Source organism: Anas acuta, chromosome 2, assembly GCF_963932015.1.
Source record: "Anas acuta chromosome 2, bAnaAcu1.1, whole genome shotgun sequence".
Taxonomy (NCBI): domain Eukaryota; kingdom Metazoa; phylum Chordata; class Aves; order Anseriformes; family Anatidae; genus Anas; species Anas acuta.
The window spans coordinates 124,879,989-124,952,077 of NC_088980.1; the positions used below are offsets into that span (position 1 = coordinate 124,879,989).

The 72,089-nt window shown below is 36.3% G+C and overlaps 1 protein-coding gene across 1 annotated transcript; it reads right to left on the reverse strand.

Moving 5' to 3' along the window:
- Nucleotides 1–8,147: 8,147 nt before the first annotated feature.
- TRPA1 (transient receptor potential cation channel subfamily A member 1) lies at nucleotides 8,148–48,043 on the reverse strand. The gene is made up of 27 exons (XM_068672090.1): nucleotides 47,457–48,043; nucleotides 44,783–44,945; nucleotides 43,487–43,662; nucleotides 41,974–42,081; nucleotides 40,958–41,066; nucleotides 40,459–40,604; nucleotides 37,993–38,129; nucleotides 35,389–35,437; nucleotides 31,510–31,609; nucleotides 30,330–30,430; nucleotides 28,906–29,075; nucleotides 28,654–28,818; nucleotides 27,199–27,313; nucleotides 25,806–25,972; nucleotides 24,762–24,855; nucleotides 24,350–24,409; nucleotides 22,948–23,046; nucleotides 21,013–21,083; nucleotides 20,426–20,573; nucleotides 17,714–17,803; nucleotides 17,323–17,492; nucleotides 15,110–15,239; nucleotides 14,798–14,980; nucleotides 13,713–13,781; nucleotides 11,771–11,881; nucleotides 11,140–11,237; nucleotides 8,148–9,267 (listed from the first exon to the last, which is right to left on the reverse strand). Exons 1-27 carry the CDS (start codon nucleotides 47,574–47,576, stop codon nucleotides 9,036–9,038), a joined length of 3,381 nt encoding a protein of 1,126 aa, XP_068528191.1. The 5' UTR covers nucleotides 47,577–48,043; the 3' UTR covers nucleotides 8,148–9,035.
- Between the last annotated feature and the right edge of the window lie 24,046 nt (nucleotides 48,044–72,089).

Genomic DNA, 72,089 nt, shown 5'->3' on the forward strand with positions numbered 1-72,089 from the left:
GTCTCCCAGGTGCGCTTCAAGAACTTCAAGGATCATCTTCTCCAGGATTTTACCAGGCGCTGATGTGAGACTGACAGGCCTGTAGTTGCCATGGTCTATTTTCTTGACCTTCTTGAAAATTGGTACGACATTTCCCAGCTTCCAGTCCACTGGACCTCTCCAGATTCACAAGATCATTAAAAAATAATTGAGAGAGGTCCCACGATGGCGCCAGCCAGCTCCTTAAGCACCCTGGGATGAATCCCACCCGGTCCCATGGACTTGTATAGATCCAGGTGGAGCAGCAAATCCCGCACACATTCAGGGTCGGTTGGGAGTTGATCATTCCCACCATCGTGGTCCTCCAGCTCAGGGCACCCGGGGTGTATTTACTTCGGCTGCGTAGAAGCTATCACGCATAAATGCCAGGCTCTGGATCCTCACTCACTCTTCAGGTCAAGGACTGGGCTGCAAGTTTTGTCTTTAATTTGGTTACATGCCTACATTGCCGTTTCCTGGCAGGTCATGGGAAGGAGGTTGGCTGGCTTGCAGCAGCTTACGTGCACGTGGCTTTTAGGCTGCAGCCAAAGCGTTCCTCTAGATCTGGAAGTTTGAAGATGGTTGGAAAAGCCATCTGAGTGGGTAGAAAGCTGCCTGGCAGAGAAGGACCTGGGAGTACTGGTTGCTAGTCGACTGAATATGAGCCAGCAGTGTGCTCAGGTGGCCAAGAAGGCCAACAGCATCCTGGCTCGTACAAGAAACGGCGTGGCCAGCACGACTAAGGAAGCCATTGTGCCCCTGTACTTGGCTCTGGTGAGGCCGCACCCCAAGTACTATGTTCAGTTCTGGGCCCCTCGCTACAAGAAGGATATTGGGGGGCTCCAGTGAGTCCAGGGAAGGGCAACAAAGCTGGTGAGGGGTCTGGAGAACAAGTCTTATGAGGAGCGGCTGAGGGAGCTGGGATTGTTCGGTCTGGAGAAGAGGAGGCTCAGGGGCGACCTTATTGCACTCTACAGATACCTTAAAGGAAGCTGTAGCAAGGTGGGGGTTGGTCTGTTCTCCCATGTGCATGGTGATAGGACGAGGGGGAATGAGCTAAAGTTGCACTAGGGGAGGTGTAGGCTGGATCTTAGGAAGAACTTCTTCACCAAAAGGGTCGTTAGGCATTGGAACGGGCTGCCCAGGGGAGTGGTCGAGTCACCATCCCTGGAGGTCTTTAAAAGATGTTTAGGTGTGGAGCTTAGGGATACGGTTTAGTAGAGGACTTGTTAGTGTTACGTCAGAGGTTGGACTACGTGATCTTGGAGGTCTCTTCCAACCTAGGTGATTCTGTGTTGCGGTCTCCAAGCTGGGATACAACCACCTGTTAGTTCGGCATAACTGAATTTTGTGTTCCTTGCACTAGTTGTTCCTTCACCTCCTCTTCAGAGACAAGGACATGCATCTCTTTCACGCTCCTTCATTAGTAAACAAACCAGGATAGATTAAAGCCCCTTTCTTCACATCAGTAAGATACCTGCCTTTGGTTTCAGTGAAAATTCAGGCCCTAGCACCTGAAGTTTCTTCTGGATGGTGTTTCTTCTGTATAGGGTAATTTCGTTTCCCTGTTGAAGACTTACAAGGACGTAGTAACAAAAGCAAAGGCATAAAACAGTCCAGGAGGCATAGGCTGCTTTTGAGCCTGCAGCAGACTATAGGTATGATATTATCATTTCAGACAAATACAGTCTACGTAACGTGAATGGTTTCAGCACGCTTGCACTCTGCCAAAAGCCAGAAAATGGGACCTTCGTTTTATGACCAGATGGAAAAGAAAAACAACAATGACAAAAATTAAGAGAAGGAACTTTTCCTTCACCTAAAGTTTATTATTTTGCAACTCCTTCAGGTGTCCACAAGGAATTATCAAGAGCCTCCTCTCCCCTCCCCCAAAACAGAGGGACATTGTGGCATAGAGGTATAATTTCAGTTCACACCAGAAGACATTCTTCTCAGTGAAGTACAGCTAAGCCCCACAAAGCATCAAAACAAAACAAAACAAAAAAAGCCAAAAAGAGATGTATTTACGAGTTAGTTTTTACGTGCTGGCATTATTTCCTTGTCTGGTCTCGCATTCAGGGCAAGCTCTATCTGGGGGGGAATATGTAGTGCCGTGCAAGGTTGTTTGGTGGTATGAGCGACAACATGACTTTAAAATTTTGAGCTGTTTGTATAGAAGCAAAGTACAGAAGAGTACACTATCCCCGGGGGCAACGTAGAAACTACCTGTTGTTTCTCAGGTTTAAAAGTTAAAAGGTGTAAGCAGCTGTTTGAGTACCATACTGACGTCTACATGAACATTTTCCTCTCCAATGTCCAAGTTGGAGTGCAACATTTTTCATCGTGCTCTCAGATCAGGATTCTGATTCTAACAATGGTTCCTAGTGCAAATTTCCAGAGCAGGGGGAAGCAAACCAGTCCTGACTTCTTTGAATGAGATGGAGAGAGCAAACAAACGTAGACGAAGAAGATAAACCTGTAGGAATATTTTCAGATAATTGCCACTGTCCAAAAGCTTTAGAGGGGTTGAATCCTTCAAAGTTCATTACTGAAAACTCCAGCAGCATCACTGAATTTGAAGGAGTAAGATAGACTTGCACCATCGCAGAGCCTCAGCCACAGTTTAAACGGGCACTGCCTCTAACTTCACAAGAATGAAAGAGAAGAGGTCATCTTTCTACCTTGTCAGCTACTGGCAGACCTAGAGAAAGAAAAACCAAGAGTTGTTAACATTAGGATGTAATGCTTTTTTTAGGACATCTCACCAAATGTGTAATAGTGAGTAGTAATCGGACAACAAATGAAAGGGAAGAAGAAGGAGTAGAAGGTACTTGCATGGCCTTAATTTCCATGGCAATTGACAACAACCACAATCCGCAGTGATTTCTAAGTGCCTTACACCATTGACCCTTGAGGCACAAAAGCGGGATTCCCACATTAGGTAAGGGGAGTACAATCCCTCTCAAAACACGAGAGTCTGGGGACCGCCACTGAGTACTGAAAATCTTAAGGCTAGGATGTTCACGTACCAGAAAGGAAACTCACATTTTAGCACTAAACAACTACCTTTCGAGGCAGGCTGGGAACCGGTTCTTTTTAACACAGGGTCCATTTCAGCATCTTCAAAGCTAAAGAAATGGTTGACTGCTCTGTTGAATTGTGCTTCAGGCAGAAAGACTCACGTTCCTATTAACAGAAAGAGCTTAATACCTTGCTTCTATCCTAAAGATGAGTTTTGGATTCAAACGTACCCCGTCCAAGATGAACAACTACCTTAACTTTGTGGGGTTTATATTCTGCATAAGAGATTTGTAACGTCAAGCTTCACAGCTTCTCCTCTGGATGCAGGAAGGAGGCTACAGATGGAGAAAAGGGCGAGACAACTTCCAAAACTAAATTGCATTGCCACAAAACTAATGCAACGTATCCCTGCAAGCACAGAAACTCCTTTGCAAAGGAGTTAAGTGTCTGAAGCACTTTCTCTCTTGACAATTGTGATATTTCCTGCATTTCCCAATTCTTTCCTTTCTAAACTAGATGGATGCCAACATCTTTATGCAACAGGCTCAGACATTCTCAAGTTGCCCCTGCACAGACTACATAACTACATATATGGCATGGAGATGCACAGGAGCATTCTGTCACCTCATGAGCTGGGGTACAGCTTGGTACCACCATCTATCTTTGTACAGCTCAGAAGATGCTGCCTTCATGTAGCACTCTTACAGTTTGAATCAAAGATTTTCTCACATTCTGTGCCATCCATAATAGCTTTCCCTTAATTTCAAAAAGAGATCAAACTCCACTCTCTTTCTGTCAGTAACTCTAGGGTGGGGGTTCATACATTCTTACACTTTCTCCATTTACTACTGATGCCTTGGGTCTAATTTCTGGCCACACCTGCCATCAGACGATTGATATAAAGATAAATTCAAATTGCTTAATACTATGTTGCAACTTTCATTACACTCACAGAGGAAGTGGTGCAAAAGGGAATCAATCTAAAGGAAAATTTTGCTCTGGTTTCTTCTCTAGGGTCCTCCAACTAAGGGTGTTCTCTCACCTCCTTTTTTTTTTTTTCTTTTTTTTTTTTCTTTTTTTTCTCCTCTAGTTGCATGTTCTACTTATGGGCATAAAGTTTACAAAACAAAATCCTAAGCAGTTAGGATGACCATCTCTTTGATTATACAGATTTCTATTCTTCATCAATAGATGTAGCCCCCAGGGCTTTTAAAACCTTATTGGCTGATTTCAGTGGGGGTTTTCTCCTCTACCCATCCTCTACAACACATTTTACCACACAGCAGGTATTGCCTAGAGATCTGATATGGCTACGCTTGGCTCTGAAGTGTTTTTCACAGCCACATCTTCAAGATGTTGCAGGTAAGAACATGGCATCATACAGTAAAGAAAGGAGAATGCAAGGTTATTTCTTTGGAGACAAAATGAGAGCCATAATATAATGTCGGTTTATAGTGCAGCTTTGTCTTTGTTTCAGTAGCATAACATCACACAAAAGACACAAATATGCACACTGCAGAGTTTGAAGCGGGTTATAACCTACCTACTGGGTTTTGTCATTCTAAAATAACCTCACTGTAGTCCACTTCCAAGTTGCTTACTTCAGGTTTGCTTGTAAGGATGTATTTCATCGCTCCAACAGATTTCAGTTCATGTGGACACAGCATTATTACCATTTTAACAACAGTCTGATGCATTCAGTAGAAATCCAGGCCTCTGGACCTCTGGGTTCCGCAGCCACCACACTGCCACTCATGTTGCACAGCCCTGCTGATTTGTTTCAGACTGACAAATCACACTGCAGCAGCAAGCGCTTCTTGGCCCAACTTGTGACCTTCCTAGAGCTATTGGGGATGTCCCAGAATGTCCTCGCCCTGGTTTTGATAGAACTTTATGCCATTGCCTTGCCCACACTGTTGCTCTCTTTGCTCACTTAAGGAGTGCTGCTGAGCAGAAGGAAATGAGCTGGAATACTTACCCTCACTATCAGAAATACTTGATGTAAGATCATGAGAGAGAGAAATGGTACCTTTATGTGCCTGCAGTACCCTCTACACCCTGAATAAAGAGCAGGAAGCATTTCCACATAGATTAACAGTTACAACGCCAATGGCGTTCTTCATGGTTTAACTTTCTCTTCAGTTACCCACAGTGAAATCATCATAATGCTTCTGGCATTTGGATATTTTAGGAAAGACTACTAGGACATTTAATGGTGAGCATGAAGAATAATTTGAAATAAAATAGTGAAGTAAAGGTTGAATTACACACACATGTAAGCACATTCTAGAGATCCGTTAGCCCTGAGCTACTTGTTAAATGGAAGTGGGTGATGAAGATCAGATGCAGATAAACACCATTTACAGGTTGTGGATACATCCACAGACAAATAACCAATTCCAGTTGAATGTACCTATAGTTAGATAATTCCTATGTGGAAAAATTCACGCTTTAACACTTTCATTTAATATATATGGATGTATCCAACAGGATTGTTGGATATAGAGATGGCTGAAATAACCCACTATCTTCACCTCAGCCTACACAATTCTTCTTAAACATGTGTGATTTGTCTTCTGATTGATAATATGTGTACTAAGTTTTGTAAGCTTGAAACTTATCATAGAGTCATAGGATATCCCAAGTTGGAAGAGACCACAAGATTCATCAAGTCCAACTCCTGGCACTGCACAGGACCACACAAAAATCATACCATGTGTCTGAGAGCGCTGTCCAAATGCCTTGAACTCCAGCAGGCTCGGTGCCGTGACCACTGAGACTGTTAGATATTTCTATCACGAGACAATCAAATAATCATAGTCTGATGATTTCCATACAGAGTTAAATATCTAATTCAATGTTGTGATATTAGATAGTTACAAAATACCTTGTTTTTCCATATAAAAACCTTTGACAAAAATGATTTTTGTTTGAATATTAATTAACATAAAGGTGGTTAAACTGTTTTCTATCCACTGTTGTACCTGCTGAGAACTGCTCCGTCATTAAGCTTAAAATCTAGGCTCTACGTATCCCAACTTCTGTAAGCTTTTTTACTTTTTCCCTTGGTTTGTATAGCCCTACTATCACCAAAATGGAAATGACTACTCTTCTGCCACTCTACCCTCACGGCCTGAGAGTGCATACTAAAACCAGGAGAAACTACCTATAACAATATATTTATAGATCCCAATATCTACTCAACTACCTATTTGTATATAAACTCTCCAGTAAACAATGTATATATCATAGTTTTTCCTTAAATCCAGATGGTTTAAAATATTACCAGTCTACTTTATAATGGCTTGTTGATTATATGAATGCATTTTTCTTTTTAAAATGTATTATGACACACTCTACATCTCTACAGTTTTTCAGAAGCTTGTCATTAAATAAAATCACTTCTATATGCCATGATATGCGTTGGCATCCTAACCATGAACCAATATTGGGATTTAGACCCACACTAGACTAGTGACTAGTAGGTCACTGTTTTGTGGATAAGCAGATGCTATGAATTTTAACAGGCTGCAAGCCTGCTACGGCTAACTCACGGTAAATAAAATAAAACAAAACCACTTGGAGATCTGGAATTTTCTTATCTCCCACCATCAAATTTTCCTCTATGCAAACAAACTATGCAGTGGCTTTCATATCAGGTTTGGATGCCTCCATGAGAAGGATGGATATGGTTATCCATATTTTCCGTTGTAATAACAGCTGCTAAATGAATGAAAGCAGCAAAGCCTGAGAAAATAAAATAAATAAATAAAATCTCCAATAGAAATTTAACAATTCAAAAAAGATTAAATCCCTGTCCTAAGAGGCTGTTGTGTGTAAGTGTATCAGACTTCTGCTTGAAAGGCTCAAACTTCAAAAGTATGTAATGACTACTTTGCTTCTGCTGTAACCATGTTGCTGTTCCCTTTCACTTAAAGCTATGCATTTAGGCCCAATTTATTTATTCAAAAATGTTATCACTTACTGCCATCTAGTGTTGATGGTACAGATTGTCACCAATTTGAAATAACTTTTCTGGCTTTAAGAATTAAAAATCTTCGTTTTTTTCAAGTTTGCCCTGAACCAAGAATCTGGACATTCCTGTTTCAGCTGCCAGAGGGAGCCATAGATGAACAGTAACTCAGAAAATCTGAATAGTTTATTTAAAGAAATATATTTGACTACAGTTACCTTTGTTTTTACCTTCTTTACTCTGTCTGCTTACTCTCCCTGTTTCACACTGTCATGTGTTAAAAAAAAAAAAAAAAAGCCACTGCTATGTGCTATGATTCTCTTTCCATGTACAAAACTACATTCCACATGGACAGGTAAGAGTGGTGGTACAAACAATTGGTCCAGAGGCAGACTCAACAAGTGGTGGAGCACCAAGGAGAATGACTGTGGACACATTCATACAGCAATGCATATGTCCATGCCCCATTTAATTGCCTGAATGCTGCAGCCAAGTACTTATGCTTTGCCTCAGGCTATTTGGGATTAATTTTATCGAGTCACACTTACATACCAAATGCCTGTTCAGATTTTGGGAGGCAAAAGCAGAACAGAGCTTCAGTCTTAACAGCAAACATTTTCAGTGATAGCTACTGTGGATTTATGCTACAGAATTCAAAGGCATCAGTGAATCTGGTGAGTGAAAAGAAACGAACACCAAGGGCTTCCTGAATCTCTTCAGAAGTCATTACCATTACCATTAGATATTAAGCTGTTGTTCACCTTAATAAGTACAGCATAACAGGAAGGAAAAAAAAAAAAAAAAAAGTGATAACCTCCTCCTTTTTCTATTTACCAGGCAAGGATTAAAAGTCTCAAAACTGGCATAAAGCAGTTGGATGAGAAAGCACTCTCCCTACTGAACAGAGCATTGCCCATGGTAATTTTAAGGTACAAGTCTCCCCGATTAGTAGTGCTATTCTGTGGTTTTTGAGGACTGGACAAGTTCTGTACAGTGAGAATTAATTTTCTGGTGTCTACCTTGGTTTTAAATAAACAGGAACAGTAATTGTTCCTTACATGAAGAATTAATGCATAGTAAGCTCTTAAACAAATAGTCTAAATTCAAAAGCATACCACAGAAGACTGCAACCACATATAGGCACAATTAGTTTATTAGCACTATTTTTGCAACAAATATACTCAGGTACTTAAACACAGTTTAATTCATGTTTATTTCCACATCTGGTATATTACCGTATATTACATAATTCATTGAATATCTAGTAAATAACAAAACCAGTGTGCAGATAAAAGCAGCAAGGTCAGTTTTCAGGATATCAGGAAGGCCAAAATCACACTAGCAGTATAAGGACATTAAGTTGTAAATTACTAGTATTTAGCATGTCATTCTATCATTGCTATAGGCATACTAGTCCAAATGATTCCTCTGAGAGTTGCATATAGTTATCCACAAAAGAAAACGGTCCTTGCCTTAGATTACATTTTTGTAATCTTTTTTATTTCTTACCTTTCAGGCCTGATCCTGCAGTCCTTACTCAGCAAAGCTTCCAAAGAATCTGCCAGGTTAGTTTCTTACTTTTTGTTAGTCTACATAAAGCCCATTGGCTCTCTCAAAACATCTGAACACTAGATGAATTGGAATTTGAACTTCTAAAAATTCTGAAATTCTAAAAATAGTTGTAACAGAAAGCATTGTAGTTAAGTATATAACTAACAGCATTAGGGCCAAATTCAGGAATAGACCTAGAAAGAAGCCTTGGGAACTGTCAGGACAGCAAGGCTGGCATCTGGTGAGTTAGGCACTTTCCTGATTAGTCAGCTACTTTCAGGATCACAGTTTTGGATGTAGACATCTTTAGTCTCCTTAAATACTGTTTTAAGCACCTACATCCTTGTTTGGATCTGAATTCATTTTTATACTTGAATAAATAATGTGTCACATTGACATTATGCACAGACATTAAGATAACTGACCCCAAAGAAAAGCAAAATATTAATACACCATACTATCACAGAAATATCTAGAAGAAGCTATTGTTCTTTTCTGTGCTTGGGTTAGGCACATTTGTTTTAACAGCTTTTAACACTGTATCCCATTTACTATTCTTATGTTCTAACTGCCTTTTCCTAAACTTGTGCTGAAATAAATCATTGCTGTCTTCATCCTCAGCCTCTGATACTATCTCCATTTTTTGTATAATCAGTTTAATGAGGTCGTGTTGCTTTTCCAACAGGGTTGATAGATCTTTGAGCCTAAAAGAAGATTAAAAAAAAAAAAAGAGAGAGAGAGAAAAAAAAATGCATAAAAGGGGCTTTGCCATTTGGTTTCAAAGGACAGATACAAAAGATCTGTCAGTCCTCAATTTCACCCTTCTGCTAATTATCTCTGGAGTACATTTGATTTTTTAAGCTGTGGTACTTTTCCAGGTTCCAAGAAATTATATTAACAAGTTTATGGATCTTGAGATAAGTGACATATATTTAATGTAAGAGCAGTCTCACTCTCAAATAAAGTAAAATTCTGAACTTTCTTCCATAGTTCTGACTCAATTAATATGGCAAGGAAAAAAAGACCAGGTGTGCAACAGCAAATAAGCATTCAGACACCTGGTGGACTTCACAGCTACTTTAACAGCACGTGTCAAACTGATGAGACACATACTAATTTCTTTAAAAGTGCTATCCAAAGTTCAATCAATACAAATAAAAAACATCATTTAGCATCACACATACAGAACACATTATCTGTTAACTTTTAAGGAACAATGGAATAAATAGTAAATGTGTGTAGAAACTGTCTTTATGAAAGCGTGAAGCAGGATTTTTAAAATTCTACTTTTTAAAATTCACAAAATTACAGCACAAAGTCATGTAGAGAGTGACTGAAAAGACTCTTTGAAGAACACTTTGGGTTTTCTTTAGTTACTGTTGTTTTCATGTGGCTATCAATCAAGTACCATAAGAATTAAAGTAGTGTAACAATTAGCTAGCATTAATGAAAACAAAATGAAACAAAACAAAACGAAGAGTGTAAATACTCGGTGCTGATTGCCACTAGCTTCAGCAGGAACTGAATGCTGTTTCGAACTCTGACAACAAAAACATGTTGGCAACACAGTAAAACGAATATTTGTGACATATTTTTGGAGCAGAATTTTCCATAGTGAAGTGGCCACAAGTTATTCCATTCCAAATAATTCTATAATTATAGAAAATATTATTTTTATTCCTTCTTTGTAGAAAAACAAAGAGTATGTTCTATGCTGTTTCATAATACGCTGATGTGGCATAGACTTGAAGAAAGACTTGTTAAGTTCCATGGCTTGCCAACATCTGTAGGGTGTATCCACAGCCCCTCAATTCTTGCTCTGTCCTACATACTTCAGTCCTACATATTTCTTCAGATTATGTGCAGGGCAAAAAAAAATCAGTAGATTAAAAGGAGAGACAGAACGAGCTTGGGTATGGAGGCAGGGGAGGCATTGATGGGGGGGGAGAGAGAGAGAGAGAAAAAAATAGATTTTTATAGCAGTACATTCATGGAAGGCTTTTCTGAAACCATTCCTATGGATAACACTGGACATTGGTAAGATAAGTAAGAAAAGTACAATACAGAGAATTCTTTCCAAGGTTTTAGGAAACAGATGATTTGTCTGAAGGAGAACCAGGACAACAATCAATTTTTTGGGAAAAAAAAATGAAGAAGATTTACCATCTGACCACTGCAATGTCAGTTACAGATTGTGTGTATCTGCAAACCAACTGGAATTACTTTAATTTTAATTTTAGTGTAACTCTGGAAAACCTCCATATCCAAACCTCTGATTTTGAAATGAAAGTTCATTTTCCTCATTAGTTTAGTTCAGTTTAATGTACAATCGACCTCCACCTCCTTTGCTGCCATGGGATAAAAATATTTCTCTAACCCTCAAGTATTTTGAAAGTAAATACATTACAGAATATAAAATAAAATACTAAGTTGCCATAGTGATTGAGCTTATTTAAGGACAAAAGATACACTGGATTTTACTTTTCAGGTGTAGCGTTGAGTTTTAGAACACTACATTTAAATAATATATTTGTAATTTCACTGTGCTTACTGTAATAAAGTAACACAATGAATACCTGTATTTCTGCTTCAGAACTTCCAGTTCTAAGGTTGTATCAGTGCTCTGTGCATCTGTGGTAGAGTCCTCACACCCAAAGCAATACTGGAACACACTCTAAACAAAACAAAGTACCAAAATGAAACCAGATTTTATAGTCTGAAAACAGATTAAAAATCCCAAAAGGGCAAATGGTAACAGTTTCAACACACTGTTAAAAGTTGAAAACAATTTCAGTTATAAAGTTATTTTTAGTATATCAAACATTTGTTTTGCAAAATGTGTTTAATCAGAAAATTCATTCTACCAACAACAGTTGAAATTAAAAGTAAACAAATAAAAGAAGAAATGCCAAAAGGGAGTAATTACATTTTCACTCTGAACGACTTCTGTAGCTCGTCTCATCTCATAATGTCACAGATCACTAGGAACTCAAACACTAATTATATTTGAATAAATTGGGCTGCACTCAAACTGAAGACTCGACTGTTCATTTTTAGTGAAGACAATCAAGGTTTAAACATGCTTCTAGTGATATCAAATAATGATCAAGTCTTATTAATACAACATTGCCAGCAATCTGTGTACAAATTAAGTCAATCATAACACATATAAATATGAAATCTTTAGTCTAAGATTCAACATCTTACCATAAATCCACAGTATCTTGGTCTGTTAGGATACACAGTGATTGACTCCTGGTCCACCCGACTTAGGAACCAAAATGGCAGCTTCTTCTCTAAGTTTGTGTGAAGATTAACCTAAACATTATTTTGCATTTAGAGTAAGATATATTCTCTTAAGATAACGACACATTACAATATGAAAATAACAATTATGTCATTACATTCAAATCACTATTACTAGATATCAAGTCCTAGAGGATATCTACACTGCACACCATAGTATAATATTTGATCTGTGTAGTTGAGACACTAGGTAATAACAGATAACTAGATAATAATAATAATTAATAATAACTAGATAATAATAATTATTAATAACTAGACACTATTCATAACAGTATTGAGATTTTTTAGCAGAGTTAAGTATTCCACAGTTATGCACTCTTACAATTAAAATGTGTTTGTTTTTTTTTTTTAAAAAAAAAAAAAACTGAGTTAATTCTTGTGAAATGAATTGAACATCTTTTTTACCTTGAGGGTTACAGTATGGAATTACAGAGTAAAAAAGTTCAAAGACAGAATACTTATCATAGCAACAGATTTTGAAACCAAATAATGAGGGCGATCTTTCTCTCTTTAACTGTGCTATATCCTTTTATTAGGTTCTGGCAGAGCCAGTATAGATTAGGAGGCCAGTAGAATGCCTGTGAGTAAAGTATTCCCAAAGGTAAAATGAATATGTAAGTGGCCTTTTCAGCAGATGTCACCTTTCCATTCATTCTCACATTGCTACAGAAATACTAAGCATACGTATCTAAAAGAAAAGGACATACAGCATAAGCCTTTAAGCAGACAATCATAATCCTATCAAACATACTAAATGTTACATGCTTAATAAAGATTTCACAGCACTGTCTAAAGTGGCAAGACACCACCATTCCTGAGCATTCTGTTGGCAACAAAATACTTAAACAGATGAAAAACATTAACTGCCCTTATACCTTTACTTCAGTCATTTTTATAACTCTTGGAAGGAAATGTTACATATTTCTTCAAATATGCTTGAACTAAGCCAGTACAGCACACAATTGTAAGTTATGTAACTACCAGCAGAAGTAACTTCTGAGCTGTTCTTGTCTTTGGATATTCTGTCTGTGCACACATCTCTCCTTTTATAAGCACTATGTAGGCTCTGAAACTTTCTAGAAAAAGCAGAGCCAGCAGGGAACATGAGCAAAGACACTTCTCTCTGCAGCATATGAATAGCCAGTTTCTATGAACACATTGTGAGAAGCAATATTTACTCTTTAGTTGACAGGTGTATACTTAGCATATTTCCACTTGTGAAAAATCAAGCTTGATATGCAGTTCACAAGGAAAAAAATATATGACAAATTTTGTGTTTCTTAAAATAAATGTAAAAAGGCATATAAATTACTAAACTCTTCTGCTTTTAATGCAAATTCTGTTAGATGTCTACATACATCTTAAGGTATCTAAATACACTTGTAAATGTGACCCTAAGCTCCTTCGTTATACCTGGCATCGCAGAGTATCTTCTTTGTCCACAAACCACCATGAGCATTCAGTACACTGCAATGCATTTGGCTTCCTTTTGATTCTCGTGTACTTTGACCCTCTTTTGACTCACCTTAACAGGCAACACTCCAATTTCAAACAGTGCAGTTATTCACTTTGACATTCTGTTATTGAAATACCTCAAAATTAATTGATCTGGCTCTTCTAATTTGCTTAAAAATGCACTTGCTTACATATGCCTTTTTGACAGTGACTCCCATGATTGAAAATAAGGTTAAGTTAGGATGCCCATGTTCAACAATTTGCTTTATAGAGATGTTGCAATGTTAGTTAGGGATGTTGATGATAAATTAGTTAATTATCTTGATAGTGTTCTGGTTATGCTATCTACTTCCTATAATTGTTGCTTCTATGGTATGCTACTCACCTGCATTGCAATCCTTTTGAGTGCAGCATATTTTTGCACTTCAGCTATGTCCCCAACAGCCAAACCAATCTAAAAATAAATCACAGGACCAAAGAAACATTTTATTGTGTTTTTATTGTTGTATTTCTCACTCACTTTTAAGTCCAGATAACTTGAAAGTTAAATTTGCTTACTTGAATCTGGAAACACAACTCCTTTGTGCATACTTGAAAAACACATCTCAAGAAATGTAGTAAGCTTTTTTAAGGTCAACTGTCTACAACTAATAAAAACAATGTAAAAGATTTGTCAAGGATAAAATCCCTTCTTCTGTAATCCATGATTGCTTTTATGTTAAGAGAAAAATACATGTTGACCACTGATTGAATACTATCACTGTGACAATAAGTAATCTAAGAAAAAAAAATTGATCATTAATGCTCATCTCTTGTAAAACCCTGATTTACTAAATACAATAACTGATGTTCAATGGAATATGGCTGAAAAGGATTTAACTATTATTATTATTAACTATTATTATTATACATGCATTTTATTTTAGCCCTTTCGCACTACGTATAGGTTTTCCAGTTCATTTTGTTTACTTCATTTTGTTTACTTACTTTACTCTCTACAACATGAAGTTAGACCAAAATGTGTGAATGTTGGTCCAGAATCACCCCAGAGCACTAAGCCTTAATTCTTACATTTTTTCCACTGTCAGTACAAAGTCAGAGAAATGTAGCAGAGACCAGAGGGACCTCAGCAAAGAATAAAAATAGTGCTTTTCCTATTCTAAAGTGCTTCTAATAGTGCTCCTGCCTATTCTAAAGTTGAACCCAGGAAATGGGGAAGACTTTCTTGAAGCTCAGCAAATTCCATACAGTTACTACCTGATACAAGATAACTCTACAACAATTAACTGTACAGTAACTGGAGGAAATGTGAGTCAAGGGAAAGGCAACTTTTTAATATATTACTAAGAACGTCTATTTGTTAAATAACGAATGAATGTCACAAGTCAGCACTAAAGTAATGCTATATGCCAAAACTGTGTATAAATATATGCATAATCACTTCTGTATATTGAGAAGTAGTTTACTTACTAGCAAGTTCATAAGAAGTATTGGAATAAGCAAGGTAAATATAATGAGAACTGTGTAGCTCAGGAATGGATACGGCAATTCACTGCTCAGTAATGGATCAAGAAATGCATCATGATAATTTATGTCTCCTAGCATCATTGCAAATGTTTTCATTACAGAAAGCAGTGGCGTGCTGTATGTTTGCTGCAAAAAGAAGAAAAAAAAATCAAGAAAATACCACAAAACTATGAAATTTCTAAGTAATCTCTTGAAATTCTTTATTCAAAGATAATATTTATAATGATAAAAAATTAACTGTGCCATTCAACTAACCTGTGAACCCAAAAGGACAAAGAAACTCAGTCCAAAGGCCAATATCAGGAAAAAGAAAACAACAGCAATCCTAATCAAAGTCCTCAGAATTTCCCAGAACATCACAACATAAATGCCATAATTTTCAAACCTGGGCAATAAGTAAACAGAAAAAGATAAGCAAAATTAAATACTGAAGTTACAGTCTCTTACAGTTACATTACAGTTACAGTCTCTTATATGCAATACAATTAAATATGAAATCAGTTATCCTACTTTCTATGTGTGATAAGAAACATTTCTCCTCTGGACATTCTGAGATGGTCTAAATATTTTGTATTTTCACATGCAAAAGAATGTTCTTATTTATGGCAAGATTAAATTACAGAATCTTATGCTTAATGCACTAGAGCTGCATTTCAAGATAATTATTTTTCATCGACAACTTTTACTCTGTCCATAGTCACTGAAAGTACTATACTGTACAATTTGTTCTCTAAATATTAGGAAATCGTTTGTGTTTTTTTTTTTTTTGCTTTTTTGTGAGGCAAATTAGCAATTAGAACAAAGGACAACTGACACCATTATACATCTAGTAGTCATACACCTGATTTTAAAAGATTTTTCTTTTTATGACACTAGAAGTCATGGAAAACAAATGAGCAGAAAAAAATATTGCTCAGTAAGAGAAGGTGAGTAGCACTATTTTAAGTCACCTGTGTTTCTAACAAGAGTCTGTACGCTGGCAAGCCCCTTCCATTCCTGGTTTACATGAAAACCAATTCTCAGAACATGAACTGTTTTCCCCAAAAAGCAGATTCAGGGACCAGATAACTTTTTAATGCTATGAAAATAGCAACTGAGGAAATCCCTTCATGGGGTTCCTCCTCCTCCCTCTTCCCCCCAGTCTTATTTGCAAGTCTGAAAACATCAAACTGGAAGTAAAGCAAACCTAATCTTAATAAAAATAAATTTGTATTTATTAGATACAACACCACTGAAGTCAACAGAACTACTTGCTTTGAGAAGAGATGGCCCGACTCAGTTACAGAAATGTCTTGTAGAGTACCTGTAAAGTTCTACCGACATAAGCAGGGAAGGGAAGCATTTAATCTCACAAAAGAGGTAAGGTTGGGTACTTTTTACTGTTTAGGTTCCATACTCATTTTGCCCATTGAACACAGCCAAGAAGAGAGGATAAGCCCATTCACTAGTCATCTAAGGCCAGACACATGCAAGGCAAGGTTTGTCAACAGAGGCAATATCATAAAGAGGCAATATCTTTATGATATTTCCTCTGTTGACAAACCTTGTCCTCAAACATCCCAACTACAGTAAAATGCTGTTAAAATTAATTAGCAAATGCATGTTTGTCTATCTGTCAAACCACATGGAATAAGAATCTGAAAAGCATTTATGCCGGGTTATCACTTAGATTCTTTAGCAGCTCAAAACACTTTTTTTTTTTTTTTTTCCTGTTCAGCCATATGTCATCTTTATGCAAGACACTCCTGCTCAGGTACAAACATGTTTTATTAATATTAAGCAGTACATCCACCCTATTTTTCCATCTTCATAACTCTCCTTAAGTTCCTGACTCTCAGACACCACTGTATTACCCGTATGATTGGGGTCATTTATGGCAATAAATAGACTTAATGTCAACTAAAGAAATAATTTCACCCATTGGAATTCTTTTACAGGACATCATGGTGTAAAAAAGTGGGGTGTGCCATTCACTCTGTAAAATGATGGAAGATATTACCCTCCCTCAGGTGTTGTAACAACAGATTGTTGTCCTTTTGCCTCCTGTAATTTGCATTCTTTTTTTGTGATGGTATGTATTTTTATTTTGGGTTGTGTTTTTTTTTTGTTTGTTTTGTTTTGTTTGTTTGCTTGTTCTTCAAGTTGAAGTCTATATAGTATAATAAAACACTTTTTTAAAAGACTTATCCAGTGACTTTGCTCACTTAGCATTAAAATAAGTTTTGTTATTTCTTATGTTTCCATTACACACTGTGATTCCATACATGAAGAGCACAAAAAACTACTTCACAGTTCATAAGTTAAAAAAATAAAAATACTTTAAAAAAATCCTATGATCCTAATCTGGAAACTTGTATAGTTTAAAATAAATACATAAATTAAAAATAGGATTATCACATGATAAGTTACACTCTAGAATTTGTAAAACATTGAAAGTATTTATTGTAAAGTTTGTAAATAATTTTTACCGTTGAAGGTAAAGCAAGAAGTTCATCCAAGACAAGTATACAGCAATTGCTCCACATTCCCACTGCAAATGAGCTGGTGTATTAATAAATAAAGAAGACACAAAAATTATGCTTGTAGTATAAATTGTCCAGTCCAGTAGATTGGAGTAATCCAACAAATATTTCAATTTCTAGGATTTAAGAGAGAGATGCATATTTACAAGTCATGCATCATTAAAGGACTGAATTGAATAACAGGTTTTAAATCCTTTTCTCACTTATAATCTCATATATAGGAATAAATTCTCTTTCCCTTACAATTAGAGAAAAATCATATATATTTCAATATAATACAAACTGCTATGCACATGATTGTGATTGATGTTATGCATATATTTCCTTATGAACTTACCTGCTGAATGAGCTGAAATATTTCTTTGCAGATTCCCAGTAAACTCATAATTAAAACTAAACACATACACACCCTTGTGAAGTATGAGTTCTGAAAAAAAAAAAACAGCACAAAACAAATCAGAAATTGTTAAATGTTTATTTTTGCTCTACCTACTATATATACATTATATTGCCAAGTTAGGATAGTAATAAGCTTATCTGAAGCAAGCAAACAGACTAAATTCTATTTTACTAATGTTTATTGTGAAATTCATGTAATATATATCATGTTTAATGCAAACCAAATATATTAAAATTTGCACATTCCAATGATAAACCATTGCTGTGCAGCTTCCTTGTTACTACTGTTCAAGATTGGGAACTGAAATTGCAGTATTTATGCCACGTTTTTTTTTGGTGTGTTTTGCTACTACATGAACATAAAGATAAATTCTATGGTCCATAACTTCACTATCATATTGTAGTGTCAGGAATAACAACAGAAGTCTTTGGAAGATGCACAATTTGGAGTCCTGGCATCCTTATGTGGCTGCTCTCTTTGACATCTCTCTTTACAATTAGTATCAGCAAAGCCAACTTTATTGTGAAATGCCTTATACTGGCATAGATAACAACAGGGAATTTTATCTTTAATAAATAAATTGTAAAGCCAATTTGCCACCAGAGGTGTTGCTGCAATACATATCAGCATTTGCCCCATTGTGCCCTCTTTAACCTGGATTCAGAGAACAGTACCATGTTCTCTAATGCTGTGCTCCCCTCAGGATCTGGTATTCCTAGTTTCATTCCCATTACAGAATCACTACGACGCTGACTCCCCCACTGCATGACATATGCTGGTGTTGCTTTAGTCTCTCAGGCAGCAACTTCACAGCTCCTCATCAGTACACTGCTTCTCCACCAGTTGGCATCATTCCTCACTGAAGGATAGAACTCACTCGTCCAGATACATTTCTTTCTGATGTCTCAAGGACCTGGGGCAATCAGAACCTTTCCTCTGTCTGCTTCTGTCCTTCTCCTATCTTCCATCAGGAAGATTAGTTAATTTGAGCATGAATTATTCCAGTTCTAGTCTTGGCTTTTGAATTTTTGAGAAACTTGCATGCACTGGCCTGGGTGTGTGGTTCTCAAGACTTTTTCATGCATCAGGATATCCTCATGGACCTTTTATATTCCTTGAGTTTACATTATTTCATATTTCTACTAGCATATCTTTTTTTGAGTTCCTTTTTTTTGTTTCTTTTCTTTTTCTCCCCTGGAATGACATATAAAATATTTTTCTTGTCTATTTTCTTCAAAATCCTTGTTTTTAGTGATAAAAATCACCATTTTAAATTGATTAATTTGAAGATTTCACTGCACAACAATAACTTCTGTCCATTAATGCAAGTATGCCACAGCTTGAGACAGAGCTCTGGGACTCTCCTGCTCTTCGGGTGAACACAGGAGTATAACATTATGCATAAGCTGTATTCACAGGTTCAGCAAAAAACAGTATTTGCAATTTCTTCTTTGAAAGTCTAGTACAATGTTCAGCTTTGGGACAACACAGCCTTCCTAAGGGACAGAATACTGCTTAGTTTTAACTGCAGGAGGGAAACACTTACAAAGACATCAACCAGTCACACCAATGTCTGTCTTTTCTAAAATGTCATTTTGGATTGGGCAAATCTAACTTCTTCAGGTCACTTCAGGTCCTACTTATTGCAGTTCCAGCTTCTGAAAAAAGTTCATTTCTGTCTCCTAACAACCCCAAAGTACCTCTAGAGGACAGGTTTATCCCAAGACAGAGTTCATCCTGGCCTGTTTTCCTTACAGCCCCACCTAAAGCAGCATTTTCACCCAATGCATATCATGAACAAGATCAATATTCACAAATTATTAGAGTATCCTCACATCTACTGTAGTTTTGACTTGCAGATAAATATTCAGAAGTCAACATGATATGCATTTACATTGTTACCTAGCTATGTTTTTCCTTTTGAGATATCATAATTCCAAAACAAGGGTATGTCATTCACATTTTTGCACAACATGATTATTTTTTTTTAATGTTTATACACAAGAAATGAGCCAATACATTTGAAAGTTGTTTTTTTTTTTTTTTTGAGAGTTTTTCATTCATGTATGCTGAATTCTGCTGTTACATTTTTTACTACTGTTGTACATAAAGTAGCTATATACAGACTAGAAAAAACTGTTTTGTCTTAGCCACACAGTTTATGAGCCTACTGAAGAAATACTGGGCCAGCAAGGAGAAGTAATGCATAACACAGGCAAAGAAAACTGTATTTGAACATTCAGAAACACTATTATTGACAACTATTTCTATGTCTTAAACTTAAAATGAGCAATACCCAATTATTTTTGCTGAAAATTAAAAGGATAAAAAATTCTAAAAAAATCCACTATTTGCAGTTTTTTCATGATTAAATACATGTTAATCCTTTTTCTTCAGTGTTAAAGAAATGTTGACTTCAGGGAAGAGGCTGATATAGCCATGTAGCAGACACGAACTTTTCAGAAAAGACTTTGAAAATAAGATATGGAAATTGAAATTTGTCCACAGAAGTTGTTGCTCAATGTTTAAAAATAAACGATTCTATTCAGAGTTGCTAAATAATAAGTAACTGTAGGAAATACATAAACAATCACATCTTCTTGCTATAAAACTCCTAAACATATTCTAAATAGTATGAAAACTCAGTACCTCATATTCTAATGGTCTTGCTTCATAGATTTCTGTTCCATTCAAAGGTCTTCCTGGCTGTATGTGGGTGACCAGAAGAGTCAATGGGATGAGACCCAGAGAATATATGCCTAGATTCATCAGATGTGCTCGAAACCCATAGGCCATCCTTGAAAGTAAAAATGTTCACAGTTACAACACTTTACAAATTTATAAGAGCCTGCATTTAAATTTAATAGCCAACAATGTTCTCACGATGAGGAAACAAGCATTTTTCAAACATCCTTTCAGGATGAGCTTTGTGAGGAAAAAAGTATATCAGTCATTCTGAAATATTGTTCCTTTTCTTTTTAGCTCAGTGATAAGTGAAATATCAAAAAAAAAAAAAAAAAGACAGCATTTTTTTTTGTATCCATCAAAGAATCACTACTAAGTACTAAACCACATTAGCATAATCTAAGTATGCTTATGATGTGTTGTGCAAATACATTTGCTTTAGTAACATCATAGTAGTATGTGTACTTTACTAAACAGCTCTCAGGTACAATAGCCTTCATCCTGACATGCAATATTGTATCTATAAATTGTATCTATAAAAATACACCTACCATTTCATAAGCAAATATTCTTTGCACACAGGATGGCTAAGTAGCTCCATGCGATTGTGACGTACCATGGCCTACAAAACGAGAAAGTGCAAGGATCCAATTTGTTTCTTCTAGATGAGTAAAGCACTTAAAAACAAGTTTGACCACCTTCTTAGCCTGAATATTAGCCTAGTGAAAACCACATTGTTTGTAAAATATTGCAAAGTTCTTTTGATTATTCACTTTTGTCCAAAGCTATTAGAATTCTTCTTATATATGAGAAGAGACTACCCAGCCATTCTGTTCTCTCCTGTAGCTTGTTAGAATAACAGGTCTATTTCAAGCTTTAAAAAAAAAAAAAAAAAAAAAAAAAATGTGATGTGAAATGTGAAAATGTAGATGTGAAATGACCATGATTTTCTAGTTGCGTTTAATTAGAAAATAATTTATTCTTAAAAACTATATCAAATCTAGTTGCCAACAGTAAGTTCAAAAAGTAATCAAATATAACCTGCAATATTGTTCTGTAAATGTTTTCTGCCAAAGACAGCAAGAACAGATTGGCGGTTTGTGAGAACAGTAAAATTTGCTTTAAGCACAGATTATTTTTTCAGTTAGCATATTAAAAAGTCATCTTTGTCAGGTTTTTCAATATCTTATGTTCCTGAACATGGTCACTACAGGGACTGGAGAACAGTTTTCCTTGATGTACTACCTGTATTTACAGCATATTCTCTTGAAACCAACGTAACTGTTTAAATAAACCAAGAATTTATACCTAATCCTGAAAGACTTGTTATTTATTATTTAGACTATATGAAGGCCCTTCCCCAGGGCTCGGTGCTGCTCCTCTTTAAAATCTTCATCAATGATCTGGATGAGGGAATGGAGTGCACCCTCAGTAAGTTCGCAGATGACACCAAGTTAGGTGCATGTGTTGATCTGCTTGAGGGTAGGAAGGCTCTGCAGGAGGATCTGGATAGGCTGCACCGATGGGCTGAGGTCAACTCTATGAAGTTCAACAAGGCCAAGTGCCAGGTCCTGCACCTGGGGCACAACAACCCCAAGCAGAGCTACAGGCTGGGAGAGGAATGGTTGGAAATCTGCCTGGCGGAGAAGGACCTGGTTGATAGCTGGCTGAATATGAGCCAGCAGTGTGCTCAGGTGTCCAAGAAGGCCAATGGCATCCTGGCTTGTATAAGAAGCAGTGTGGCCAGCAGGGCTAGGGAAGTGATCGTCCCCCTGTACTCAGCTCTGGTGAGGCCGCACCTCGAGTACTGTGTTCAGTTTTGGGCCCCTCACTACAAGAAGGACATCGAGGTGCTTGAGCGAGTCCAGAGAAGGGCGACAAAGCTGGTGAGGGGCCTGGAGAACAAGTCCTACGAGGAGCAGCTGAGGGAGCTGGGCTTGTTCAGCCTGGAGAAGAGGAGGCTCAGGGGCGACCTTATTGCTCTTTACAGATACCTTAAAGGAGGCTGTAGCGAGGTGTGGGTTGGTCTGTTCTCCCACGTGCCTGGTGACAGGACGAGGGGGAATGGGCATAAGTTGCACCAGGGGAGATTTAGGTTGGATCTTAGGAAGAACTTCTTTACCGAAAGGGTTGTTAGACATTGGAACAGGCTGCCCAGGGAAGTGGTGGAGTCACCATCCCTGGAAGTATTCAAAAGACGTTTAGATGTAGAGCTTAGGGATATGGTTTAGTGGGAACTGTTAGTGTTAGGTCAGAGATTGGACTCGATGATCTTGAGGTCACTTCCAACCTAGAAATTCTGTGATTCTGTGAAGTTTAGCTCATACTTTATTACAATGTACTTTAAATATACAGTTAGGACCTTAGGAGAAGAAATATTATGATAAAAATATAAAACACTTGATTTTATCTCAAACAAGACAGCATGGAATTATGTCAATTAAACAAACAAACAAACAAAAACAACAACAAAAAAAACAACTTACATTTAAAATGGCAAGTGGTTCATAGAAAATATCTTCACTATCCTTTAATTTCTTGTTAAGTGTCAGAGGACACTGAAGATATCTGAAGTTATATTCAATCTGAATAACAGACATACATCAGCACTTGAATATGATAAAACTCATAGTCTAAGACTGAGATAATGTGCTAAATTTTAAAATACTAATCCTTTAGAGAGAAAAAAAATATTGTGTCAGAGTAATTAGAACACTGATGTTCACTAATTATTAGTCACAAACAGCGTGAACACATGTCATCAAAATACAATGTATGATTGCAAGATGTAAGATTGTAAGAATAGTCATTTTAAACTCAGTCATTTTAAACATTGTTAAAAAAAAAAGGGACATTTATTCTTAAAATATTATAGTTTAAAAAGGTCATTCTCGTATCTATAATTCATTTTTTATGTTGACTTCAAAGAAAATATTGTATTTTAAAGTTATATGGCATTGGTAATACAATATAAAGAAAATGTTTAGTAGCAGAAAATTCTCAAGTTTTCTGTTAATGTAGTAAATCATAATATTTTTTTTCAATATGGTTTTAAAGATAACATAACTGTAGAACATTCATGCCTCTTCAGCATTGTGGAAGCAATTTACTGCTTAAAATGTTGGACAAGAATTTACAAAAAAAAAAAATGTATTCAACTTGGAATTATTTATGACAACAGTATTTCTTATGACAGGCATGCATTTCATATACATTAATAGATATTAATATTTCTGTCACTGTTCTTTTGCAATATCCATAACCTCTGACACTCAGCTTGACTGTAAGAATTTACACAGCAAGGTTAAAGTCAATAGTTTGCCCAGGTTTTATGTTATACTTGCTAAAATGCATAAGCATGAAGGTTACAGAAACTGAACTTCAAAGCCATTTGCAGCCCAAAGGATAAAATAAGATCAGTCACCAATGTTTTCTGTTAAGATTTTTTTTTTAAGATTTTTTTTGTTATTATTATTTTTACATACAAACATACAATAAATAGAATTACTGTCTTTGCAATAAAGACAAAGACTAATGGTTGAAGATTGCTAGTGTCTGATGAAGTGACTTTAAAAAGTCTTCCCAATACTGACAATTTTTTAACAAATACATATTAAAAGCATAAATCCAAATTTAATTATTGGTAACTATGGAATTATTCATGAATGAAGTTAAAATATTAGTCAATTTGAATTTATATCAGGACACTTATGTAACTACAGAAAATATGTAAGATTATTAATATTAGTGGCTAAAAGGCAAGCTGATGATTTTCTAAGTTAACTATTACCCAGATAATGCACTGGTGTTATTGCCAGGGACATTATGACATATTCCATTCTAAGACCATAAAATGTACTGTCTTCATAAATTTTTTTGTCCACTTACATAGAAGTCTCGACTTGTCTTTTCCTCTGAAGACTCAATTATGCAGTTGTCCAAAACCAGCTTTGAAGATGAACAGAAAAGTGAATGAAGGTGATACAGATAATGTTTATCAGAATGAACAGAAAACATTTGTAGCTAAAGAAAAAGACATTCAAATATGGCAGTCATCTCATGGGAGTGCTCATTCAGTCAGGTTATATGGTAAATATATATTTTATGTTATGAATACATAAAACTCCAGAGTTTACATGTAGGATAATAAAATTAAATCAATGTATGAATTCATGTTGTTCCTATTTTATAATAATCCATGTTAGTGAGGATGGCATTATAAAAACAAAGGCAAATGATGCAATGTAACCAAAGGGGCTTTTTGGTGCAGTTACGTTTTTAATATTTGCAGTGGACTTACTTTAAAAGAATCAGGAAGATACTCAACCATTTCCAGCAAAGGACACTTATTGGCATTAGAATAGTGAGAGAATGTTAGAACAGCTTCTTCCCATCTGTAAAAATAAATTGAAATAATCAAAAAGGAAGAGTTACTTCTCTTTTAAATTAAACTAGTTTTAGATTATTTGAGTTTTATTTTAGATATTATCTTGCAAATCACAATATGTAGTAAGTTTACATACCATCACATGGAAAATCAGATGTAATTGAGTAACATTTTGGATGCTTCCATCATATCTAGTTCTGTTAGCAGTTAAGCAGAAATGTTTCAACTGTGTTAAAACGTTCTCAAGAATAAGTATCCTTCCAAAGGATACTTCCTATTCCACAGGAAACAAACTAAAGCTGAAATCTCAGGTTGCAAGATTAGATGAGTAAGATAAATACAGTTAAATACTGGCAGTGCTCCTGCAACTCTTACCAAAAAATGCACTCATCTAGCAGTGGTGCAATACTTTTGCTCCTGAAGTGGAACTTGGTTATATTTTAATATAAAATATTCTAAATTGCAGTTCAATTGACACATATTTAAAATTTTGAAACATATTTAAAAGAACAATTTAAAATTAATTCCCTTGAATGGTATTATTTTATATATTTTTTTTATATATGCTTATATTTTTATTAAAAGTCTGTAGGTATTGAAACATATTGTGAAAGGACAAAATTATGTATATACGTAGAGAGATGACATGGGAAGGATTACTTATTTTTCATGGTTTCTACATTTGGCTTTTGTTGTTGTTGTTTTCTTGTTTTTGTTTTGTTTTGTTTTCCAGAATCTGAATACACAGTCTAATATGAATAAAACATGTCACATACCTGATGTTCATTACAGTTATCCTATTTTATCACTAGATCACAACGCAATCTCTAGAAATTTAATATAAGAACTCAGTCCTACTTATTAAACCACAGGTTTTCAAAACTTAATCAATCTTAATTTAAAAAAAAAAAAAAAAAAAGGAAAATAAAACACAAAAGCATTTTCTGTGTACTTTACCTTTTGTGCAAGATTACAGCTGATACTACATCTTTCCTCCTATTGTGTATTGCTTCATGGAAAAAAGAAGCTACTGCTTTGTTCAACAGAATTTTTGCACCGTAGTCAAGAAGTAACCTTACTGCTTTTGCATGTCCTTCTTTTGCAGCTAGGTGCAAAGCTGTGTTCTGTACAGAAAAGTAGGACGGAAATGCAAATGAGACTCAAAAAAATAAACTGCCTTTCCCACACTGAAAACCACATGACACTCTCAGTTACAAGACCTAAATCCTTTTACAGGCAATATGAACAAGTAGAATCTTGTCACAGAGAAATTGTAGACAAATTCTTCATTCTACATCTACGGTCAGAATAGTTCATTCCATTTGAAGAGGAAACTCAACTGTAGGTAAGAAAGGCCAATTTGTCAATATCTTTTAGTTTTGTAGCTAACAAATAGTGAGTCACAGATAGGTAAAAATGACAGTGTTGCCAGATGCAAAAAGCCTGCATTTGACGATCAGGAAAAGAAGCATTCAATCCAGATGTACTCATACAAACAAATCTGTAGGCAGATCTTTTTAGGAGAAACCTTTTTTTTTTTTTTTTTTTTTTCTTTATTATGTTCATAAAAGTAGGGCAATGAGTGGTATAGGAATCAAGTGACACTGAAATTGACATTTGAAAGCCTTCCCAAGTGACCCATATTTTCCTGAGGAAACTTAGAAACTAAACATTGGCTTCTGATTGATTTCTAGGCAACAGTTTTTCCTAAACTACTAGTTCTGAATGTCTTCATCATCATTTCTCTGAGAAATTAGCAACATCTTCTGTGTTGACAACTGAACAGTTCTTTAAAATGATCTCCCTGTGTTTTCTGATGAAAAACTGTTAGGCATGTTCATACAAGAAATCTTCAATCCAGGAACTATGTTCTGTCTTTATTCAAAACTTCAGAACAAGACAGAAGATGCATTTGTTTGATATGGCTGTTCAGAACAGGTGGATTTCATACTGTATGTTGATGAGTATTATTTGATGTTGGATTTCTTTTAATCTGTATGGGTTTTTAAAAATTAAATTACCAGTGCTTGTATTATATTATTAAAATACTGTTGAGCTGTAAAGGGGGCAAGAGAGACAAGTCCAACATACTCAGCACATTACTTTTTGATATTTTGTTTATTTTGTATCCCATAATAATAATTATAATATATGTATTAATATAAAATAATTTCATTAATTATGCTAATCTAAGTGATAAACTTTAACAACAATTAAATATAAACTGACTTAAAAAAATTGAATATTATAGACGCAATACACAGTGAAATGCAATCTACTAACAGTATACCACCAATATTTGCTCTAGAAGTAACAGATGACAAACAAATAACATTATGTGAACACATACCCCTTCTTCATCCACTCTGTCAGTACACTTCACATTAGTATCCAAAATTATCTGCATTGTGCGAGTGTATCCTCCAAAGGCAGCATGGTGCAGGGCTGTCCAGCCTTTATAATCACTTACATATAGCAGATACAAAAAATACTAATTAGAAACAGAAAAGCCTTCCATAAATTTCAAATAAATGTAATTGCCTTGTTCTTTGACTCAAACATCTTTGTTTTGGCATGACTACCATAGAAATGTGCATGCCTTCTATAAACTATTATGTGATAAAAATGCATCACTCTGAAGTAAAAGGTTCAAGACAATAAAAGTATTTTGGTCCCCCTCTCTCCTTTCATCTCTCTATTCATATATAAATGGGGATTGCACCCATTTTCTTAGGTGTCCCTTGAAAATTAGTCAAATATTTACAATATTCTGTTACTAATACCTGCAACAGAGATGGCATAGATCATGACCGCGTTATAGAATTATGTGTTTAAAGGCAGTAACATAAAAATCATTGTAAGCACACAAATTTATTCCAATTAATATTATTTCATTGTAGTTTAACAAAATTAAGCCTTTAATCACATAGAACTTATCAGGTCACTTCATCAAAAAATGCTAATTTTAAATCTAAATAAAGCCTAAATACATACATAAATACTAACTTGTGCACACACATATTATATATCAATCATCATCCCTATCCTAGCTAGGTGGTCTAGTCCAGCTAAGAAAACATGAAATAAAGAGCCTGACAGCAGTCCACTTAGTTGGTCCTCCACAGTCATAAATACTGAATGTATGACAGGTCTGTTTGGTATAGGATCTCTTCAGAACACCTAGATCCCTAGCTCCAAGGTGCAGATGCAGTACAGATTGTCAAGGATTTGGAAACATAGCATTTGAAAATTAAAGCTCTAGAATGTACCATGTAAACAGGAGTCTAAAGATTTTAAACTTTCACTAGGTTTGGCTCACACCAGGTTTTGCAGGGAACTTTGAAAATCCTGTCAGGATGTGGAGCTGCTTTGAAAATCTTTGACCTGAAATTGCGACTGAGAGTGAAAGGCAAGTTGCCCGAGAAATACCCACTCTGAGAACCCATACCCAAACCTGTAAGCAAATATAAAGGGAATATCAGTGAAGCTGACATGATTATTTTATTTCTAAAACAGTATTTTTTCCATAAAAAAATACAGTATTTTTCTCTCAGTTGGATTTAGAGAAATCTCAGTTTTGTCAGCATTAGTAGTCCTGGTTCTATGCATGAGGCAGGAGGGAGGTACAATCAGCTTATTTTTATAAATATTATATAAATTTACTTTATTTAATATATATGTATGGATTTGTATATACTATTTATTATTATATATTGTATTTATATTGTATTAGCTTCCCAGTTACTGGAAATAAAATGTAAGGTGATAGTTCTTTACCTTAATGAACAGAAATCTGAACACTTACCAGAGGAAAAGGGCCCCTCTCTTCAGAAGAAACTGAACTACCTTCTCATGACCATTCTGGGCTGCCAAATGAAGGGGAGTCATTCCCTTCTTATCACCTTCATTCAAAAGTCTTGTATCTTTCATATCTCTTATAAGTCGTTGACATGTATTGATGCGTCCATAGCTTTGAAAGATAAACATATAAATTATTGTCAAAGAAATATGGATGGGAAAATGGCATTGATTGCACAGCCGAGACTGTACTACTAACCTGGCAGCAAAGTGTAAGGGTGACTTCTTGTCCCTGCTCTTAGAATAAATGGAAACATTCAGGCTGAGTAAATTATTTACAGAGAGGGCCACACCTTGTCTGCATGCATAATGCAATGGAGTGCATCCTTCATTATCTTCATCCACTACAAGATTTTTAATATGTTCCATCTGTTACCCCCAAAAGAACAAAAGCACAGAATTACATTTATATCAATGTTGCTTCAGCTTCTAACAGTTCCTAACAATTGCATTAATAATTTTAAAGCAGTATCTAAAAACAAAAAATAAATAAGTGTAGTAATAATGAGCACTTAATATCTGCTGATTAGTGGGTCATCATTTTTAAAAACAATTACTCTTTGGAGAACACAGCAACTTGCCAAACTGTGCCCTCACTGCAATCCATCCATAGAACAAGTGTAACACAGGAGATTCTTTGCTGCCATTCAACCACAATGATTAACAACTCACTGATGTTAATAGAAGGATTGTACAGAAAGCAAGGGTAGTCTATAGTCTTTATTCAGCAGCAAAACTTCTGGATGTCAGGAACTACCAGTTCACTGTTTTGTGGTATAATTTTTTACCCCAATTTCTTTTTCCTCATCTTCGTTCCCTGTTTTTCTCTATATCTTGTCTAACACTACTCTATGTATATCCTTTCTTAAAGAAACCAAGAATCTCCTCCCTCAGTCTGCTCCACTGTTTGTATGATCAATAATTAGAAAGTCAATGTAGACAAGCAAGATTTACCACTCTTTAAAGTTGATTCCCAAAATTTGCTGAAAAAGGAGAATAAATCCATTCTGCACTACTAATCAAAATTGTTTACAGAGTCCAGCCAACATAAGATCAGTTATATGTGATTCACATTTAAAAGGTTGTTTCTAGAACTTTGAAGGCTAACAACTTTAACTCTTTCAAACAAGCTTGGGTTCTATCAATATGAGTTCATCTCAGCATAGCCAAATACAAATCTGTATTTTAAATCATTTTAAAAGGAAATACAAGACTTCATTACAGTCCAGTCCACAGAAAAATCCTGAAGAATAGAAGGTAAGCTATTTAAGTCCTAGAGCTTGACTGAATATGAGCATGTCCTCTAGTTTTACTGCATGCAAACTGGGAAAGTAGAAGTGAAAAGTTCTATATTTTATTGCCTACCTCTTGAGCTATTCAATCCCCCAACAGCAAAATAATTTATGGGATTATGTTATTCCTTTGCCTGGCAATAAGAAAACTGTATTATTGCTTTGAAAAGTTTTCATGAGAGATATGTACCTGTTCAAACTATTTTCTGTGACACTGGGCAACTTAGAAAGCACCAGAAACTTTTACCAACATTCCAAAATAAAAAGGTAGTTCTTCCTTTACATTTTCTAGTAAGGGTAACAGATAGACATAAATTGATGCTTACTGTACCTGCAGAAATTTCTCATTCAGATGCTGTAATCCTCCAGGCTGTAACACCGTCAAATGCAAGAAATTCCGACCAAGATGATCTTTTAATGATACATTTGCTCCTAGATAAATATGGAAATAAATACCAGCAACTTCAAAACTGCTGGTCCCTGGCACTAACTGACTATGTTTACAACAGAGGAACAAATGTTGAAAATAAATCCATAAAATAACAAATATAATTTCAAGTCAACGTTATATCATTTTACTTATACCTCCCCCCCCCCCAACACAACTAGTAACACTCAGATTTATTCAATGCATATGCATTTTGCAGTTCACTGAAGCACTAAGATTTATATGAGGCCCTTATATTCAGAGATACAGAGCACCCACAGATCAAGAGGTAATTTAAAGATGCAGATGATCAACCTCTTCTCCTATGGGTTTTACAGTCCATTCCAATTGTAATCATACTGTCTTCATGTTTCACTATTTTCAAAATTACAGTAATTTTATCTAGCAAAGCTATTTAAGTAATAATCTAGAGAAATACTACATAAAGCAAGCAACAGGAAATGGGAGCTTTCCCAGTTATGAAAGAAAGAAAAAAAAAAAGTGTCTTATTAAAGTTTTTGACCTTGATACAACTTTAAAACTTTTATTATAAGGTTTCTTAACAGTTATGTTACCGTTAACAAGAAGAAATACACTAACAATTATTAGCTTGCACCAAAGGTATAGCAATTGAAAAATATAGCTCAAACATTGTCAAGGTAACCATGAATCTATAAAGTCACAAGTAGTATTTTAAATATGAGCTTTAACACTTAAAGATTGATTTCTGATATGAAACACTATTTTTTGTAAGTGGTGTATTTATTGCACGGTTCTTATTACTTTGTGAACTTCTAAGGAATAGAGGGATGGGGTGCCAGTGCCACCTCTGCCTTGAGAAACATGAAACATAGCCCACATTTTTTTCTATGGCCTATCCATTCTATATGAAAAACAGTGAAACCATGTCTAATTCTGCCTTTACCTCCAGAAACACCAGCACAGAGCAGCTGTTTAACTCAGATACGTCTGGACTGTATGCTGAAGTATTGCATTAAAATTGAGAGAAAAGTTGAATGTAGAGATTTCATATGTATGAACCCTGCTCAAAGAAAGTATGTCATATACACATATTCTTTTGTACCTTTTGAGAGCAGTAAATTCACAATTTTCCATGATGCACAAGAAGTTGCCAACAGAAGCGGGGATCGACCTTCTATGTCAACACTATCAATATTTGCTCCCTGCAATAAAAATTTTCAAGTTTATCATGAAAAATGAATAAATATGATTTTAAAATTGTGTTACTCTTTAGAAGCATAGCAGAACTATAGGCATTCTTAGTAAATATACATGTTCCAGATAAGTAAATTCAATAAACATTTTATGTATTTATATTAAAAAAATGTTTTTAAACTACCAGCCACAACACAGTCATCTATCTGTCTTTAGATGCCTATTTCTAAGTATACTGCACTAACACCACATAATCTTTTAATAGGGTACCCTCCCATGCATATGAATACTTAAAATATATACTTCTAACTTGAAAATACTTAAAACTTTGGAAAATACAAAAATTGCATCCCTTTTGATGATCTTTTACCTATCAAACAATTAGCAGAACAACAGCCTTCTGAACTACTGTACTATACTAGATGAATACTAATCAAGAAGTGATACATCCAGGAATATAAAGTTTGATCTGTATAGCTTGATCTACCTTCATTTTCTATTATTGATCATAAATTATGTAAGCCAAGTTATTTTTTTAAAACCCGAAGTAGCTGTATCAACAACAGACACATTTTTATTCTCCAAACTTAAGGTTTTTGATATGACCTTTTTCCTTGGGTGAAGCTCAAGGACTGGAATGAGATATTCCAGCAAAAGCACAATGTTGATGTTATCTATTTTTGCACAAGATGCATAATGGCAGGAAAGTGTGGTCACCATGGTGACCTATGGTCATATCAGTACAATGTTATGAGCATAAACATGTCTATCTAAAAAATCCTGCCAACAAGGGAGCATGGTGATACAAGTAAATGAAATAATGAGATATATATTTTATAATGCTGTAGATAGAGTTTTTCTAGATATCAAGTGCAAGTGAAACTGGATGGAGTGAACAAAGCATGCAAAAAGAAAAAATCTATATCAGATGTTATCCAAAGATCACTGAAAAAAAAAAAAATCAATTGGAGTTTTTATATTAACATGAATAATCTTTGGGTCCAGTCCAAATTTGACAGAGAACTAATAATGATAATGATCAATATTTAATTTCTAGGATAGTAAAACCTGTAATATAGTAATAAGAAGTGTGTAATAAATGCACTATGTTTACTTTACGAAGAGAGAAGAGGAAGCTTTCAATGTATGTTGATGAAATGTTTGAGGGTAACACGTGCAGGACCCTTTCACCAGTCACCTTTCTACAAGGTCTGGCAAACTCTGAAAAATGTTCTTATTGATCAAAGGAACAAACAGAAACCTGTTTATCCAAATGGCTTGCTCATTTCAGTGAATACAGAGGCACCAACTTCCAGCCAACAATACAATCTTATAATCACCTTCACTCTATTGTCCAGCTCTCAGCAAAACAAGTTCAGCAGCATTCATCCTGTATTTATCATGATACAGAGTAACTTACATACTACCACATATATTTACCATATTTACAATACAGCTGAATTAACAACTTGTAAATTTAGCTTCTGAACTCCTTTTACTCTGGCATGTAAATTAATATCTATTAATTAAACAGAAATGAAACGTACATATAAATATTACGTTTAAAGTTGTGAATATCATTTAGTATTTACAGCAATTTAATATGTTCCATTTGGTGAAAATTAAGATTTTAAAAATGGGGGAAAAGGGAAGTTCAAAAAAAAAAAAGTAACAGCACTGCTCATTTACTTTGACTAAGTACATGTCAACAAAGTCTATGAAAATAAACAATCTTTAAAGGAATTAAACTCAGGAAACAACAGACATCTCAATGCTCAATTGTACAATGCACAGGCAATACACAGGCAAAAAAAAAAAAAAAAAAAAAAAAAAGGCTAACTTTCTGATTTTCATGTCTTAATTCTTTTTTATAATTGTGTACGTAACTTGCAAATACAATCATGCCATGTGCATGCACTGACCAGATACTGTGCATCTAATTTTCATACATGTATGTGACAAAGATCATTTTGACATTAGTCAAAGTCACTGTGCTTAAAAGGCTTAATTTGTAAAGAAATTTCTATGCACCAATTTTGTAAAGCTATAAAGTTTGTAATATTTAAATGTTAGAACGCTGACAGGTTTCTGTCTTTCCCTTTTGCTGAGGCTGCAGTGAGTCTTCAGTGACCTAAACCAGGTCACTGAAACACGATCTTTCACTCGTTGCTATGGTTTGTAGAAGCCAAATGCAAAATAACAAAGGACTGTGGAAGAAATATCTACCAATTTGGATTCTGAGTTTTGCATAGAATACTGACCTACAACTTCCAAAATAAAACTGGTATAATTTAAATGAAAACAGTATAATTGTCCATTGTGTCTGGACAATTTTGCTTAGTATAGATAATCTTAACCTTTCTACCTAGAAGAGCTACATTTAACACTTAGTTTACAATGATTTTTATTTTCAAATACAAAAATTACCAAAAATAAGATAAAGAAAGTAAGCAGCGTAAGTCAATTTCCAACAAATATGGATAATTAATACGTAAAATAAATAAACTTTGTTCTTTCTTAAAACCAGAAAGCCATTCTGACCTGAAACATGGTATTCCTTCTGAGCAATAAAAATCACTCCACTTTTTCTTTTTTATTCTCATGTATAAAACAGCATAGGAGAAAATTAGTGATCTCACCAGGAGTTCAATCAGCAGGTAACACAGGTTGCATGTGCTGCACCCTACTAATCTTGAATAGAATATTTTGATTCATTTCCAGAAAGACAAATTAAAACAGTCCTAAAGCTTCTAAATGGTTATATTCTATACGGAAAGCCAAAAAAACCCTCAGCATATAAGAGGCTAAAATAGTCAAAATGACACTCAAGGAATTTAACTTTGTTTTCAGCGAATTTGTGTTCTTAGCAGTGTGAACGATTTTCCCTCTAATACTTTGTGCACACAAACTGCCAAATGTGAAAACATGTGCCGGTATTTCTCAGGTAATAAACTCTGTAGACAGGTTGTTTTGTCAGCCAGGTTTCAGCAGTCAAACCTCACCATTTCACATCTGGATTGAAAATAAGCACAACATCTATTTCTAACTAAATCAAATCCCTTTAAGAGAATCTTGGGAAAAGCAAAACTATATGCAGAATTGCTCTTAATGTAATTACCAAGAAACGAAGTAAAAAAATCCTAGCAGTCATAAAATGGGAAAGTCTACTGACTTCTGAAAGTTTCCTCAGCAAACAGAGTGCGGCATATAATGGTTGTATGAGCCTTAGCTTAATTTGTATTAATGGACACTTGGAGCACTGCCAGCAGCATCCCCAGTTACTTTTTTTCCTCATTCTCCCATGTAGTTACTCTGTGAAGAAATATAACCAAGCTACTCAGAGTAAAAGGCATTTCTAGATCATGAACAAGCTTCGATACATGGCTTTATAATCCCAGAAGAATGGTATGTGCATATATTAGACAATGATTTATTTCTGGAGAAATCAGATTAAATTTAATGCATGTTTAGCTTTTATTTCGTATTTCATATCATAAAAGTGAAGATGCCTGAACCAGTCTGTCATATCTGGTAAAAGATGTTTATGAAACTTTTCTAAGTAAGCAAAATAGAAATTAAAATGCAAGCTTTCATTCTCTGTAACTGTGGATTACTATAACAGAGCCTTAACTACCACTGTACTTTAACTGTCAATTATGCTTTATGAAATATATATATATAAAACCTATAGCTAAGAAAACATTCTCCTTTATGAATTTCTCTATGCAGACCTGTAGTAACAGATAGCAATAATCTCTATAAACATATTACTTCATTAAATATTTACCATCGAAATCAAATACTCTGCCAGTTCATAATGATCAAACAAGGCCGTCCTGTGGAGAAAAAAATGCAAAATTAGAGTAACATTAGAATGGACAATGAATTTTCAAACTGTTATTAGCTCTATTTGCTAATATTTTCAAATATATATATATATATTTAATAAAGTGACAAAAATACCCTTACTACATATTTCATTTTAAAAAGGTGTCAATGGCTTTTTTGCCATTGGGTTTCATTTTTTAACAGTTCAGTTAATGCACTGAAAACACTATGGGAAACAAACATCTCATTGGTAGATGAAAGGGCATTTTGCTACTGATTTTTAACAGAAACAGCTTAATTTCATATGCCAGATCTTTCTCTATCCCACACAAGATCAATATATAATTCCATATGCTTCGGATTTGAATCATTCTAGAACATGAACAGATCTAGAACATGAAATTCATTCCATCCATTCGATCCTCAAAATTTTTGCTATTTAGTTTAAAAATGCTGGAGCAGTGGTTAAAATTGTAATGGCTCAGCTAAAATGTATTCTAACTATGGCAGGCAAGCCTACTTGAAAAAAAAAAAAAAAAAGTTATACAAAACCTGACATAAATGGTGGTTACATTACCAAAATATATTACAGTTGCCTATATACATGAAACATTCTCGGGTTTTATTCTATGATACTGAATTATGTGCTATTCAATAATAAATAAATAAATAAATAAAGCAGGAAGTATAGAACAGTTAATACACACATTCTAAATGCTTTCAGAAGTCAGACCTCTATGAAATATTTTTACTCTGTGAGCAACACAGAGGGACGATTCCAAGGCTGTACTGTATCTCAAAGATAACACTTCCCTTAAGAAGAGCTAATAACACAGAGTGTACTATAAATAGAACCAATTACTCAAAAGACATATTTGAAAGTAGGTATCATGGTTCCAAATGAGTCGACATGCCTCTATTATCTATAGCAGAACTCTCAAGCCAGGCATAAATACTGAGTGCTTCACACACATTTAAAACAAATTCCAAGGTGCCCAAACAGAGAGTGAAATTTTATAAAAATATGTAGATGGAAAATGACAGTAGGAATGTGAATAGATCGCATCCGGTCTATGCTTTATGGCTCCTTCACTTCTCAAAAAGTTAATGCTCTAATTCAGTTTATTTATATTCAGAGAAATGTGGGTGACTTTCTACTTTCGAATGATTCTTGATACTGTATTTTTCTCTTCTTTCACAGACACAGGGAGCAAAAATGTGTCATTCTTTTTGGTCCAAAGTTTTTTCCAGGACAATCACTTCTATGGATGTGAGATCCAGTTATCTATTAAGTAGTAAGGCTATATTGGGTCTGCACAATTTTCTTTGGCATGCTGTCATCACTTTGTCTTCAGTAACATTCTATTGCAGTTACATTTCCAAATGTATTCGAACCTTATCTTAACTTTACAACACGCACCCCTTTTAATTTCTTCAGTTATCTTGGAATCATTTTACTTTATACCATGTTCCAAAGAACAATCATCTCTACTATCATGCTCTACAGCTTCCACACAAGGGGGGCAGAGGGGCAGGCAGATATTGTCCTCTCTGGGGACAGCGACAGGACCCAAGGGAACGACATGGAGCTGGGACCCGGTAGGGTCAGGCTCGGTGTTAGGGAAAGGTTCTTCACTGAGAGGGTGGTTGGTCACTGGGGTGGGCTCCCTAAGGACATGGTCATGTCCTTAGGGAGCACTGAATCTCCTGGAGTTCAAGAGGCATTTGGACAATGATCTCAGACACATGGTCTGATTTTTGGGTGGTCCTGTTGCCAGGAGTCGAATTTGATGATCCTTGTGGGTCCCTTCTAACTCAGGACATCCTTTAATTCTGTGATTCTACTTCTTCCAACTTTCTACCAATTCATATTGTAAAACTCATCATAGAACAATACTGTAAAATTATCAAGCTTTACTTTAATACAGTGCAACTGCAAAAATGTGCAGATGGAGAAATATATTATCTTCCACAGAGCTGGTAGCCATCACATTTAAATATGTGCCTTTCTGCTGAAGATGACTGAGGAAAATCTTCCACAGTTAGGTGCTCTTGTTTAAAATAGACTGGGAAAGACTGTAAGTCTAGAAGGTTATTATGTACCAAAACGCCATCTACAACTTTGCAATCATAGGGAAGTGTACCAACATCTACTTGTACTTGAGAAGGTATAAAATATTTTTTGAGGAAAAAATGTGGACATAAGCCACACTAGATTAGGACACTTGTTCCACAACCTCAGAAGCTGTTAACAAATCCATAGTCTTGTTCACTTCCTTATTCTTCACTGGAGTGAATTTTCAGTACAAACTGTTAGCAACCATTCCTTGACATGGTACCAAGGTAACTAGACCACACTATTTTGATTTTGGTATCAACACCAAAATCTTTAACATTCTGACCAAATCGCAGACACTTTCATATAGTACAAAACCCACCTCCCATCCCATAGAGTTCCAACACATTTGGAAGGGTGTTCCCAAGTGCACTTTATAATGTGTTACTGGATGCAGTAAAAACTAAGAATATCATGCCAGTGAAGTGTGGCAGAGCAGTCTCCTACCTGTGAAGCAATGTTTCCTTATTCCCATCAACAGCATCAATAATGGATTCCTCACCAGCGTAGGATGACATCATTAACTTCACAATCTCAGTTGCTCCTTGAGTGGCAGCAAAATGAAGTGCTGTACATTTTTCATTCTATAAATAGGAAAATAAAACAAAACAAAACAAACAAACAAACAAAAAAAAACACATTTAAAGCCAACCTAGCCCCCATCGTATTAAATGGGATTCATAATTCCTAAATGCCTGAATTCCTATGCATGTGAAGAAACTTTAGTCTTTAACTAAAATAGCGGAATTCTAAAGAGATCTTAAAGACCAAAACCATTAAAGAGACAGTTTTAAAGGATCACTACAAAACTCATCATTATTCTATGCCAAGCCTTTACAATGTACCATAACGAGTCTTAACAATTTTCTACTTGAATTAATAAACAAGCACACACAGCAGCCTTAAATAGAAAAGATGATGCAGAAGAAAAACACAGATAATCATAGGCAGAATGGTACAAATGAATAAGCAAACAAAATTGCCTCCATAACGGATTTCTGTAATACAGAAAACGTATTTTTAAGAATATCTTTGATTTCCTTATTTTCCTCAGAAGTGTTTCTTAATTACAATTTTCAGCAGGTTTCATTAAAAACTACTTGGTCTAATAAGTTATTAACTATTATAATCTAAACAAGCATAACGACTATTAAACAATAAATAAATGATTGGAATAAGATTTGCCAAAACACAGTTTCATTTAGGTATATGGGACAAATCAGCTTTGATATATGCCCGAGGGTTTTGTCTTTGTCCATTTCAGAACATGAAAATTTCATTAAATGTATTGGGATGGGCTTTTTCCAGAAAGCCATGAACATTATCAAAATGGTTCTTATCCATCACAAAACCTTCAGCACAAACTATCTCATTCAAAAGCTGTGTGTTCCAAGAACCAAACAAATACAAGAAGGATAAACTCTTATCTTTGCTCTCTTGAGCTGGTTTCGGCCTTGCAAACAATTTGATTAATGTCAGATATTTTTTCAACACGAAGCTGGAAGCCTTTTATGATGGAGTGACTGCATCAGTCAAGAATGGAAGACTAATGGATGTCATCTACTTGGACTTCTGTAAGGCCTTTGACACAGTACCATGTGACATCCTGATCTCCAAATTAGAGAGATATGGATCTGAAGGGTGGATTTGACCATTCAGTGGAAAAGGAATTATGTGAAGGCTGCACCCAGAGTGGTAGTCAATGGCTCTGTGTCGAAGTAGAGGCTGGTGGTCAGTGGTGTCACTCAAGGGTCTGTCTTGATACTGTTACTATTTAATATCTTTATCAGTGACATAGACAGTGGGATTGAGTGCACTGTCAGCAGGTTTTCAGATGACACCAAGATGAGTAGCGCAATCAATACAACAGAAAGAAGGGATGCCATCCGGAGGGCATCCTAGATATCCTCCTGGATAAGATAGATAAGTGGGCCCATGTGAACCTAATGAGGTTCAACAAGTCTAACTGCAAGGTGCTGCATCTGGGTCAGGAATCCCAGACATGAGTACAGACTGGGAGAAGAACGCACTGAGAGCAGCCCTGCAGAGAAGGACCTGGGAGTTCTGGTGGAAAGAAAGCTCAACATGAATCAGCAGTGTGTGCTTGCAGCCCAAAAGGCCATCTGCATCCTGGGCTTCAACAAGAGAGGAGTGGTCAGCAGGTTGAGGGAGGGGATTGTCTGCCCCTAACATGCCATCACGAGGCCCCACTTGGAGTGCTGCATGCAGGTCTGGGGACCCCGGTACAAGAAGAATGTGGATTCATTAGAGCGGGCCCAGAGGAGGACCACAAGGATGATCAGAGGGATGGAGCACCTCTCCTAAGAAGAAAGGCAGAGAGAGCTGGGGTTGTTCATCCTGAAGAGAAGGCTCCAGGGAGACCTCACTGCAGCTTTTCAGTAATTAAAGGGAGCTAATAAAAAAGATGGAGAGCAACTTTTTACTTGGGCCAGTAACAACAAGACAAAGAGGAATGGTTTTAAACTAAAAGAGGGGAGATTTAGATGACATGTTAGGAGGAAATTCTTCACTCGGAGGGTGGTGAGGCACTGGAACAGGTTGCCGAGAGTTGCTGTGGATGCCCCATTCCTGGAGGTGTTCTGGGGTAGGCTGGGCAACTTGATCTATTGGGTGGCATCCCTGCCCATGGCAGCAGGGTTGGGACAAGATGTTCCTTCCAACTCAAGTTCCCTTTAAGTTTTCCTTCCAACCCAAGCCATTCTGTGATTCTGTGGTCCTATGATATGATTTTGCATGATTTGAGCTATAGACTTGTTTTCATTTGCTGCTCCCCAGGCATTGCATCGGAAAACACAATGACCAATGAATGTTCATCTTCTCTTTGTACTACTCAGAGTTTCAGAGATATCTAGTCTTTATCAAAACCATATTTCACTATATTCCAAGTTTTACCTGTTTTAGATCAATTTGGGCTCCAAATTCAATGCACATTTTAATCATTTCTAAGTCCCCACTTTGAACTGCCAAATGAAGTGGACTGCACTTCCCATTATTGGTAAAATTGATGTGGGTTTTAGCAGAGTGACCCAATTCTTCACCTGAGAGATGAAAATAATTGGAAAGCAAAGATGAGATAAGAGACGATATTTTTATTTATATTTTTTTTAATAACAGTTAGAACAACCATGGAATAACATTCTCCCCCTCCCATTTTTCAAACCTATCATTAAACAATCGATGGGCAAACATTTAGAAGTGCAGTGAAGCTTCTGCAGTAATCCTACAAAAGTTACTAACATGAATTGCCCATAAGAATAATTGCATTAACTTATTCTAAGCTCCATTACAGTTTTAAGTGCTTGTTTACAGTTCTTTGAGATGTAAAGCTGTAAATTGGTATTGTTAATACAAATAATACATTGTGAAGAATAATTTTAAACAAAGTATTTACCTTTTTTTAAAAGAATTTCCATACATGTTTTTGCACCTGAAAATGCAGCAGCGTGGATAGGCATACATCCTGTTTTATTTGGTTTACATATTTTCCCACCATTTTCAATCTGAAAAACAATGTCTGGATATAGCTTAATGACATACAGAAAATTCCCACTAATTAATACATTGTTGCAGATATAGTCTCCTCTGCAGCTGTCTCCTTTTTTATGTTGCATATGCATTGTGAAGTTAGTATACATCTTCTATGTGTTACCTCCATATTTTTATATATATATGTGTTTCTTTTTGTTTTGTTTTCTTTCTTTTTTATGACCTTCAAGGTTAGTAGTTTTTTGTTTGTTTGTTTATTTGCCACACAAATATGCTTACAGGCTGTCTTAAAAAATTAAAGTTTGTTAGTAGCCTTGAAGACAATCACTTGATTCATAAACATTTTATTTTATTTTTTTCCACAAACCAGACAAGACTTTTTCACACAACGTACAGTACAGACAAGTAAAGGAACTCAGGTATGCCTGATTTTTTTCTACTGTTTTCTAAATCACGAAATACAATGTCTCATTTCTTCCAAAGTATATATAGCTTAGGGATCTTAGAACATATATAAGCACTAGTTCCACCATCTTTTCAAACAGTTCCTAACTATTTCATAAACAGTTTTCTTCAGAAACATATAAATGAAAACTATAAAACAGATTTGACAAAGGGGAAGATAAAACACAGTATTCCAGCCCCCCCTCCCCCCCCCAAAAAAAAAAGTTAGTTTTGAATTTTAAATCCCATTTTTTCCCCAGCTGATGTTGTCTTTATTTAATATATGGGGATGCTGTAAGGACATCCACTGAATATTTATTTGCAGTATAAACATCTCATAAAAGTAGCACACATGGGCACAATATCTTGAATATTGTATCCATGATCCTTCCTCCATTAAGCAAAGAACATAGGAATAAAATATCACTGCATCAACGTAAACAGAATCACATCAAAAAATGTGATAATTATACCTACCAGGAGTGTCAGCGCTTCAGGATTATCCTTGTAACACGCTACAATTATAGGTGTGTTTCCTGCTTCACCTTCCAAATTAACATCTGTACTGCTATGCTGGACTAAAATCTAGATATTTAAGAAAACATGCAGTCACACATAAGTAAAACAAACAAACAAACAAACAAACAAACAACAAAGGCCTATTCTATTACTTTCATTGCTTATCAGCCATAGCACTCTTATGACTTGCTCTTTTTGCATGCAAAAGTTCACAGTGCTGAAGCAGACTGGGGACAAAATCAGGAAGAATGTAAATACATGCAGGTGAAAAATGTTGGTGAGAACAGACAAATCAAATTCTGTATGGCAGACAGCTGCCTAAGATAAACGCTGCAGTGACTCCAGAGTACATGTATTTTAAAGTTTTATTTAACAATTTATCTAATACTGGGAGAAAACCTTTTCTGTAGCATATTGCAGATAGGGATTTTCAAATGAAGTTTGTTATTACGGTGATATTCTGTAATCCCTGCAAAGTGGCAATGCTGTAGACTCTAGTCAATTAGGCATTTATTGAACAGTTATATATAAGATCGAAGGAGATGAGACTTAAGAAAACCAGGAACCGTTCTAGTCATGAATCCCTATTTCAGTCCCTGTTGACAGCTAACACTGAGCTATCAGTGTTAGCCAGTATCTCTATGACTGCTTCCTACATACTTATGAGAAGAGGATCTGGAAAAAACATGACCATACTGTACCACATTTTTGTTTCTCTACCCATATATTTATTTATTTCTCCTTCAATAATCCCCCTTTTTCTTTTTAATTTTCTGGTTCTGGATGAACTGACACATTTTAATCTTTCTTAGGGAATTTGATGATAGAAACCACATGAGAATTTGATTGAACAAAGAACAGAGTGGGGAAAAAAAATAGAGCATATACTTAGTCAAGGGCAGAGCTGCAAGACAAGCCAAATCAAGAACTTTATACAAAGCCCATTTTTAAAGTGTCATTGTATTTTAGATTTTATAGTTTTATAATTCATAATTGATAATAAATACTGATTTTGTGAAAGATGTGAGTACAATAAAATGTTTTATCAATGAAAATCTCTAAAGGATTTTAAATCTTGAATACAGGAATGTGATTTTCTTTCCTTTAGATGAACTAGAAGAAGAGTCATCTTCAAAGTGAAAAAAAAAAAAAAGTGTTGTGTTTTCATTGACCTAGTAAATTCAATGACTTTACAAATTATAAAAGTATATCCAAATACCATATATGGAATGAAAGCATTCTCATTATACTTAGTCAAATGACAAAATATAGCGTTAAAAAGAACCTTCTGCTGTGAGAAGACCCAAACCTTTCTTTAAGCATCGTAGGCTGTATATTCTGCTTGCCAAAGAAGGCATATGAGGAGCTACATCCAGGATACAGCATATATAAACAAGGTCTTGGTGTTCTGCACACAGCTGCTGCTGAGCTGCTTATCAAATCTGTATATTTATGTGGACTTTAGACTTACCTTAACAATTTCATTATGCAGGGACTGTACAGCCATATGCAAAGGTGCCATCATATTGGAGTTGAGAATGTTTGGATTGGCTCCTCTACTGAGAAGTAAACTAACACTTTCAACTTGGTTTTTCTTTGTGGCCCAGTGCAGTGGGGTATTTCCAGAAGAATCCATCACGTTTAATACTAGGTCAAAGGAGAGCAAATAAAACCAAAAACAAAGCAAAATCATTATATGTTACAATCATGTTTTCTAAAAAAAGTGTCTTCAGTGAAGGTTTAGGTCTGTGCTACTGTGCTTCTTTACAGAGAAAAAGATCACATTTCACACAATGTGCTGTGTTAAACTAACTAAATATTGTGCTGAAAACTGTATTGGTGAGAGAAAATGTTCTATTAAAGTATTAGTGTATTACAATAGCGGAGAGGAAGTTTGATAAGGTTAGGAAATAACAATAAAGCTTTTTATTAGATCTTTAGAAATTATAACAGCAAAGGGATAGGAAGGGTGAAACATCTATTTCCTGCACATTATTGTACACTCTTTTTTTTTCCTTCCCCCCCCCCCCCCCCCTCCCCCAGAGTTACTTGATTTACCTCTTTCCTTTCCTCTTTCCTATCTTCTTTGACTTTGCAGCCATTGGCTAGTGCCAATGTCATTTGCATGCCTCTTGGCTAGTACCAACCATGTATCTGCAGCTTAACAAATGTATGTTTCTACTATATTATATTGAACTATATGTTCAATGTATTACTCCTAAGCTGACATTTTTATTGAATTATATCAGAACTCTGTTAAAACGGGTCTGAAGTGCTTATGTGCAATCAGAAAATATTCAATTATGTATCAAAACAAAATTGACTTGGAAGTATTTAACATGTGTTAACAACTTGAATGACAAGTACAAGAAACAACACTTTTCTGTTTCCAGTGCTTTAAATGTGATAAAAGATGATATATAATGCATATAAGGAAGATAGTCAGGCCTGCTGTACTTCTTTGAAGTTTTCTTTTGAAAGAAAGAAGACTGAAGTTTTACATCTGAAGACTGTAAAACTGAGTTCCAAATGATGTAAGATGCATCAAATCACTACATTATAGAGCAAATAATACTAAGACAATAAGGGTGTCCCAAATCATATGCAAGACACTGCAAAATGTGACAGTTTCAACTATTTTTGAATGTAGAAACATAGAAAACATACCGATTCTGCTTATGTTGGGTAACAAACACTTTCATTACTGACCTTTTTTTTTTTTTTTTCTACTCCTGTTAGATAAAATAATTCATAAAATGTGTGTTACCTTCACAGGACGAATCATCTATAATCAACTGCATTAATTCTATTTGACCTCCTTCTGCAGCATGATGCAGTGGGGTGGCATTTAATTCATCCACTTTGGTAAGTCCAGAACGATTCTTCTTAATGAAGCTCCGCAGCCTACAGGCACTTCCATCTGAAATCACCTATTTTGGACATATATTTTCTCATTTACTTTCATAGAGCAGTACACAAATCCTGATCAGATCAAGTCAAGAGTGAAACTGATTTTACTGAACAGAATAAAAATTAACAGAAATGGAAATGATCTAGAACATATTATTTCATCTTCTGCGGTGAGATCAAGATCATCCCTCCAACCCAGGAAACCTCGAACTAAAAAAAAGTCATCACTTTTTGTTATATACTCTCTGCAGCTGTGGACAAATCAAACAAATTCAAGAGAGATGAAAAACTGATAATCTTGTTCTGACCTTTCTGAACTTTTCTACAGAGACTGACATTATGATATGGGCTTTTGATTCCAGCCCTTGGGTTTCTGTGATTATAGAATCAGAGCATATATAATTTATGATTATATGTCAGAGCAACCAATAAATTCTTCAGTTTACAGCTCTATCCTACAAGCATCCCATGGGCCTCAGCTCAAACCAACCGAGCATCATCACACTCAATACAATAAAAACCCTCTGACAGCTCAGCCCTCTGACATCTTTATACATCTCTGGCACTGCACTTTGCAGCCTAAACGCAGTATGGAAAGCCTGCAGATTCTTCCTCTAGGAAGTTAAAGTATTTCAAAAAACATACTTGCAGATGAAGAAAGGTGGTAGTAAAAATGAGTGCAATAGAATGGGCAAAAAATTAAAGTTATTCAAGTTATTAAAAAAGATTGAAATGGATTTTTTTTTAAAAAAAAGGAGAAAAAAATGAGAAAAATGCATACCAAAAGTAACGCAAACTTCCTCAAAGATGAGTAAGCAAGCGAAGCAAGAAAAAAGGAAATCCCAAAAATTATTGTTCCTTCCTCTGCAGCAAAAGAAAAGAAAAACTCCTTCTCCAAGACCCCTCAAACCACAAAGACTCAACATTTTTTGCTGTCATTAAGCAAATATATGTAATGGGGCTGCTCATTCAAACATTTAAGCATGTGTTTAACTTCTTTCAGCTTAATAGTCCCATTGACAGCAGTGTGATTACTCATGTGAATGCTGTTACAAATGTGTTTAAAGATTTAGGACACTGGGGCCAAACACAGGGGTAGCATCTGCTCCAAAAGTGAGATCAGAGAGGGCTGATAGAAAACAGGCAATATATCATTGTGAAATGGGTATTCAGGGTGACTCAACAGTCATAAAAATAAGAGGTCAATTACATACGCAAACATCTACACATTTTATACATACTGAAGGACTATATAAGAAATTATTACAAGAGCCCTATATATATGCATCGAGTATCTTCTATTCTTCTTTACATTATAATGTATTTTTAATTGTAAATAATGTTAAAATGTTTTACTGATTTAAATCACATTTCATCACTAACTTGGGACTTTTTGTCAATGTAAGATAAAATGTGGCTGAAATACTTCATGATGAGAATCTTACATCAAAAATTAGATTGTTTAGCTAATACTGCAGTGTTTCAGTAACAAAACAGGAAAGCAAGAAATTAATTAGGTCCTCTTTGTACTTTGTTTGGTTTAAAGTAAAGTAAAGTAAAGTAAAGTAAAGTAAAGTAAAGTAAGAAAAGAAAAGAAAAGAAAAGAAAAGAAAAGAAAAGAAAAGAAAAGAAAAGAAAAGAAAAGAAAAGAAAAGAAAAGAAAAGAAAAGAAAAGAAAAGAAAAGAAAAGAAAAGAAAAGAAACACCAAAAAACAGCAATCAAACAGTTGCTGTTTTTAACCAACAGCAACTCCTTTCTGCTTTGCCTGACTTGCTCCGTAAGGACAGATCACCTACCTGAGCAGCAACTCATGTAACGCAGAGGAGGTGTTGCTTGGGACTAGAGCTGGCACACGGGGCTTGAGGTTGGAAATGACATCAAACCCATCCACGTACTTTGGCATATTTGTTTAGGTAACTTTGGAGATTTTTAAGAACAGGTTGGCATCTAATTAACCTCTTCTTTTGCTTAATTATTCTGACTGTTACAAAAGGCTTCTCTAGCATCTGGTTGAGGTTTCTCTCTTTGCAACATGAATGCACTTCTTGTCCTATTCTCCCTTTCCCTCCGTAACAGCTCCAGTACTCAACTTTTTGTTTAGGATGTTTTTGCTAGAGGGTGTACTCATGCCCACATCAACTTTGTAGACCTCTAGAAGAGGGGTCTCCCTCTACAGAGCCATGCCGGGGTATGGGGGGGGGGGGGGGGGGGGGCAGCCCCATTTCGGCTTCTCACACCCTCCTTTGCCCTACTTTGGCCTTTCCACCACTACCACGTCACCTCCATCCCTCACAGCTCTTCGGGGACACCTCGGCATGGCCATGGAAAAGGTGTCATGGAGGGAAGGGTATCAGGAGCATGACACCTTCTTCCCATCTTGTCCACCTCATGCTCCTCGCCCACTTGCTGCACCCCAAGTCCCTGCCATGGGCAACATCGTATCCCCATCGGGCTTTACCCCCGCTACCCTCCACCCCGGGGACCTCCATCCTACCCCACCGGGCAGCACCCCGCTTCCCTCCCCACGCACCTTGAAGACATCCTGCGAGGCGACGGAGGCGGCATCCGCCTCGCAGACGACGCCCTGGTAGGCGCTGGACCCGGCCGCCTTCTCCCGAGACTGGCAGAGCCGCCACAGAGAGCGCTTCATGGCGCCCGCCCGCCCGGCTCCGAGCAGCGCCCGCCCCGCCCGCTCCGGCTACCTGCGGGGCGAGAGACCGAGTGGCGGCCGCCGCCGAGGCACGGACCCGGCCGCCCCGCCGCGGAGCCGGCAGGAGGCGGGGAAAGCGGGCGGGGGCGCTCCGCCGCTGCCCCTGGGAGGGCGAAACGATCCCGGCCGGGGCCGCCTCTGCGGCCGGGGGCCCGGAGGGGGCTTCGGGTGTCGCGGCTTCGAGGGCTGCTGGCGCTCCCGGGGCGGGGAGGGGATCGTGCCTCCGCTAAAAGGCAGCGCTCGGGGTCGTCCCTCAGGGGGAGAAGCCCGGCTCCCTCAGGGGGAGAAGCCCGATTCCCTCAGGGAAGAAACCCGGCTTCTTGAAGGGGGAGAAGCCCGGCTCCTTCAGGCTCCGCCGTCGGAGAGCGGTGCCACGACCGGCCGTCTGCGGTGGGGTCAATGTTGGGAGGGAGCCGAGCACCCACGCATTTTTTTTTTTATTATTTTTATTTTTTTTTTTTGTTTAATTCTCTCAGTGCTGCGAGATTTCCGGAGTATCTGCCGGTCAGGCAGCCCTAGAGATCTCAGCGCATCTGTGAAGGCAAAACCTGCACCGAAGGAAGAGGCAGCGCAAAAATGGGGCACCCGGTGCGAAACTGTGAGAAGAAGGAACACTCCTCCGGGCCAGCCCCTGCCTTGTAGCGGCAGAATGGGGACTCATCCTTCTAGCCCTTGTTGTATCAGAAAATCCGGAGCAGTTTAGGAAGGCTGTAGGAAAAACGTAGAAAGAAGCGGTGCGACGTATTTCAAAGGGTTAACCACTAAAGCAACTTTAACTGAGTCATACTGAGTCTTTAATGAAATCGTTTGCAATTCAGGAAAGCTAACAGTTTACTTAATGTGATAAGAAAAGCCATACCAAAGGTCAGGCTTGCAGTCCTGGCTTAAAGTAGCGGCCGGGGCAGATGCTCGGGAAAAACAATAGGAAGAGTGTGGGAGCACTTTCTGCCTACGAGGTCATGGTTTGCAGCCCTCAACAGCTTCCTGACCCAGGTGTTGCACCCAGTCCAGCCTGTTTAATACCCATCATTTCGTAATTCTCCATTACTTTGCTTCTGCCCTTTTGGAGCCCTTTTTATGGTGTTCGTGCCACAACATCCTGTGGCACTAAGTGCCATAATTTCATTGTGTATTTGTGGGGAAAAAAAAAAAAAAAAGTTTCTTTTTACCGCTAATTTCACTTAGTGCTCCCTAGCGTTTTTATTTGGAGAAATGCAGAGTTGTTTCCCATTTTTTATTCCTGTTATTGCTCAATATTTCAAGAAGTTTTTTTCCATCTCTTCTTGCTGATGGGACTAGGTTTGCATGGTTTCCTTTCTGAGGGAAGCCATTTAATATCCCTGAGCATCCTCATCCTGCTACTCTGCTTCTTTTCTATGCTTCTTTTGAAATGGGATGACAAGACCTACGAGCAGAAATCTTGTAGTCATGCAATGTTATTAATTAGTTGGTCATTTTTTTTTCTTCATTCCTCTCCTAAATGTTCACGATGGTATTTGCTTTTTTGAATGCCATTGAGCTAAGTCTCTAGAGAATTTTTTCTGCTCCACCACAATCCCTTTTCTGAGTGGTGATAGTATAAATAGCATTAATTATCGTGTGAGGGTAGTTGGGTTTATGGTTCCCCTGTGTGCCCACTTAGCATTTATCAACATTAAATTTCATTTGACATTGCATTACTCTGTCACCAAATCTTGTGGGATACCCCACCGTTATCTTAATTTTTGGCCATTCTGAAAAATTCAAAAATGCCTTCCTGATCACCAGAATATCTTTACACCACTGGTCCCAACACTGATTTTGTGGGGTCATAAGGAACCTCCTTGAGTTGAAAATACTAACCATTTATTTCTATTCTGTGTTTTGTAGCCCTTAATCAGGTTCAGGAAATCCTGTCTGCCCATCCTAGGACATTTTTTGTTTCATTAAGAGACCTTACTGAAGGATTTTCCCAAATGCATGTATCACTGGCATCATTTATACCTTTGTACTTGCCAGTTCCTTCAGATAATTCCACAGCCACGTGTAATGCCAGACTTCTCTCCATGAACACTATGTTCACTGTTTTGATCCTAGAGCCTTTAACTCCAGAACCGTGTATAGTAAGTTGATTTGTTACACACCCTTAACTCAATAGTCTTAAAATCCTAAGACGTATAGTCCTCAAACTAACTCAGTGGTTTTAAATGCTTGTGGTGTAGACCTTCAGATTTTTCATGCAACATTAAAAAAAATGAAAAAAACATATATTCAGCCCACATTCTGTGGAAGTCATAGGTACTGTATATGTTCAACAGAAGCACATTTAAGGTACATTTTTATGTAATCTTTAACCATGACCATAAAAGAGGGTAATTTCTGCTACAGCAAGAAAACAATATTCAAGAAAGTTGGCCATTAGTGACTTCAATAATTTTAATTTTATGTCTTGAGATTAAGTCACTGGAGTAGCCCTTTGTATTTCATGGTACTTCCATTGAGAGCAGCCCCAGTATTGTTAAGTTCATATGATGCTTTTTTTCTTAAACTACATTTTTTCTATAAACTGCAGTCAGAATAATGCTGTGAAAAAATAGATGTCACAATCCTCAAACAACCAGTTTTACTTATTTTCTTGAATCTGATAATGCTGCCCCCTTCTTTTAGAATTACTGTTAGTTTTCAGTCTTCTAGTAAATGTTCAGAAGAATGTTCAGACTGTGAAAAATAATACAGATTTTCCATTCCCAGGAGGAATCAAATGGAATTTTAAGTAGGCTGACCACAGCTTTTATTTCTACATAATGATTTGACATAAGGAACTAATTCACATAAGTAGTCAAAGAGTAACCTTTTTACGACTGTTTTTCCCAAGAGTGGATTAAAATACACTTATACCATTTTATTTCAAACATGATCTTGCTAATGGTAGAATAGTGGATCCATTAGTACAATCAAAGTTCACTAAAAGTAACCACAGAGTAACATTTCATTAAAAATGATTGTTTAATAATTAAATTGTATATACAGTAAATATGCACCATTCCAGTCCTGTAGCCTTAGTAACAGTGTACAGCAATTTTGTTAAATTTGTAGGCATAAGAACTGCAAATTCAAGCAAATAACAGTAATGAAAAGAATGCACTGTATGTTTTCTGCTTTGGAAGTGCTTTGTTTGACAACAGTGTTATACAAATTATGAAGTGTAAAATTATATTGAGGGTTTTGTGTTGTCATAATTCAGTAAGCCAAATGAATTTCTGATGTTACTTCAGATATTGGTTATGGTCATCTAGAAATTAGTCTGACCTAATCAAGCTTGGACACACTGTCTCTTACAAATTTTTAGAAACCTTGTTATACTTACAATTGAGAAAAAGTTGAATTTCACTCATTTAACTCACATTTTACAGATACGTCTAATAGATTTTTCATTGTATTTTTTCTTCTTGACATTTTGCTGAGGTAAGGAACATGCTGTAATCCTCAGCAGAAGATTTTAAGTTACTGACAGATTTATTACATACCTCATTCAAAAAAAAAAATTATTATAGAAAACAAAAATTATTCCACTGTGCTTCAGTGGTTTTTTTTTTCTTCTTTTTTTTTTCTCTTTTCTCCTTTTTTTTTTTTTCCTGGTGATAACCAGATACAAAATACTATACTAGACGTATTGAGTCTTGCTCTTAATTCTTCTGACAAATAACATAGATGTATAAGCTGGATCTACAAAAGGGTGGTAGCCTACTGCAAAAGTGAATACAATCCCAAACACCCTGCTCCTGTGAGATCTGGATGTTTCAGAGTGGAGCGTGTGCAGGTGAATGTGATCCAGGTACCTATTTCAAATAGTAATCCTCCTGTGAATAAGGGAGCTAAGACGTTCCTTGCAAGCTACCTTTTGCAAGCATAGGGCTTCTTGCATACCATGTACAGTTGAAAACTGCAACATAAGACTCCCTCAGACTTTTCCTACTTTTTAAGAAAACAATCATGGCCATAATATGGTAGCTTGCTTTCTGGCGGTGATGCTCTCTACTCCTCCTGATGAAGCTGTGCTAATGTAGAACCAGAGACTGAAACAGAAACACAGAATGACTGAGGCTGGAAGAGACCTCTGGAGGTCACCTGGTCCAACCCAAGCAGGGCCACCCAGAGCAGGTTGCCCAGGACCATGTCAGGGTCAAAGTGCTGATGTCTGGCTCACTATCTCACTGGAAAACTTACCTTCGTGTTTCTGCCTCCAGGACTGTTTTTGCAGTTTTTCATTCAGCTATCGTTGACCAAACCCAGCAACCGTCTTTGAAGTGGGGACCTCAACCCTGGACATCCCCTAGCAGCCAAATTTAGGAAAAGTTGACCTATCAGGCTTCAGAAATTTTCTGGTCCATAATGTCCAATCAGTCTTAAGCTTGGCTATTATGTGCAAATTGGTTTCAGTTCTGGATATTGCAGAGATATACCTCTAAGTGTACCAGCTGTAAACAACTGGAGAAACAGACATGAAAGACACATGCCTCAGGATATTCATACATGTACAGGTTAGGCAGGAGTTTGTTTTAGGCAAGACACTCTTATATTTAAGAAGCCTAAATATACCTACAGTCTAATTTAAGGACTTTCTTGCTGACCATTGACCATTGTTACAATCAGAAAACATTTTTTCTTAGTGCTGTTTGTTCTTTCCTCATTAGCTGCATATTTTATACCACCATTGCTGTCCTAACATGCACGCTGTTCTTCATCCTAAATGCTGAATGTAAAATAACAGTGCACATTATTTCCAACAGTATTAATGTCAGCATTTCAAAGTTATTTTTACAATGGTAAATCTACCCTGTCTACAATATCATCCTGCCATCTCTCTCTTGCAAATTCTTCTACATTGGTTTCTCTGTTCATATTTCATGGTTGCTTAATCCTCTTTCTTCTATTTTCCTAATATTATTTTCTTTCTGTACATATTACCCATCCAAAGCCTGTCTTACCCTTAGCCTCTGCTGGCTGTACTTTCATTTTTCATACAAAGAGGATTCACTTAACTCTCTAACCTTCTCATATGCAAACAGTTTCTGGACAGAGTGCATGCCTTTCACTACCAGAATTTCTAATATCTAAAGTAGACATAGTTCCTACCTTTCCAGTGGTTAACCTGAATGTTTTATATGAGTAACTGTGACTAAAAAATAGAACTATATTGCCAAAGGAGAAAACACTTGAGGTCTTTGTGATATGCTCTCTGTGGATCCTCACAGAATGATATAACCACAACAGAATGTCAGTTTTTCAAAATAGAATGCAGTTCTTATGATCCATGTTTGACTACATCTCAGGTTTTCGCTTCTTTCAAACATCAGTGTTATTTTTCTAAATGTCTATACGATTTTATTTATTTATTTATTTTTCTTCTCAATTAATTACCCATGAAATTACACTGTAATCATGAAGCAGAACTTTGGGTATATTAAATTATATTTCTGTAAGGATAGGAAAAAAAAAAACAAAAACAAAAACAAAAAAAAAAAACTTGTTCAAAACTAGAATTATTAAAATTTACGTGCAAATACAGTGCAAATAAACTATATATTATATATATATAAATACAGTGCAAATAAACTATATGTATTATTTTCATGTTGAAAATGGGTTTGCATATATAATTGAGTGAAAATGATGCTTACATATCTGAATTCATAAAATATAGAAATAGAATTTCTTTTAAAATTAGTTTAAACAAATATTCAGGAAAGAGAAAAAGGCCAAATTGTCTTTATGAAATGTCTTTAAATACAATATCCTGCATGTTAGACGGTAACTTGCTGATTCTTGATTTGATTTCCTCAAGTTCTGGACATTCACATCCTTGAGGATGGTAGTAATATCAAAGTCATTGAGATGTTGTGTCTCTCCAAGAATAAATTCTGTATGTTTCTTAGGTGGAATAGATATGGTACTTGTTTGAAATATATTTTCTATGTCATATATAATAGATATGAAATGATGATGAGACTGTCAGTAATAATAGTCTATTTTAGTCTTAGCAAATATAATTAAATATTTCAGTTACTAACAAAGAGTTAATATTTACTTGTAAGGTAGGTTCAATATTTATATATATATATATATATTTTCATACGGATCTCCCGGGGAAAAGAAACAATATCTGGTGGCCAAAATAAGAGCTAGATTGTGAAAAAGTATTGCCAATTAAAAGAAATGTAAATTCATACTGAACATGAAAGGATGGCACATTATTTGTACATTACTTTCATTTTCCTGCTTGAAAAAAGTAGTTTTTATTAAAATTCACTACGCTATGTATCATATAGTTCTTCAATTAGCTGAAAGTATGAGAAATTTACATTTAAATATGAATTCCAAATATTCTATACTGTATTTTTAACACAGACTGCTCCCTAAAAGCGTAACAAAAATAGGCCCAACAAAAATTTGAGCGACAGAATTTGAGCTACAGGAAAACTATATTCCGCTTACCATTCAAGATGTTTGCAGGTGATTTCTCTCGGAAGCAACACATATATAATGAAAATAAAGATATGACTATTTGAATCCTTATCTGATTCTTATATCAGTAAGTTCTTGTGACGTGTGAAGCCACCAGGTATGTCATCCGGTGGCTTGCTCTGTGTAGCCAGACACTTATTTAAAAGAGGTGGGATGCATTGCTCAGCATGGGAGGAGCATCAATATTCATCAAGTGATCCTTGAAGCATTCTCTTTTAAATACTTCTGATCAAACCCCATCCATTTTCATTTCTGGCTGAAAATGTACCTTTTGTACCAGAAGTTTTTTTTCTAATGCAATATCTTTGAGTAGTTTTTGTTTTGTTAGGTAGTCACTGGAGGGTACTTGTTTACCTATTTGCAGTGAACTAATTGCTTTTAATGGAAAATCTAAATATCACTGAAGAGGAATACTGGCTACTTATGAAGATTCACTTTGGTAATAAATGTTTCAAAAATTAGAGTTTGCATACAAAAAGTAGTGGACTGTGATCAATACCTAATGCAATGCGGGGCAACATAAGAGTTACATGTTCCTACTTTTTGAAATGTACATCATACTTTGTTTTCTGCACTTTATTTTGAAAATGCCACAAAATTGCTTCGTTCATTTGAAGTAATTCTCAGATGACTCCTTGGCCCCATCTGCATTAGACTGAAAGTCAGACTATATAGTTTGATGCTGGAACAGTTACTGTGGCTAGCCTTCTGATAAGGAACAATGTTTCCGTGTGCTAGCATGTATCAGTCAAATTATCTAACCACATATACTAAAATACGTAATTGTGCAATTGAGAAAGCAGCTCATATACTCTGATCAATATCACAGATTTAAGGTCTGTGTGATTTCATCGTCTTTGTGCTTCAGAATCTAAGAGTCTTACTGATTTTCAAACCAGGGATTTGTTCTGTGGTTCAGAGAAGCACATTTTCAAGCTTTTCTATTATTTTGATCACATTGAAGCTTGACAACACCAAAATATTTAGTATAAAGTATTTAAATTTACATGAAGTCTCCTAAATCAACATTTGACAAAGGTAGACCTTCTGATTCTGCAGCTCATCCTTCCCTAGCCTGCTGAGAAGCACCAAGCATTGTAACTCATCCACGCTAGCTCTGTTCATGACCAGAAAAACTTAGTGACTCAAGAAGACAGAAAAACAACAGCTTTCTAACCTACAAAAATCAAGCAACTTAGAAACTTCTCCTTACAGAAGTTATCTATCATCACCAGGTAATTCTATGGGATATGTAGGGATATTTAAGTTCTAATTTCCAGATAGTCCCTGTAAGGAAAAAGCAATCAAAAGACTTTGTAACATGATGAAGGAAGAACTCCAGGATACAATTATGTCAGCCAGAGGAGTGCCAAGGCTGCATACACTGTGGAAATAAACTTCAAGGTTTATTTTATAGACCTGGCCACATAAGTATTGAAAACACCTTTTAACATTTAAAACTCATTAAGTGCTAACTTAAAAAAAGGCCCTAGGAATGGGTGGGAATTAGGTTCTTAAGTACCTTGGGGATCTAAACCTGAATCATTTATCCATTTTTAAGAACGCAGTTCCTAAGAACAACAGGAACGTATTAGGAAAACTTCATAGTACTATGGAATGAAAAAAGGCAGAGAAATTAGAGGGAATTATTATTATTATTTAAAGATAAATGTAAATATGTCTTATTATTTTAGTGAAAATACCTTCCATAGAGTCAAGAAAATGTGAAGGGCTAGTACTGGTAATGTCAAAGTAAAGATTTTAGATATCACAATTAGTGAATCCAGAGCTAAGGTTAAAAAATATATAAATAAATAGAAAAGTGGCAAATCTTTGTTAGGCAAAGGGGCCTTTAGAGGGTAATGTCATATGGTGGTGTAGTGGGAAAGGGAAAACAGAGAGGAATCAAGAAACTAGGAAGATACTATCAAAGTATTTTCTTTCCTGACAGAAAGTTGAGCTTTAATAATAATCTTTATAAACTGAAGATGGGGAAACAAATTCATAGTATATGCATAAAGCCAAAGTGCACCGGGTACTCAGCACTGTAAAAGGTGAAAACATTGGACAGGTTCAAAAGGAAGGGTTTCATCAGAAAAATTGTCCAAATACATCTAGTTATCTAGTTGAATATACCCTGGACAATTTATTGATTTTTCTTCAACATTTTCTCTGCCTAAAGATTCTATTGTGGTTTTTTTTTTGTTGTTTTTTTTTTTTTTTTTTTTTTTTTTTTCTCCTGGAACAGAGATACTGCACTATATTTCAAAGCAAGAAACATAATGCAGAATATATGTCTAAGGATGCAGCCTGTATTGAGTTCAAGTGTCTGCACTATGCTATCTTCTCAATGACTGTTTCACTTTTACGAAAAGGAAGATTTTTTGTATCCTATTTCATTATCATTTCATTTAATTAAAGTATAAAATTAATGTCATACCTCAAAAAATGCATTAGTTTTGTTTCTTGGATAGATCCTTTCTTTTACTTAGTGAAAATTATGATACTGCTGACTTCAATGGGATGGCATTGTGAAGTATTATCCAGTGTATTTAAGACATTAGGAAGGTCATTTAAAGAATTTTAACACTAGCAAAACTATTTCATTATAAATCATTATGAATCACCTTCATAATGAAAGAAAATAAAGCTCTTCTCTCAGCCATTGCTGCTTCTATACTACCCGTTTCTCTGGGACAATAAATTATTTATTTATTTATTAATAACAAGAAGGACATCGAGGTGCTTGAGCGGGTCCAGAGAAGGGCGATGAAGCTGGTGAGGGGCCTGGAGAACAAGTCCTACGAGGAGCGGCTGAAGGAGCTGGGCTTGTTCAGCCTGGAGAAGAGGAGGTTCAGGGGCAACCTTATTGCTCTCTACAGATACCTTAAAGGAGGCTGTAGCGAGGTGGGGGTTGGCCTGTTCTCCCACGTGCCTGGTGACAGGACGAGGGGGAATGGGCTTAAGTTGCGCCAGGGGAGTTTTAGGTTAGATGTTAGGAAGAACTTTACTGAAAGGATTGTTAGACACTGGAACAGGCTGCCCAGGGAGGTGGTGGAGTCACCATCCCTGGAAGTCTTTAAAAGACGTTTAAATGTAGAGCTTAGGGATATGGTTTAGTGGGGACTGTTAGTGTTAGGTCAGAGGTTTGACTCGATGATCTTGAGGTCTCTTCCAACCTAGAAATTCTGTGATTCTGTGATTCTGTAATCTGATTGATTAATATGTACATACCATTTTTTCATAAACAGTCCAACTGTGACCTTCTATGATATTTTTGCATCTATTTGTACATAATTTCTTGTTAGCAAGTTTCAAAGAATCCTATTAGTGGTAGGTATTCTATTAAAGCTGGGTTTCTAACTCTTACACCATCTGAAATGATCTGTCCTTTTACAATGGTTGTCAGCTTTGCCCACTATGTTAGATTTCCAAGTGCCTGTTTGGAGTGGCCATAGTGATTACAGTGCTTAAACAGAGCAACAGATATGGTGACACTCATACACCAATCAATTACGTTGCACAGGAAGTCACGAGATAGCAGCGTGCTTACCTGTGGTGACAGCCAAGACCACATCTGTTAATATGACTCATTCTGTTTATTGAGAGTTATAAGCCATTCAAAAAAATATTTTTTTTCCTAAAAGTGTTGTTAAAATTACATGAAGATAAGCAGCCAGTCCATTTGAAAATATAACTGTCTTGCAGTGAAAATTGAAAATACAACTGAAAGCTTCTGCAAAATAGGAATTTGTAAGAAAGATTTGTACATTGTTTGTCTGAGGGAGTCATATACATATACAAGCATATACATATATATACCTGCATATACAAGCTGGAAGTCTAAAAATGCTTCAGACCTTTTAATTAGCTCATAGTAACTGAGGCATAATATCATAGAAAAATGGGCTATAAGTTTTATGAATCAGAGGTATGTCAAATGCCTTGCCTGTTTCATAAGCTAGCTAAATGTGTTGAAAAGACAGTTTGCATCTGCTATCTCCATATCCTCTAGCCATAAGCTATTTAAAGCTGTATTTTAAATATTTACCCTGGGTCCCTTTTTTGCATTTATAACATTAGTAGAAACTTTATGATGTGGATTTTTTTTAGAACTGTAAATACTAACTTGGATATTAATAGCGTTCTTGCAAACACAGTAAACTGGGATTTTGTTTACTTACTTTATTGGTCTAAATTAAATATATATATATATATATATATATATATATATGGAAATAACACAAGAAGCAGAACACAGCTGATGAAGCTTTCAGTATATACGCAGTTTGTTTCTGCACTGCTTTAATCCCAGAAGAGAAAATCTGACATTAAGTTGCACAAAGTCATCAGTCTACTTATGCCACTTACAGTGAGCTGATCCAAACCAATTATCAACTCAGAGGCAATAAAGCTAGTGATCCCGAGTTCAATGGAATGTTTTATTAGTTAGTGAAAGCAGCATAGTCATTGTTGATAATGTCCCTAGGTTTGACAAACTGAAGAAAAAAGGGGAAATAGAACAAGATAATTAGAAGGCAACAGGCAGGAAAAGCATAGAAAAAAATATCATCAATAATGCTGTTCAGCTTCAAGGGTAAAACCTTGGCTGTTGTAAAATAATGACTTTCGAAAAGTAATATAGCATGAAAGTCTCCTTATAGGATTTCTAAAAGCAGGTCCAGGCAGCCTACCTACCAAGTAAATTCAATAACCTGGGTCACAATGCCACTTACCCCATCAAATGGGCTCAGTCCTTCCACTTTAAATCCATGGTGACTCTTAGTTCCACAGTGATTTTGGTCAGTTGCTCTTAGGATCAGCAATATTGTCCCCCTCATCTATATAAGTCTATCAAACAGATGGAGAGCTGTTTTTGCCAGCAATAGCTCTTTTTCAGAAGAGTCTGTAAATATGTCCTTCCCCACTCTTGTAGCTGTGCCATGATGGCCAGGGAGTCAACTACCATTGCCTGCAGAATAAACTTTTTTTGGATCCTTTAAAATCCATGGCATCACCTGAGAGACTTGTTCAGCTGCACTGTGTTCACCTTTTCGAACTCAAGCACACAACAATCTGTGTTTGTCATAACTCTAGAGATGTATTGTTGTCAGCTAATATAATACAAATTATGTACAATTAACAGCACTCCAGCCACTTCAAAATGGCAAGTAGTTTGTCATGGACCCCACAGCTGCTGCTGCTGCCATCACTGGTGATGCCTGTTGCTAACACTGCAGGCAGTGATGCCAGCAAAATAGTTTGGAAACCTTGGTGTAACTGAGCTACAGAGTTAAGTTAAGTTACAGGTATAACTGAGTTACAGGCCAGAAAGGACACTTAGAGACATCACACGTGTTTTGTTTTTTTTTTTGTATAGAAAATAAAATGTTACCAGCTCTGTAATTAGGCCATGCTGCTCATGAGATTGAGGATCTAGACACCCAAGACACCCAACTGCAAGGCACAATATAGTTATGATAAGAGGACCCACAGATGATGAAAACAGTCATCAATTAGCTGAAACAGGATCAGATTGGTTGCATGTAATATTGTCATAACCACTTATTTTCACTCTTCTCCAGATGTCTTTGTGCCCTTCTATATACGACTTTTTTTTTCTTGCTTATTTTAATGGACTTCTAGTTAACATCTGCATATATTTTTCAATTCTATATCTGTTGTGGTTTTTATCCATTTATGAACCATTTCATAACTTCTACACACCCTACCCTCTGTGACCTTTTGGATCTGACTTTCTGTAGTGATAAAAGTATAGCATAGAGCTATCAGGAATACAAGGAGCAATTTAGTCATGATAGCTTGAAACAGCATAAATTAATTCCCCTCTTCTTAGTCTTTCCAAGACACAGGAATAAACTGATTCCTACCTGAAATAGATTCCTACCTGAAATATGAAAGAAGCTTAAACTGTACAAAACATAAGACACATATTTTTTGTGTTACACATCACACAGGAAAATGGATTTACCTGACAATTAAAAGTGACAATCTTGAAGTTACTGCTTTAAAGTCAGTTGAGTCAATTTATGATAAAAATCCCCAAAATTTCAGGAAAAAAAAAAACAACTGGCCTTGTAGGAACAACAAAAAAAGGATCCAGCCTATTGATCCTGTACAAACGCAATCAAACAATTTGCTTCCAGTTACCTGTATATTAACTAAGGAGGGAGAAAACAAGCGGAAAGGTAAGGAACAATTCTACATATAAATGATGTTTAAAGCATGTCACACCACAATGTCTACTAAGGCAAATGTAACTTCTTAGAAATCATCATGGAGAGGCTCTCTTTCTCTCTTTGCATGATGTACTTTTTATCTATTTGAAATCTCTGTGCATCCTTATTTCCTTAGCAGCATCAAACATTGCTAGGTCCCTCCTCATCAGTTATTCTTTCATTATCTCTTTTCTGCTTTCTAGAGGAAGTTGGTGCGTGTCCTGCCCGATAGGTCAGATGAGGAACTAAGAAATATTCACACAGCCACAAAGCAATGAACAGCCTGAATAATTACTAAATAGCTTCTGATGCACCCTCCCTTGCCATCTTTCACTTCACGGATTTCTTTAAAGTTGCAGATTTAAACGTAATTGAGACTAATAAAAACAACTTGTGGCATCCAGATGGCCACAAATGCAGAAATGGAAGTCCTCAGAAACATGGGGAGCTGAGAAGATGAAGAATTATGTACTTAAATTACACTTAGACCACTGCCATTCAGTTCAAATATTGCACAAGTCAAAGTGTCATTGAAATTGTGATGGATGTCAACACACAGCATGATGAAACATAAGATCAAACCCATTTATCAGCTCCTACCTTTTCCACTTTTTTTCCCCTCAGTATGTAAGTGCTTCACAGCCGGTGCTGATATAAACAGTTTAGATTTGTAGTAAACTGTAGAAATAGCGTAGAATGCTTCTTTTTCTTCACAGATAGATTGTGTATTCTGAGTATACACAGAAAGGAAGTGATCAAATAAGGTATTTCCAAAAGTAATTAATTTCTTGCCTATTATTCTGTGTAAGCAGCAGTGGGCCAGACTAAGAAGCTGATGTGGAGGATATACCAAGGGAAAAATCTTTTACTTCTTTTCACTGCTTAAGCATCTCAAGGTCTTGGATGAACAGACCAATGATCACTTCTGCATGTATTTTCTTCCTTTGTTCTGCTTGAGGCTTAAATGCAAGTTCTCCTTCACCTGACATCTATTTATACAAGCATTATTCTCTGAATGGACAGGGTTCTCCTGCTCTTTTGCCATTGGATTTTGATACTCAAAAGAGATGATGCAGTCAGCAACTTCCTCTTGAAGTTTCCTGCACCATGTAGTTATGTGAAGTTTATCCTGTGTTATGGAATGTAGACAAGTACTAGAGAACACTCTGAGTGTTACACAACTAAATCATGCCTCATCATACCCTTTTGTGGCAAAAAGTTAGTTTCAGATCTACACAAAGAGTTTTAATCTCATGACTCACAAAAGGCAAAGATTTCTTCATCACTGAAGCCCAAATCCATGATGACACCTAGCATCTAACTTCATGATGGCTTCAAAGTGATTTCACTGGACTTAGGTTCTTAATATTTGGTATATCTGGCTGTTTGTTTCACACATTATTCAGTCAACATAATAAAGAATAAACCACAGATCTTGAGCTATTAACTTTTTAATGACTTTTATGTATTGTCTGGAAAAAGAATAAAGTAAAAATTGAGCATTCAATATTAGTAGGTTCAAAAAACATTCCTACTGCTTTCTCTTCCAGGTTTTCCATTCTGCATTTCAAAGTAGCCGAGAATTTAGTTTTGTGTTAAAATGTTTTCCCACTAGGTATTCTAAGCAATTTTATCAATTTAAATGCTAATTCTGAGGTATTTATGTGGGCAAATGTAACATTCATTATACTGTTTGCAGTAGCTTGAAAGTAGCTCTGGCCATTAAATCTTGTTTTATTGTAAATTTGAATACAGTGTAGGACACTATGGCTTGTCATCATTTGTGTACGTTCTGTGATTTAGAAGAGAACGTACTGTTCCAGGGCTAGTAAGCTTGGCATTACTGAGACAGAGCTCATACAGACTTTGAATGGAATAATACCACAGCGTCTACAACTAAGATGAACAAGTATTTGTACAAGTTGCTGGCATGTTTGGGTAATGGTCATGAATTACTTTGAAATCATGGAACTCCCCATTATCATTGTCTATTTGCCCACCATCATACAACTATCATGTCTCTTATGATTTGCTTGCATAGAAAATACATGCATTTCTCACAAGGTCATATGAGAAATATCACATAGGTTCTATATGTGCTGTTTTTTTTTTGTTGTTTGTTTGTTTGTTTGTTTTTTACATAAAACAAAACAAAATAAAAAAAGTAGCAGATCTGTCCAGTAGTCTTGTGGATTATAAGTAATATATTAAAACTCATCTTCAGGTAAGTATAAAACTAAGCCCAGAGTTAAATTAATGTAAATATGTATTGGGCTATCAATATGTAAGTGATCAACATATGGTACTAGCAATATAAAAACACATTTATAATATTGTGAAAATGAAATGCTCTGCACCAGTACAGACTCTTTCCAGTGCTGTTAGGGTTTCCTGGACAATTGGTTCTGTTATGGTCACATATAGTTCATTCTTTTTGGCTAGAACCTCCAGAGATGCTGACATGACATCTCTTGTATTTCAAGGTGTAATGTAAATAGCTAACAGTCTCTGATACTCTTACAGTGTCTAACACAGGCCAGATAGTTCCCTAGGTTTTGCTCTCTCTGCAATACTGTTAGTAGCACAAAAAACCCAACATGCAGATCACCAAACTTGTTGTGAATCACATAGACCTGAGGAGCACTAAACCATCATACCCTGACCTACACTTCAACTGTGGGAAAGACACTACATTATTGGAGTTACAGGCACTTTAGCAACATGCAGATGACTTATACCCATTGGCTTCCCAACAACTATCCTCCAAAAATCCTGCAACTGCTTGTTCTCTGGTCATAAGAATTCATGTATTCAAAATTCACAGAGAAAAATTAACTGAGAAATGCAAAAGCAGTAGGGACAGCAGTTGGCCCTATACTTTACAGAAAAGCTATAACATTTATGTTAGTGCAGGGTGTGATGCACTAATTGGTTATGGTGAAATAAGAAATGCACTAAATGTTCCTGTACTCCTTTTACTATATGTTGTTTTGACGTACTCTATTTGCAGGACACCAACAGTTTCATACACATTTCAGCGGAACTGAGGCAGAGAATACACTAGCAGTGGTAATAATACAATGAAAAGATGTTTTTTGGATGCTGCAACCATGTAAATCATGTCTGTAAATATGCCCAGGCTCACTCTTTTCACAAAGTAATGGTCACAATTACTGATATCTTACCTTGTAACAATAATTGAGGCTTGGGGGCAACTGAAGTAGAGAGAAGTATTCTTTGCTTGGTTTATCTGACTATTTCTGAATGTAAAAGGTACAAACAGCCCTGTTAGAATCAGAGCTTTTGCCCAGAGGACTTTGCTAAAGTTAACATTGACACTCTGTCTAGGCAGAACATGCATTCTCATCTGGCAGGTCTTCAATAAGTAGCCTAAGGAATACTTGCATCCTAAATGTCTCCTTGTTTAGGGTTCTAACACACGTAAGTGTGAAATATGCATTTGGACATCTTTTAAGGTGAGCCTATGAGAGAATTAAATGCAAGTCTCTCACTTCCCTGATTAGTGAGATAAAAATGTTACTATTTAAGAAGCTGTATAATACATCCAGTACAAGATAGAGATACATGTACATGTATACTGCTTCAAATGAAATAGGATGTGACAACAGCATTTGGCAATAAACCCAAGGTAGCAAGCATTGAGAATGCCCCAAGCTCACCTCCTGCAATGGGTCACCCACAGCCGATAGGCAGACAAATGGTTAAGCCACACATTCTAAGGAAGACTGCATGAGAGACACGAGGCTGAGCATCTTCAAGCATGACAACGGGGCAGCTGTTTCAGGCATGTGTATAAACTGACGTCTAGCTGCCTCCAGAAGTATAAAAGGGACTTTGTCAGTCCCTACAGACTTTCAGGCAATCTACCTGTGGCACAGCCATTTTGAGGACTTTTCTCTTGGAGACGGGATGCACTTAAGTGCCTAGACCCTTTGGTTTATTGACCCATTTTGCCAACAGACAATATTTTGTGGATTCTGAAGTAAGTTTAATTCTAAATACTTTTCCCTGCCACTCAAAAAGGAATAATTTCCTAAAGTAGTTTACAATTGTCATGAAAGTCAGGAAGACACTTCTAATTGTGGCTGAAACTGTCAACCTATGCTATTAAACAAAACCTCAGTTCTCTAAGGCAATGCTGGGATTGGTTGCTTTTAGTGTGCGAGTTTGAAATGTCTTCTTAAATCTTTTATTGCCAGTAAATTCCTTATAAAGAAGAATACTTGCTGTACTACAGAACTTTTCTTCAATTTTAAAATGAAATATATTGAAAATGTCTAGCCTGCTACTCAACAAAAAGGAACATTACTGGCCATTTAGATATGTAATTCTTACCACAAACAACAACATCCTTATGGTGAGATATACAAGTTTAGGGGACAGTTATGAGTTGAATGGGCTTTTTTTCTCTAAAATGTAAGACATAAGTGGTGTTTGAATGTCTGAATACAGAAGAGAAAAAATATAAACTTCGTAGATATGATCTGTGCTTTGCTAAGTGGCAAAGTGTACTTATTCTACAAATAATTAGAATCATGGTGAAGGCTGATTTTCAGCATCACAAATATAAAGTATTTATGTTCTGTCTTGCCTTAATGAAAGTTGACAGCAATAACCCTCTTATGACTTTGAAAGTTTCTTAAGTAAGTAAGGATATGATAGGCAGATCCCATATTTAATTTTCTATTACAGTCCATTACTGAACAATATTTTATGACAATGACCATTATAACAAAGAAGATTAAGTTTTTAATACAGTAGGAGCCTGAAGAGACTTTGTCTTTTAGTGTATTGGGATTTTTATGAGATTGATTTCCTCTCAGTTCTCATAAAAACTCAGCAGTGTTAGTTTGGAGCATGTCGGACAAAATATCTGCCTACTGCTTCTTTCATTCATACTAACTTTGTAACTTTAATTATCCTACCAGTATACTCAGTCTGGTCCATGAACCAATGTCATATTTTGTGGGTGTCTCTTTTGCATCACATCCTGCACCTAGTTCTATCTTGTTCGTTTCTCTGAAAGAACTTTTATGCTATTTGCTACTGTTTCCTTCTTTTCTCTTCTTTTAGTCTTTTTCTTTTTTCTTTTTTTTTTTTTTTTCCTTTTCTTTTCCAAATATAAATTTCCTTATCATTTGTAATGAGAAAAAATATAAAATGCTAACAAAACCTTTAGGAGCATTAACAAATTCAAAAGACCTTTATTCAATTCCCTTTTCTAGCTTTCTCTTTGATTTGTCTACATACACACTGTCTAGATAGTAACAGAATACCAGTTAAAATATTCTTAGATAATACACACAGAAAATAAATTCACAAATAATTCGGAGTCGGTTTCAATATTCTGCTGTTCAAAATATAAAGAACCTCTGAAATGCAGCTTTCTCCACTTGCTTCCAGACTGGCTTCAGAATAACTCTAAGATATTTCCACAAGCATTCACTGTTTTGCCTTCCTTTTAAACATGCAGCCAACCTAATTCCTTTTGTGAGTAGTTTGTAAACACATCTGTCCAGCAGAAAGAGGAGATGACCAGAGTTCTTTTCACATATTTCCAAGAAAACAAAGGTTCAGGAAAATGTGGCTTACATTCACTATTTATCTAGCCTGGACTTGGATGAAATTCTCTGAAGTAGTAAAGAGTATTCTGTCTTTTCACTGATGAGCTTTAAGGATTTCAAAGACTGCCTATATGAGGGTGTGTACTTTCCTGTTACAAGAATGACCTTATTTTTTCAAAGATATCTAAGTTATCTAAACAGTTAGTTATATCTGAGCTATAGACCAGTTAACCACTTGCATAAAACAGGACAACTCTTCTACTTTAAATAGAAATACATTATATGTGTGAATTTGGATCTTTATGTTTCATTCTTAGTCCTCAGAACAGATACCTAGATTCATAACTAGTAAGTCTTATTTCTGCAGAAAACTGCATGTGCAATTCAAGGGGCAACAATGCAACAATAGGTTTGAAGTCAGATTCTGTTTTCATTTGGGTTCACAAAAGTGCAGTCAGCTCAAACATAGCTCAGTTCTGGCATCAGAAATGTTATGCAAAATGAACTGACATTTTCTAATGTTCTAGTGATGTGTGTGTATGACCTTTTTAAAACATTTGCCCTCTACCTCTCAATCCAAACACCAAAGAATGATATTTTCAGGGTTAAGTTAACTTTGCTGATGTTCTGTAAATTCAGAGCATTATAAATATAAAACACACTATATTTTTAATGTTGTCATTTAGCAATTTTTTTTTATTACATCTGTAATGCAATCCAAATCTACAAATTATGATCATATTGAGTAACGTTACATGTCCCTGTGTCATGGTCATGCCCAAATCAAGCTCATTTGTTTCTCAGTGAGATTACTGCATTAAGAAATGTGACACGTGCCAGAGAGAAATATTAATAACTCATTGGAACATAATAACTCAATGGAAATATTTATTTTCTTTAACTGTTTGATGGCCTTTTCCTATTATATCTACCTTCTCTCATTCTCCATTATTCTGAAAAAATGGTGATGAGAAAAAGAAACAATAATGTTTTGATAAAGATATAGGAAATATACTGAAGGCAGTGGCTTTGATTAGCTGTTAAAATGAGCATAACTCATCAATACACTCACATACTCTACATAAGATCAGAAATAGATTAGACTTCCCAAGTACCGATCTATACCTTTCAAAACTCCTTTTGTTCAAAGCAGTGCTTTTAATTCCAAATTAAGTTTGGATCATTGTCAGTGAGCTGAAAGAGTTAGATTTAAGCATGCTGCGTGGGCCTAACAGGTCAAAGACAAAAAAATACAGAACAGACAAAAACATACAGAACCGTGAAATAAAATAAGATTTATATATTTCTTCCAAGTAAACTGAGAAGAAGGTGGATATAAACTATTTGTCTTCACAGAAAGCCTTTAATTAAGTCAACTGAAATATCTATTCACTGCATTCAGATGAATTTGGGAACTCAGTGAGCTGAACAGTCACATTACCCCTGTGCATAAAAGGCACACTTTAATTACATAGCAATATACATTGAGCTTTTTCCTTCATAAAGTCAGAAGAAATGGGTTGAGATGGACAAAAATATATTTAGGAAAGGTGTCAGAGAGGGGTTGCTTTTGCTGTACCTCCTTGGAGTAATGTAAATTACAGAACTGGATGCTTTAATGAATGGGAGCCTATGTAAAAATGTCCCTTCCTTGTGGACACCTAATCATACCTACACTTTTCCCATCTCCCTTTACTTTTCTGTCTTCCACAGTCTCAGGAGTCATCCTTTTCAGCATCACTCATGTGGTTTGCTTCTGCTTCTTCCCTCCTGATAACACCAGGACCTCTGCTGGCAGGCTCCGGGGAGGAAGCCAGTGCCAACGTGAAACCCTTGAAAAGACTGTCTAAAAGCAAATTCTTCACACACAAACAATTTTACCCCAGGACGTTGGCAGAACTCACACTTCCTTAAGACTGTGCTAAGATTAAACTTCTCCCAGGGTGATGTTATTTCTGTCTGAGGAACAGCAGTTTTACAATTTCCTTGTGAATGCACAATATTACAAGAAATTCAAAGATGTTTTCTGAATGTTTTCCCTGTGATCACAGTTTAATTCCTGGAATTTCCAATTGCTCAAAACTGTCAACCACAGTTTACATGTAATATCCTGTTTCAGCAAGCAGTGGATAATCACCAAAACCAGTCCTTCCTCTCCCTTTAAACAAAAACACTCTAACTTTAATTTGGGGCACACAGGCTTTAGAAAAATAATAATAATAATAATAATAAATAATAAAAAAGACAGAAAAGAAAAGGCAAAACTGGTAAAAGAACCAGAAAGAAGTACAATATTGTTTGACAGCTTGGGTAGATCACTGGAGATGTATCATTATTGTAGTGGCTTTTGTAATAATATGTTATTTATTCTCCTCCAACCCTAGTTAACCATAATAAATAAATAAATAAATACATAAGTAAATTGTGTATTAATATAGCAACATTTTTGTATCTTTCTTTTCCTTAGCAGTGTAGTCTTACTTGAACTATCAGTTACCTTTCCTTCTACCAAAGCAACAGGAATTTTTTGGATGTATCCAAGAAACGTATCATCCTGAGCCAGCAGTAGGACTTGATGATCCTTGTGGGTCCCTTCCAACTCAAGATGTTCTATGGGTCTACCATCCATAGCTTTGTCCCCTTGCAAACTCACTGACAAGACCACATAGTTTGGTACTGGGCATCTCCTGCCCTGCTATCCCACTGAGGGAAGAGAAAGAGGAAGCTCCAGAGTCCCCACTGCCAGTGCAGTAGTCACAGCAAAGCTACTCAGAGCCAGCAGTTAAGCAGCTTCCTAGAAAGCTGTCACAAAGCAATACATTTTCTTGAAACATTTCCCTGTCAATCAGTTGATATTTTCTGACTAATCTCATTTCAGTGGAAATTTTTAGCTAATTTTATTTCCAGACTGACTGTATTTGCTTAAAGAAAATCCGTGGGGTTTCGATGTTCAGCTTCTTAGCTACCATATCATGGGTAAATGAATGAGCTACTGGGAAAATAAAGCCTTCTGTTTTTTATGCAGATCTTCTCTTACACATCTGAAAAATCTTTGTTTTTATCATCAGTGTGCCTCGAGGCACATTCATCTTCCTAAGATGCAAAAGCATCTAGGGTTAGTAGTACTGCATTGAGCTCCATTGACAAGGTACCAAGAGATTCAGGATCTGATCCAACAAACAGTCCTATCTTTAAATCACAAACGTGGGAGCATAACTTTGACTCCATTTAGTTTTGAGTGTCAGCTCAAATACAGCTCAAATATTTTTGCTTAGATCCCTTAAAACGAGTTCCTAAATTGTGGGTGTCTGTCAAATATAGAAATGCCATTAAAGACAAGCAAAACAAAACAAAACAACAAAACAAACAGTAAAAGAAGTAAAAGATTGTTTGCCTATACACAGAGTCATATTTGTCCCATATCTGATTCAATTTTAAGAGAGACTAAAATGTTTGAAATAAAAGCTGGTTACTTTATTTTAGTATGAAGTATTTTGTACAGTAGAGATTGCATACTACTGAATGACCTACATCAAAAGATGTTGAAGCCTGAAGTAATCCAATTAATCTTTAGGCTTTTAATTGGGATATATTTATGGGAAGTTTAACAATCCTAAGCACCACCAGTGGAGGAAGAAGTGAAATTCAGCCCATATCAGATTTGAATGATAAAGAAGTTGAGGTTGAATATCATGATAACATCACAGAATCACAGAATTGAAGGGGTTGGAAGGGACCTCGAAAGATCATCGGGTCCAACCCCCTGCCAAAGCAGGTTCCTTAGAGCAGGCTGCCCAGGTAGGCATCCAGATGGGCCTTGAATATCTCCAGAGAAGGAGACTCCACAACCTCCCTGGGCAGCCTTTTCCCATGCTCTGTCACCCTCACCATGAAGTTCTTTCACATGTTGGTGCCATCATAACATAGCCATCTTCATTCTGAAAAATTAATAAATTGAAATGATGGACACCTTGAATTGGAAAGGATACTACTGTTTTGTATCAGTGATCTTTTTTTCTTTTTTTTTTTTTTTTTAATTATTATTTTTTAAGTGCATTTTAATTAAAACATTGATTCAATGGATTTGGTCTCAATGATCCTTGTGGATCCCTCCCACCCAAGATATTCTATGATTTCATGACAATTTAGTTGCCTAGCCTCTTCCTAAAGGCCATTTCTTTCTCTGTACAGAAACATTTTGTGCTCTGAGCTTGCTGCAGGGATGTGGCATCAGTGCCCTCCCTCCCCACCTGGAGGCACTGGAAGTGCCCAGGGTGCAGCACACCCCTCCCAACTGTGCAGTTTGCTTTTGCAGGCAGATGAAGGCAGCCAGTCTTGCTGGGGTGCCTGGCAGAGAAGCCAAATCTGCCTGGCCTCTCCCTCTTCTTCCTAGTCTGGGTGCCTGAATGCAACAGGCATCAACAGACAGGCAGGGAAAAATGTGGAGGCAGTAAAGATCCTTAAACTATGCCCAAGCAATGACAAATCTTGTTCTTGAAGCATGAAATAGCAATTTATCATTCAAAGTGAAAATATTTATCGCATCTATCAAAAAAGCAATCCTCCATGGATATATGAGCACAAACCCTTTGTTTACAGTTTTTAAAAGAAGAAAAGCTTTGTTTGTTCTGTTTCAAACCACCACCAGACCTTGCCTTCACTGCTTTCAATGTCATGTAGTGGCTACTCCCACACATTTTTTACAACATCCCTAGCACAGTGTTTCACTTGACCTGACATAGCCTTGTTCTTGAGAAAGACTTCATCATTTCCAAACTGTTTTGCAAAGCCAAGTCTATGTTTTGCACACTGCTTTCTAAAATTCACTTTCAAATTTAATCCCCTACTTCTGCCTTCTGTCAATAATATATCTATGAAAACCACTATGTGCAGTTTCCAACAGTTGCTTTCTGAGCTTTGCAAACTTTGGTGGTGTTTGATCAGCTGGCTCTGGGGCAAGAAAGTAGATATCATTTACAGTGGTTATCGTATCTGGGCTTACACAAGTTTATATAGACATTATCTGTATCATCTTTGTCCTAAATGATACGACATGTTTACCACCTCAATTGCACCGTCACCTTTTCAGAAAAAAAAAATATATTGATTTGTATTTACTACCTTCTAGCTACTGGTTATTTACTATTGATCTAAATATGCAGAAGAGTTAGGTATTTCAGACTGCTTAATTTATATACATTTGTAAGATTTCTGTCAAAATAGTGTGCAATAACAAATGATTTTCTTCCTACATACAAAGATCCATGTTTTTGATCTCTTTCTTAGGTTTCATCCTGCAGAAAATATGCACTCTTTAAAATTGAGATGCTCTCAGAATCACTGTATCACAGAACAGTTAAGGTTGACAGGGACATCTGGAGGTCATATGGTCCAATCCTCCCTCTCAAGCAGAGGGACATCTGGAGCAGGCTGCCCAGGGCCACATCCAGACAGCTTTCAAAGATGTCCAAGAAGAGAGACTACTCAACCTCTCTGAGCAGCCAGTGCTCTGTCACCCACAGAGTAAAAAGTGCTTCCTGGTGTTTACACAGAACCTCTTGTGCCCAGTGCCTCTCGTCTGGACCCTGGGCACCACTGGACAGAGCCTGGCTCTATATATTAGAAATATTGATGAGACACCCCCGCACCCCATGAGCCTTCTTTACTCCAGGCTGAGCAGTCCCAGCTCTCTCAGCCTTTCCTCATAGGAGAGGTGCTCCAGTCCCTTCACTTTTTAGTGGCCCTTTACTGGACTCTCTCCACTATGTCCACTAGGTATCCCCTGTACTGGGGAGCCCAGACCTGGACACAGCACTACAGGTGGCGCCTCACTAGTGATGAATAGAGGGCAAGGATCACCTTCCTTGGCCTGCTGGCAAAACTTTGCCTAACACATCCCAGGATACCATTAGCTTTCACAGCAGCAAGGGCACTTTGCTGACTCATGTTCAACCCGGTGTCTACTGAGACTCTCAGGGCCTTTTATGCCAGGCTGCTTTTCAGCTGGGTGGCCCCCAGCCAGTCCTAGTGCCTGGGCTTCTTCCTCCCCAGCTTCAGGACTTTACCCTTTCCCTTCCTGAGCTTCACAAGGTTCCTGTCAGACCATTTGTCCAGCCTGTCCAGGT

What these genes read in the sequence shown, in the direction of transcription:
- TRPA1 (XM_068672090.1), bottom strand. Translation starts at nt 47,576, where the DNA reads ATGAAGCGCTCTCTGTGGCGGCTCTGCCAGTCTCGGGAGAAGGCGGCC. An exon ending in GAATTTACTGCTCTCAAAAG is followed by an intron (nt 30,431 to 31,509) that starts GTACAAAAGAAT and finishes ATATTTATCTAG; the next exon opens with GAGCAAATGTATCATTAAAA. An exon ending in CCCTTACACTTTGCTGCCAG is followed by an intron (nt 28,819 to 28,905) that starts GTTAGTAGTACA and finishes TATCTTTCAAAG; the next exon opens with CTATGGACGCATCAATACAT.